The sequence below is a fragment of the Triturus cristatus genome, chromosome 7 (assembly GCF_964204655.1).
Source record: "Triturus cristatus chromosome 7, aTriCri1.1, whole genome shotgun sequence".
Lineage (NCBI taxonomy): Eukaryota > Metazoa > Chordata > Amphibia > Caudata > Salamandridae > Triturus > Triturus cristatus.
In genome coordinates, this window is record NC_140590.1 from 1,311,959,642 (window position 1) to 1,312,030,368 (window position 70,727).

The window sequence follows — 70,727 nt, forward strand, 5'->3', positions numbered from 1 at the left end:
GACCTTAACCAGTAGGCCAGAGTAAGAGTCTAAGACCTTAGCTATTAGGCCACAGTAAGAGTTAAGACCTTAGCTATTAGGCGAGAGTACGAGTCTAAGACCTTAGCTATTAGGCCAGAGTAAGAGTTAAGACCTTAACCATTAGGCCAGAGTACGAGTCTAAGACCTTAGCTATTAGGCCAGAGTAAGAGTTAAGACCTTAACCTGTAGGAAAGAGTAAGAGTTAAGACCTTAACCAGTAGGCCAGAGTAAGAGTTAAGACCTTAGCTATTAGGCCAGAGTAAGAGTTAAGACCTTAACGAGTAGGCCAGAGTAAGAGTTAAGACCTTAACCAGTAGGACAGAGTAAGAGTTAAGACCATAACCTGTAGGCCAGAGTACGAGTCTAAGAACTTAGCTATCAGGCCATAGTATGAGTCCAAGACCTTAGCTATTAGGCCAGAGTAAGAGTTAAGACCTTAACCAGTAGGCCAGAGTAAGAGTTAAGACCTTAACCATTAGGCCAGAGTATGAGTCAAAGACCTTAGCTACTAGGCTAGAGTACGAGTCTAAGACCTTAGCTATTAGGCCAGAGTAAGAGTTAAGACCTTAACCAGAAGGCCAGAGTAAGAGTTAAGACCTTAACCAGTAGGCCAGAGTATGAGTCAAAGACCTTAGCTATTAGGCCAGAGTAAGAGTTAAGACCTTAACCAGTAGGCCAGAGTAAGAGTTAAGACCTTAACCTGTAGGCCAGAGTACGAGTCTAAGACCTTAGTTATTAGGCCAGAGTAAGAGTTAAGACCTTTGCTATTAGGCCAGAGTAAGAGTTAAGACCTTAACCAGTAGGCCAGAGTAAGAGTTTAAGACCTTAGCTATTAGGCCAGAGTAAGAGTTAAGACCTTCGCTATTAGGTCAGAGTACGAGTCTAAGAACTTAGCTATTAGGCCAGAGTAAGAGTTAAGACCCTAACCATTAGGCCAGAGTACGAGTCTAAGACCTGAGCTATTAGGCCAGAGTAAGAGTTAAGACCTTAACCAGTAGGCCAGAGTAAGAGTTAAGACCTTAGCTATTAGGCCAGAGTAAGAGTTAAGACCTTAACGAGTAGGCCAGAGTAAGAGTTAAAACCTTAACCAGTAGGACAGAGTAAGAGTTAAGACCATAACCTGTAGGCCAGAGTACGAGTCTAAGAACTTAGCTATCAGGCCATAGTAAGAGTCCAAGACCTTAGCTATTAAGCCAGAGTAAGAGTTAAGACCTTAACCAGTAGGCCAGAGTAAGAGTTAAGACATTAACCAGAAGGCCAGAGTACGAGTCTAAGACCTTAGCTATTAGGCCAGAGTAAGAGTTAAGACCTTAGCTATTAGGCCAGAGTAAGAGTTAAGACCTTAACCATTAGGCCAGAGTACGAGTCTAAGACCTTAGCTATTAGGCTAGAGTACGAGTCTAAGACCTTAGCTATGAGGCCAGAGTAAGAGTTAAGACCTTAACCAGTAGGCCAGAGTGAGAGTTAAGACCTTAACCAGTAGGCCAGAGTACGAGTCTAAGACCTTAGCTATTTATACCAGAGTAAGAGTTAAGACCTTAGCTATTAGGCCAGAGTAAGAGTTAAGACCTTAGCTATTAGGCGAGAGTAGGAGTTAAGACCTTAGCTATTTGGCCAGAGTAAGAGTTAAGACCTTAACCAGTAGGCCAGAGTAAGAGTTAAGACCTTAACCTGTAGGCCAGAGTACGAGTCTAAGACCTTAGCTATTAGGCCAGAGTAAGAGTTAAGACCTTAGCTATCAGGCCAGAGTAAGAGTTAAGACCTTAACCATTGGACCAGAGTGTGAGTCTAAGACCTTAGCTATTAGGCCAGAGTAAGAGTTAAGACCTCAGCTATTAGGCCAGAGAAAGAGTTAAGACCTTAACCATTAGGCCATAGTACGAGTCTAAGACCTTAGCTATTAGGCCAGAGTAAGAGTTAAGACCTTAACCAGTAGGCCAGAGTAAGAGTTAAGACCTTAACCAGTAGGCCAGAGTAAGAGTTAATACCTTAACCAGTAGGCCAGAGTAAGAGTTAAGACCATAACCTGTAGGCCAGAGTATGAGTCTAAGAACTTAGCTATCAGGCCATAGTACAAGTTCAAGACCTTAGCTATTAGGCCAGACTTACGAGCTAAGACCATAACCAGTAGGCCAGAGTAAGAGTTAAGACCTTAACCATTAGGCCAGACTACGAGTCAAAGACCTTAGCTATTAGGCCAGAGTAAGAGTTAAGACCTTAGCTATTAGGCCAGAGTACGAGTTAAGACCTTATCCTGTAGGCCATAGTACGAGTCTAAGACCTTAGCTATTTGGCCAGAGTAAGAGTTAAGACCTTAACCATTAGGCCAGAGTACGAGTCTAAGAACTTAGCTATTAGGCCAGAGAAAGAGTTAAGACCCTAACCATTAGGCCAGAGTATGAGTCTTAGACCTTAGCTATTAGGCCAGAGTAAGAGTTAAGACCTTAACCATTAGGCCAGAGTACGAGTCTAAGACCTTAGCTATTAGGCTAGAGTACGAGTCTAAGACCTTAGCTATTAGGCCAGAGTAAGAGTTAAGACCTTAACCAGTAGGCCAGAGTAAGAGTTAAGACCTTAACCAGTAGGCCAGAGTAAGAGTCTAAGACCTTAGCTATTAGGCCACAGTAAGAGTTAAGACCTTAGCTATTAGGCCAGTGTACGAGTCTAAGACCTTAGCTATTAGGCCAGAGTAAGAGTTAAGACCTTAACCATTAGGCCAGAGTACGAGTCTAAGACCTTTGCTATTAGGCCAGAGTAAGAGTTAAGACCTTAACCAGTAGGCCAGAGTAAGAGTCTAAGACCTTAGCTATTAGGCCAGAGTAAGAGTTAAGACCTTCGCTATTAGGTCAGAGTACGAGTCTAAGAACTTAGCTATTAGGCCAGAGTAAGAGTTAAGACCCTAACCATTAGGCCAGAGTACGAGTCTAAGACCTTTGCTATTAGGCCAGAGTAAGAGTTAAGACCTTAACCAGTAGGCCAGAGTAAGAGTTTAAGACCTTAGCTATTAGGCCAGAGTAAGAGTTAAGACCTTCGCTATTAGGTCAGAGTACGAGTCTAAGAACTTAGCTATTAGGCCAGAGTAAGAGTTAAGACCCTAACCATTAGGCCAGAGTACGAGTCTAAGACCTTAGCTATTAGGCCAGAGTAAGAGTTAAGACCTTAACCAGTAGGCCAGAGTAAGAGTTAAGACCTTAGCTATTAGGCCAGAGTAAGAGTTAAGACCTTAACGAGTAGGCCAGAGTAAGAGTTAAGACCTTAACCAGTAGGACAGAGTAAGAGTTAAGACCATAACCTGTAGGCCAGAGTACGAGTCTAAGAACTTAGCTATCAGGCCATAGTAAGAGTCCAAGACCTTAGCTATTAAGCCAGAGTAAGAGTTAAGACCTTAACCAGTAGGCCAGAGTAAGAGTTAAGACCTTAACCTGTAGGCCAGAGTACGAGTCTAAGACCTTAGCTATTAGGCCAGAGTAAGAGTTAAGACCTTAGCTATCAGGCCAGAGTAAGAGTTAGGACCTTAACCATTAGGCCAGAGTACGAGTCTAAGACCTTAGCTACTAGGCTATAGTACGAGTCTAAGACCTTATCTATTAGGCCAGAGTAAGAGTTAAGACCTTAACCAGAAGGCCAGTGTAAGAGTTAAGACCTTAGCTATTAGGCCAGAGTAAGAGTTAGGACCTTAACCAGTAGGCCAGAGTAAGAGTTAAGACCTTAACCATTAGGCCAGAGTACAAGTCCAAGACCTAGCTATTAGGCCCGAGTAAGAGTTAATACCTTAACCTGTAGGCCATAGTACGAGTCTAAGACCTTAGCTATTAGGCCCGAGTAAGAGTTAAGACCTTAGCTATTAGGCCAGAGCAAGAGTTAAGACCTTAACCAGTAGGCCAGAGTAAGAGTCTAAGACCTTAGCTATTAGGCCACAGTAAGAGTTAAGACCTTAGCTATTAGGCCAGAGTACGAGTCTAAGACCTTAGCTATTAGGCCAGAGTAAGAGTTAAGACCTTAACCATTAGGCCAGAGTACGAGTCTAAGACCTTAGCTATTAGGCCAGAGTAAGAGTTAAGACCTTAACCTGTAGGAAAGAGTAAGAGTTAAGACCTTAACCAGTAGGCCAGAGTAAGAGTTAAGACCTTAGCTATTAGGCCAGAGTAAGAGTTAAGACCTTAACGAGTAGGCCAGAGTAAGAGTTAAGACCTTAACCAGTAGGACAGAGTAAGAGTTAAGACCTTAACCATTAGGCCAGAGTATGAGTCAAAGACCTTAGCTACTAGGCTAGAGTACGAGTCTAAGACCTTAGCTATTAGGCCAGAGTAAGAGTTAAGACCTTAACCAGAAGGCCAGAGTAAGAGTTAAGACCTTAACCAGTAGGCCAGAGTATGAGTCAAAGACCTTAGCTATTAGGCCAGAGTAAGAGTTAAGACCTTAACCAGTAGGCCAGAGTAAGAGTTAAGACCTTAACCTGTAGGCCAGAGTACGAGTCTAAGACCTTAGTTATTAGGCCAGAGTAAGAGTTAAGACCTTAGCTATTAGGCCAGAGTAAGAGTTAAGACCTTAACCATTAGGCCAGAGTACGAGTCTAAGACCTTAGCTACTAGGCTAGAGTACGAGTCTAAGACCTTAGCTATTAGGCCAGAGTAAGAGTTAAGACCTTAACCAGAAGGCCAGAGTAAGAGTTAAGACCTTAACCAGTAGGCCAGAGTACGAGTCTAAGACCTTAGCTATTAGGCCAGAGTACGAGTTAAGACCTTAGCTATTAGGCCAGAGTAAGAGTTACGTCCTTAACCATTAGGCCAGAGTACGAGTCTAAGACCTTAGCTATTTGGCCAGAGTAAGCGTTAAGACCTTAACCAGTAGGCCAGAGTAAGAGTTAAGACATTAACCAGTAGGCCAGAGTAAGAGTTAAGACCTAAACCTGTAGGCCATAGTACGAGTCAAAGACCTTAGCTATTAGGCCAGAGTAAGAGTTAAAACCTTAGCTATTTGGCCAGAGTAAGAGTTACGACCTTAACCAGTAGGCCAGAGTAAGAGTTAAGACCTTAAACTGTAGACCAGAGTATGAGTCTAAGACCTTAGCTATTAGGCCAGAGTACGAGTCTAAGACCTTAGCTAATAGGCCAGAGTAAGAGTTAAGACCTTAACCAGTAAGCCAGAGTAAGAGTTAAGACCTTAACCAGTAGGCCATAGTACGAGTCTAAGACCTTTGCTATTAGGCCAGAGTAAGAGTTAAGACCTTAACCATTAGGCCAGAGTAAGAGTTAAGACCTTAACCAGTAGGCCAGAGTAAGAGTTAAGACCTTATCCATTAGGCCAGAGTACGAGTTAAGACCTTAGCTATTAGGCCAGAGTACGAGTCTAAGACCTTAGCTATTAGGCCAGAGTAAGAGTTAAGACCTTAACCAGTAGGCCAGAGTAAGAGTTAAGACCTTAACTATTGGACCAGAGTGCGAGTCTAAGACCTTAGCTATTAGGCCAGAGTAAGAGTTAAGACCTCAGCTATTAGGCCAGAGAAAGAGTTAAGACCTTAACCATTAGGCCATAGTACGAGTCTAAGACCTTAGCTATTAGGCCAGAGTAAGAGTTAAGACCGTAACCAGTAGGCCAGAGGAAGAGTTAAGACCTTAACCAGTAGGCCAGAGTAAGAGTTAATACCTTAACCAGTAGGCCAGAGTAAGAGTTAAGACCATAACCTGTAGGCCAGAGTATGAGTCTAAGAACTTAGCTATCAGGCCATAGTACAAGTTCAAGACCTTAGCTATTAGGCCAGACTAAGAGTTAAGACCATAATCAGTAGGCCAGAGTAAGAGTTAAGACCTTAACCATTAGGCCAGAGTACGAGTCAAAGACCTTAGCTATTAGGCCAGAGTAAGAGTTAAGACCTTAGCTATTAGGCCAGAGTACGAGTTAAGACCTTAACCTGTAGGCCATAGTACGAGTCTAAGACCTTAGCTATTTGGCCAGAGTAAGAGTTAAGACCTTAACCATTAGGCCAGAGTACGAGTCTAAGACCTTAGCTATTAGGCTAGAGTACGAGTCTAAGACCTTAGCTATTAGGCCAGAGTAAGAGTTAAGACCTTAACCAGTAGGCCAGAGTAAGAGTTAAGACCTTAACCAGTAGGCCAGAGTAAGAGTCTAAGACCTTAGCTATTAGGCCACAGTAAGAGTTAAGACCTTAGCTATTAGGCCAGAGTACGAGTCTAAGACCATAGCTATTAGGCCAGAGTAAGAGTTAAGACCTTAACCATTAGGCCAGAGTATGAGTCTAAGACCTTTGCTATTAGGCCAGAGTAAGAGTTAAGACCTTAACCAGTAGGCCAGAGTAAGAGTCTAAGACCTTAGCTATTAGGCCAGAGTAAGAGTTAAGACCTTCGCTATTAGGTTAGAGTACGAGTCTAAGAACTTAGCTATTAGGCCAGAGTAAGAGTTAAGACCCTAACCATTAGGCCAGAGTACGAGTCTAAGACCTTTGCTATTAGGCCAGAGTAAGAGTTAAGACCTTAACCAGTAGGCCAGAGTAAGAGTTTAAGACCTTAGCTATTAGGCCAGAGTAAGAGTTAAGACCTTGGCTATTAGGTCAGAGTACGAGTCTAAGAACTTAGCTATTAGGCCAGAGTAAGAGTTAAGACCCTAACCATTAGGCCAGAGTACGAGTCTAAGACCTTAGCTATTAGGCCAGAGTAAGAGTTAAGACCTTAACCAGTAGGCCAGAGTAAGAGTTAAGACCTTAGCTATTAGGCCAGAGTAAGAGTTAAGACCTTAACGAGTAGGCCAGAGTAAGAGTTAAGACCTTAACCAGTAGGACAGAGTAAGAGTTAAGACCATAACCTGTAGGCCAGAGTACGAGTCTAAGAACTTAGCTATCAGGCCATAGTAAGAGTCCAAGACCTTAGCTATTAAGCCAGAGTAAGAGTTAAGACCTTAACCAGTAGGCCAGAGTAAGAGTTAAGACCTTAACCTGTAGGCCAGAGTACGAGTCTAAGACCTTAGCTATTAGGCCAGAGTAAGAGTTAAGACCTTAGCTATCAGGCCAGAGTAAGAGTTAGGACCTTAACCATTAGGCCAGAGTACGAGTCTAAGACCTTAGCTACTAGGCTATAGTACGAGTCTAAGACCTTATCTATTAGGCCAGAGTAAGAGTTAAGACCTTAACCAGAAGGCCAGTGTAAGAGTTAAGACCTTAGCTATTAGGCCAGAGTAAGAGTTAGGACCTTAACCAGTAGGCCAGTGTAAGAGTTAAGACCTTAACCAGTAGGCCAGAGTACAAGTCCAAGACCTAGCTATTAGGCCCGAGTAAGAGTTAATACCTTAACCTGTAGGCCATAGTACGAGTCTAAGACCTTAGCTATTAGGCCCGAGTAAGAGTTAAGACCTTAGCTATTAGGCCAGAGCAAGAGTTAAGACCTTAACCAGTAGGCCAGAGTAAGAGTCTAAGACCTTAGCTATTAGGCCACAGTAAGAGTTAAGACCTTAGCTATTAGGCCAGAGTACGAGTCTAAGACCTTAGCTATTAGGCCAGAGTAAGAGTTAAGACCTTAACCATTAGGCCAGAGTACGAGTCTAAGACCTTAGCTATTAGGCCAGAGTAAGAGTTAAGACCTTAACCTGTAGGAAAGAGTAAGAGTTAAGACCTTAACCAGTAGGCCAGAGTAAGAGTTAAGACCTTAGCTATTAGGCCAGAGTAAGAGTTAAGACCTTAACGAGTAGGCCAGAGTAAGAGTTAAGACCTTAACCAGTAGGACAGAGTAAGAGTTAAGACCATAACCTGTAGGCCAGAGTACGAGTCTAAGAACTTAGCTATCAGGCCATAGTATGAGTCCAAGACCTTAGCTATTAGGCCAGAGTAAGAGTTAAGACCTTAACCAGTAGGCCAGAGTAAGAGTTAAGACCTTAACCATTAGGCCAGAGTATGAGTCAAAGACCTTAGCTACTAGGCTAGAGTACGAGTCTAAGACCTTAGCTATTAGGCCAGAGTAAGAGTTAAGACCTTAACCAGAAGGCCAGAGTAAGAGTTAAGACCTTAACCAGTAGGCCAGAGTATGAGTCAAAGACCTTAGCTATTAGGCCAGAGTAAGAGTTAAGACCTTAACCAGTAGGCCAGAGTAAGAGTTAAGACCTTAACCTGTAGGCCAGAGTACGAGTCTAAGACCTTAGTTATTAGGCCAGAGTAAGAGTTAAGACCTTAGCTATTAGGCCAGAGTAAGAGTTAAGACCTTAACCATTAGGCCAGAGTACGAGTCTAAGACCTTAGCTACTAGGCTAGAGTACGAGTCTAAGACCTTAGCTATTAGGCCAGAGTAAGAGTTAAGACCTTAACCAGAAGGCCAGAGTAAGAGTTAAGACCTTAACCAGTAGGCCAGAGTACGAGTCTAAGACCTTAGCTATTAGGCCAGAGTACGAGTTAAGACCTTAGCTATTAGGCCAGAGTAAGAGTTAAGTCCTTAACCATTAGGCCAGAGTACGAGTCTAAGACCTTAGCTATTTGGCCAGAGTAAGCGTTAAGACCTTAACCAGTAGGCCAGAGTAAGAGTTAAGACATTAACCAGTAGGCCAGAGTAAGAGTTAAGACCTAAACCTGTAGGCCATAGTACGAGTCAAAGACCTTAGCTATTAGGCCAGAGTAAGAGTTAAAACCTTAGCTATTTGGCCAGAGTAAGAGTTACGACCTTAACCAGTAGGCCAGAGTAAGAGTTAAGACCTTAAACTGTAGACCAGAGTATGAGTCTAAGACCTTAGCTATTAGGCCAGAGTACGAGTCTAAGACCTTAGCTAATAGGCCAGAGTAAGAGTTAAGACCTTAACCAGTAAGCCAGAGTAAGAGTTAAGACCTTAACCAGTAGGCCATAGTACGAGTCTAAGACCTTTGCTATTAGGCCAGAGTAAGAGTTAAGACCTTAACGAGTAGGCCAGAGTAAGAGTTAAGACCTTAACCAGTAGGACAGAGTAAGAGTTAAGACCATAACCTGTAGGCCAGAGTACAAGTCTAAGAACTTAGCTATCAGGCCATAGTACGAGTCCAAGACCTTAGCTATTAGGCCAGAGTAAGAGTTAAGACCTTAACCAGTAGGCCAGAGTAAGAGTTAAGACGTTAACCATTAGGCCAGAGTATGAGTCAAAGACCTTAGCTATTAGGCCAGAGTAAGAGTTAAGACCTTAACCAGTAGGCCAGAGTAAGAGTTAAGACCTTAACCTGTAGGCCAGAGTACGAGTCTAAGACCTTAGTTATTAGGCCAGAGTAAGAGTTAAGACCTTAGCTATTAGGCCAGAGTAAGAGTTAAGACCTTAACCATTAGGCCAGAGTACGAGTCTAAGACCTTAGCTACTAGGCTAGATTACGAGTCTAAGACCTTAGCTATTAGGCCAGAGTAAGAGTTAAGACCTTAACCAGAAGGCCAGAGTAAGAGTTAAGACCTTAACCAGTAGGCCAGAGTATGAGTCAAAGACCTTAGCTATTAGGCCAGAGTAAGAGTTAAGACCTTAACCAGTAGGCCAGAGTAAGAGTTAAGACCTTAACCTGTAGGCCAGAGTACGAGTCTACGACCTTAGATATTAGGCCAGAGTAAGAGTTAAGACCTTAGCTATTAGGCCAGAGTAAGAGTTTAGACCTTAACCATTAGGCCAGAGTACGAGTCTAAGACCTTAGCTACTAGGCTAGAGTACGAGTCTAAGACCTTAGCTATTAGGCCAGAGTAAGAGTTAAGACCTTAACCAGAAGGCCAGAGTAAGAGTTAAGACCTTAACCAGTAGGCCAGAGTACGAGTCTAAGACCTTAGCTATTAGGCCAGAGTACGAGTTAAGACCTTAGCTATTAGGCCAGAGTAAGAGTTAAGTCCTTAACCATTAGGCCAGAGTACGAGTCTAAGACCTTAGCTATTTGGCCAGAGTAAGCGTTAAGACCTTAACCAGTAGGCCAGAGTAAGAGTTAAGACATTAACCAGTAGGCCAGAGTAAGAGTTAAGACCTTAACCTGTAGGCCATAGTACGAGTCAAAGACCTTAGCTATTAGGCCAGAGTAAGAGTTAAAACCTTAGCTATTTGGCCAGAGTAAGAGTTACGACCTTAACCAGTAGGCCAGAGTAAGAGTTAAGACCTTAAACTGTAGACCAGAGTATGAGTCTAAGACCTTAGCTATTAGGCCAGAGTACGAGTCTAAGACCTTAGCTAATAGGCCAGAGTAAGAGTTAAGACCTTAACCAGTAAGCCAGAGTAAGAGTTAAGACCTTAACCAGTAGGCCATAGTACGAGTCTAAGACCTTTGCTATTAGGCCAGAGTAAGAGTTAAGACCTTAACCATTAGGCCAGAGTAAGAGTTAAGACCTTAACCAGTAGGCCAGAGTAAGAGTTAAGACCTTATCCATTAGGCCAGAGTACGAGTTAAGACCTTAGCTATTAGGCCAGAGTACGAGTCTAAGACCTTAGCTATTAGGCCAGAGTAAGAGTTAAGACCTTAACCAGTAGGCCAGAGTAAGAGTTAAGACCTTAACCATTGGACCAGAGTGCGAGTCTAAGACCTTAGCTATTAGGCCAGAGTAAGAGTTAAGACCTCAGCTATTAGGCCAGAGAAAGAGTTAAGACCTTAACCATTAGGCCATAGTACGAGTCTAAGACCTTAGCTATTAGGCCAGAGTAAGAGTTAAGACCTTAACCAGTAGGCCAGAGTAAGAGTTAAGACCTTAACCAGTAGGCCAGAGTAAGAGTTAATACCTTAACCAGTAGGCCAGAGTAAGAGTTAAGACCATAACCTGTAGGCCAGAGTATGAGTCTAAGAACTTAGCTATCAGGCCATAGTACAAGTTCAAGACCTTAGCTATTAGGCCAGACTTACGAGCTAAGACCATAACCAGTAGGCCAGAGTAAGAGTTAAGACCTTAACCATTAGGCCAGACTACGAGTCAAAGACCTTAGCTATTAGGCCAGAGTAAGAGTTAAGACCTTAGCTATTAGGCCAGAGTACGAGTTAAGACCTTAACCTGTAGGCCATAGTACGAGTCTAAGACCTTAGCTATTTGGCCAGAGTAAGAGTTAAGACCTTAACCATTAGGCCAGAGTACGAGTCTAAGAACTTAGCTATTAGGCCAGAGAAAGAGTTAAGACCCTAACCATTAGGCCAGAGTATGAGTCTTAGACCTTAGCTATTAGGCCAGAGTAAGAGTTAAGACCTTAACCATTAGGCCAGAGTACGAGTCTAAGACCTTAGCTATTAGGCTAGAGTATGAGTCTAAGACCTTAGCTATTAGGCCAGAGTAAGAGTTAAGACCTTAACCAGTAGGCCAGAGTAAGAGTTAAGACCTTAACCAGTAGGCCAGAGTAAGAGTCTAAGACCTTAGCTATTAGGCCACAGTAAGAGTTAAGACCTTAGCTATTAGGCCAGAGTACGAGTCTAAGACCTTAGCTATTAGGCCAGAGTAAGAGTTAAGACCTTAACCATTAGGCCAGAGTACGAGTCTAAGACCTTTGCTATTAGGCCAGAGTAAGAGTTAAGACCTTAACCAGTAGGCCAGAGTAAGAGTCTAAGACCTTAGCTATTAGGCCAGAGTAAGAGTTAAGACCTTCGCTATTAGGTCAGAGTACGAGTCTAAGAACTTAGCTATTAGGCCAGAGTAAGAGTTAAGACCCTAACCATTAGGCCAGAGTACGAGTCTAAGACCTTTGCTATTAGGCCAGAGTAAGAGTTAAGACCTTAACCAGTAGGCCAGAGTAAGAGTTTAAGACCTTAGCTATTAGGCCAGAGTAAGAGTTAAGACCTTCGCTATTAGGTCAGAGTACGAGTCTAAGAACTTAGCTATTAGGCCAGAGTAAGAGTTAAGACCCTAACCATTAGGCCAGAGTACGAGTCTAAGACCTTAGCTATTAGGCCAGAGTAAGAGTTAAGACCTTAACCAGTAGGCCAGAGTAAGAGTTAAGACCTTAGCTATTAGGCCAGAGTAAGAGTTAAGACCTTAACGAGTAGGCCAGAGTAAGAGTTAAAACCTTAACCAGTAGGACAGAGTAAGAGTTAAGACCATAACCTGTAGGCCAGAGTACGAGTCTAAGAACTTAGCTATCAGGCCATAGTAAGAGTCCAAGACCTTAGCTATTAAGCCAGAGTAAGAGTTAAGACCTTAACCAGTAGGCCAGAGTAAGAGTTAAGACCTTAACCTGTAGGCCAGAGTACGAGTCTAAGACCTTAGCTATTAGGCCAGAGTAAGAGTTAAGACCTTAGCTATCAGGCCAGAGTAAGAGTTAAGACCTTAACCATTGGACCAGAGTGTGAGTCTAAGACCTTAGCTATTAGGCCAGAGTAAGAGTTAAGACCTCAGCTATTAGGCCAGAGAAAGAGTTAAGACCTTAACCATTAGGCCATAGTACGAGTCTAAGACCTTAGCTATTAGGCCAGAGTAAGAGTTAAGACCTTAACCAGTAGGCCAGAGTAAGAGTTAAGACCTTAACCAGTAGGCCAGAGTAAGAGTTAATACCTTAACCAGTAGGCCAGAGTAAGAGTTAAGACCATAACCTGTAGGCCAGAGTATGAGTCTAAGAACTTAGCTATCAGGCCATAGTACAAGTTCAAGACCTTAGCTATTAGGCCAGACTTACGAGCAAAGACCATAACCAGTAGGCCAGAGTAAGAGTTAAGACCTTAACCATTAGGCCAGACTACGAGTCAAAGACCTTAGCTATTAGGCCAGAGTAAGAGTTAAGACCTTAGCTATTAGGCCAGAGTACGAGTTAAGACCTTAACCTGTAGGCCATAGTACGAGTCTAAGACCTTAGCTATTTGGCCAGAGTAAGAGTTAAGACCTTAACCATTAGGCCAGAGTACGAGTCTAAGAACTTAGCTATTAGGCCAGAGAAAGAGTTAAGACCCTAACCATTAGGCCAGAGTATGAGTCTTAGACCTTAGCTATTAGGCCAGAGTAAGAGTTAAGACCTTAACCATTAGGCCAGAGTACGAGTCTAAGACCTTAGCTATTAGGCTAGAGTACGAGTCTAAGACCTTAGCTATTAGGCCAGAGTAAGAGTTAAGACCTTAACCAGTAGGCCAGAGTAAGAGTTAAGACCTTAACCAGTAGGCCAGAGTAAGAGTTAAGACCTTAACCAGTAGGCCAGAGTAAGAGTCTAAGACCTTAGCTATTAGGCCACAGTAAGAGTTAAGACCTTAGCTATTAGGCCAGAGTACGAGTCTAAGACCTTAGCTATTAGGCCAGAGTAAGAGTTAAGACCTTAACCATTAGGCCAGAGTACGAGTCTAAGACCTTTGCTATTAGGCCAGAGTAAGAGTTAAGACCTTAACCAGTAGGCCAGAGTAAGAGTCTAAGACCTTAGCTATTAGGCCAGAGTAAGAGTTAAGACCTTCGCTATTAGGTCAGAGTACGAGTCTAAGAACTTAGCTATTAGGCCAGAGTAAGAGTTAAGACCCTAACCATTAGGCCAGAGTACGAGTCTAAGACCTTTGCTATTAGGCCAGAGTAAGAGTTAAGACCTTAACCAGTAGGCCAGAGTAAGAGTTTAAGACCTTAGCTATTAGGCCAGAGTAAGAGTTAAGACCTTCGCTATTAGGTCAGAGTACGAGTCTAAGAACTTAGCTATTAGGCCAGAGTAAGAGTTAAGACCCTAACCATTAGGCCAGAGTACGAGTCTAAGACCTTAGCTATTAGGCCAGAGTAAGAGTTAAGACCTTAACCAGTAGGCCAGAGTAAGAGTTAAGACCTTAGCTATTAGGCCAGAGTAAGAGTTAAGACCTTAACGAGTAGGCCAGAGTAAGAGTTAAGACCTTAACCAGTAGGACAGAGTAAGAGTTAAGACCATAACCTGTAGGCCAGAGTACGAGTCTAAGAACTTAGGTATCAGGCCATAGTAAGAGTCCAAGACCTTATCTATTAAGCCAGAGTAAGAGTTAAGACCTTAACCAGTAGGCCAGAGTAAGAGTTAAGACCTTAACCTGTAGGCCAGAGTACGAGTCTAAGACCTTAGCTATTAGGCCAGAGTAAGAGTTAAGACCTTAGCTATCAGGCCAGAGTAAGAGTTAGGACCTTAACCATTAGGCCAGAGTACGAGTCTAAGACCTTAGCTACTAGGCTATAGTACGAGTCTAAGACCTTATCTATTAGGCCAGAGTAAGAGTTAAGACCTTAACCAGAAGGCCAGTGTAAGAGTTAAGACCTTAGCTATTAGGCCAGAGTAAGAGTTAGGACCTTAACCAGTAGGCCAGAGTAAGAGTTAAGACCTTAACCATTAGGCCAGAGTACAAGTCCAAGACCTAGCTATTAGGCCCGAGTAAGAGTTAATACCTTAACCTGTAGGCCATAGTACGAGTCTAAGACCTTAGCTATTAGGCCCGAGTAAGAGTTAAGACCTTAGCTATTAGGCCAGAGCAAGAGTTAAGACCTTAACCAGTAGGCCAGAGTAAGAGTCTAAGACCTTAGCTATTAGGCCACAGTAAGAGTTAAGACCTTAGCTATTAGGCCAGAGTACGAGTCTAAGACCTTACCTATTAGGCCAGAGTAAGAGTTAAGACCTTAACCATTAGGCCAGAGTACGAGTCTAAGACCTTAGCTATTAGGCCAGAGTAAGAGTTAAGACCTTAACCTGTAGGAAAGAGTAAGAGTTAAGACCTTAACCAGTAGGCCAGAGTAAGAGTTAAGACCGTAGCTATTAGGCCAGAGTAAGAGTTAAGACCTTAACGAGTAGGCCAGAGTAAGAGTTAAGACCTTAACCAGTAGGACAGAGTAAGAGTTAAGACCATAACCTGTAGGCCAGAGTACGAGTCTAAGAACTTAGCTATCAGGCCATAGTATGAGTCCAAGACCTTAGCTATTAGGCCAGAGTAAGAGTTAAGACCTTAACCAGTAGGCCAGAGTAAGAGTTAAGACCTTAACCATTAGGCCAGAGTATGAGTCAAAGACCTTAGCTACTAGGCTAGAGTACGAGTCTAAGACCTTAGCTATTAGGCCAGAGTAAGAGTTAAGACCTTAACCAGAAGGCCAGAGTAAGAGTTAAGACCTTAACCAGTAGGCCAGAGTATGAGTCAAAGACCTTAGCTATTAGGCCAGAGTAAGAGTTAAGACCTTAACCAGTAGGCCAGAGTAAGAGTTAAGACCTTAACCTGTAGGCCAGAGTACGAGTCTAAGACCTTAGTTATTAGGCCAGAGTAAGAGTTAAGACCTTAGCTATTAGGCCAGAGTAAGAGTTAAGACCTTAACCATTAGGCCAGAGTACGAGTCTAAGACCTTAGCTACTAGGCTAGAGTACGAGTCTAAGACCTTAGCTATTAGGCCAGAGTAAGAGTTAAGACCTTAACCAGAAGGCCAGAGTAAGAGTTAAGACCTTAACCAGTAGGCCAGAGTACGAGTCTAAGACCTTAGCTATTAGGCCAGAGTACGAGTTAAGACCTTAGCTATTAGGCCAGAGTAAGAGTTAAGTCCTTAACCATTAGGCCAGAGTACGAGTCTAAGACCTTAGCTATTTGGCCAGAGTAAGCGTTAAGACCTTAACCAGTAGGCCAGAGTAAGAGTTAAGACATTAACCAGTAGGCCAGAGTAAGAGTTAAGACCTAAACCTGTAGGCCATAGTACGAGTCAAAGACCTTAGCTATTAGGCCAGAGTAAGAGTTAAAACCTTAGCTATTTGGCCAGAGTAAGAGTTACGACCTTAACCAGTAGGCCAGAGTAAGAGTTAAGACCTTAAACTGTAGACCAGAGTATGAGTCTAAGACCTTAGCTATTAGGCCAGAGTACGAGTCTAAGACCTTAGCTAATAGGCCAGAGTAAGAGTTAAGACCTTAACCAGTAAGCCAGAGTAAGAGTTAAGACCTTAACCAGTAGGCCATAGTACGAGTCTAAGACCTTTGCTATTAGGCCAGAGTAAGAGTTAAGACCTTAACCATTAGGCCAGAGTAAGAGTTAAGACCTTAACCAGTAGGCCAGAGTAAGAGTTAAGACCTTATCCATTAGGCCAGAGTACGAGTTAAGACCTTAGCTATTAGGCCAGAGTACGAGTCTAAGACCTTAGCTATTAGGCCAGAGTAAGAGTTAAGACCTTAACCAGTAGGCCAGAGTAAGAGTTAAGACCTTAACTATTGGACCAGAGTGCGAGTCTAAGACCTTAGCTATTAGGCCAGAGTAAGAGTTAAGACCTCAGCTATTAGGCCAGAGAAAGAGTTAAGACCTTAACCATTAGGCCATAGTACGAGTCTAAGACCTTAGCTATTAGGCCAGAGTAAGAGTTAAGACCGTAACCAGTAGGCCAGAGGAAGAGTCAAAGACCTTAGCTATTAGGCCAGAGTAAGCGTTAAGACCTTAACCAGTAGGCCAGAGTAAGAGTTAAGACCTTAACCTGTAGGCCAGAGTACGAGTCTAAGACCTTAGTTATTAGGCCAGAGTAAGAGTTAAGACCTTAGCTATTAGGCCAGAGTAAGAGTTAAGACCTTAACCATTAGGCCAGAGTACGAGTCTAAGACCTTAGCTACTAGGCTAGAGTACGAGTCTAAGACCTTAGCTATTAGGCCAGAGTAAGAGTTAAGACCTTAACCAGAAGGCCAGAGTAAGAGTTAAGACCTTAACCAGTAGGCCAGAGTACGAGTCTAAGACCTTAGCTATTAGGCCAGAGTACGAGTTAAGACCTTAGCTATTAGGCCAGAGTAAGAGTTAAGTCCTTAACCATTAGGCCAGAGTACGAGTCTAAGACCTTAGCTATTTGGCCAGAGTAAGCGTTAAGACCTTAACCAATAGGCCAGAGTAAGAGTTAAGACATTAACCAGTAGGCCAGAGTAAGAGTTAAGACCTAAACCTGTAGGCCATAGTACGAGTCAAAGACCTTAGCTATTAGGCCAGAGTAAGAGTTAAAACCTTAGCTATTTGGCCAGAGTAAGAGTTACGACCTTAACCAGTAGGCCAGAGTAAGAGTTAAGACCTTAAACTGTAGACCAGAGTATGAGTCTAAGACCTTAGCTATTAGGCCAGAGTACGAGTCTAAGACCTTAGCTAATAGGCCAGAGTAAGAGTTAAGACCTTAACCAGTAAGCCAGAGTAAGAGTTAAGGCCTTAACCAGTAGGCCATAGTACGAGTCTAAGACCTTTGCTATTAGGCCAGAGTAAGAGTTAAGACCTTAACCATTAGGCCAGAGTAAGAGTTAAGACCTTAACCAGTAGGCCAGAGTAAGAGTTAAGACCTTATCCATTAGGCCAGAGTACGAGTTAAGACCTTAGCTATTAGGCCAGAGTACGAGTCTAAGACCTTAGCTATTAGGCCAGAGTAAGAGTTAAGACCTTAACCAGTAGGCCAGAGTAAGAGTTAAGACCTTAACTATTGGACCAGAGTGCGAGTCTAAGACCTTAGCTATTAGGCCAGAGTAAGAGTTAAGACCTCAGCTATTAGGCCAGAGAAAGAGTTAAGACCTTAACCATTAGGCCATAGTACGAGTCTAAGACCTTAGCTATTAGGCCAGAGTAAGAGTTAAGACCGTAACCAGTAGGCCAGAGGAGGAGTTAAGACCTTAACCAGTAGGCCAGAGTAAGAGTTAATACCTTAACCAGTAGGCCAGAGTAAGAGTTAAGACCATAACCTGTAGGCCAGAGTATGAGTCTAAGAACTTAGCTATCAGGCCATAGTACAAGTTCAAGACCTTAGCTATTAGGCCAGACTAAGAGTTAAGACCATAATCAGTAGGCCAGAGTAAGAGTTAAGACCTTAACCATTAGGCCAGAGTACGAGTCAAAGACCTTAGCTATTAGGCCAGAGTAAGAGTTAAGACCTTAGCTATTAGGCCAGAGTACGAGTTAAGACCTTAACCTGTAGGCCATAGTACGAGTCTAAGACCTTAGCTATTTGGCCAGAGTAAGAGTTAAGACCTTAACCATTAGGCCAGAGTACGAGTCTAAGACCTTAGCTATTAGGCTAGAGTACGAGTCTAAGACCTTAGCTATTAGGCCAGAGTAAGAGTTAAGACCTTAACCAGTAGGCCAGAGTAAGAGTTAAGACCTTAACCAGTAGGCCAGAGTAAGAGTCTAAGACCTTAGCTATTAGGCCACAGTAAGAGTTAAGACCTTAGCTATTAGGCCAGAGTACGAGTCTAAGACCATAGCTATTAGGCCAGAGTTAGAGTTAAGACCTTAACCATTAGGCCAGAGTACGAGTCTAAGACCTTTGCTATTAGGCCAGAGTAAGAGTTAAGACCTTAACCAGTAGGCCAGAGTAAGAGTCTAAGACCTTAGCTATTAGGCCAGAGTAAGAGTTAAGACCTTCGCTATTAGGTCAGAGTACGAGTCTAAGAACTTAGCTATTAGGCCAGAGTAAGAGTTAAGACCCTAACCATTAGGCCAGAGTACGAGTCTAAGACCTTTGCTATTAGGCCAGAGTAAGAGTTAAGACCTTAACCAGTAGGCCAGAGTAAGAGTTTAAGACCTTAGCTATTAGGCCAGAGTAAGAGTTAAGACCTTCGCTATTAGGTCAGAGTACGAGTCTAAGAACTTAGCTATTAGGCCAGAGTAAGAGTTAAGACCCTAACCATTAGGCCAGAGTACGAGTCTAATACCTTAGCTATTAGGCCAGAGTAAGAGTTAAGACCTTAACCAGTAGGCCAGAGTAAGAGTTAAGACCTTAGCTATTAGGCCAGAGTAAGAGTTAAGACCTTAACGAGTAGGCCAGAGTAAGAGTTAAGACCTTAACCAGTAGGACAGAGTAAGAGTTAAGACCATAACCTGTAGGCCAGAGTACGAGTCTAAGAACTTAGCTATCAGGCCATAGTAAGAGTCCAAGACCTTAGCTATTAAGCCAGAGTAAGAGTTAAGACCTTAACCAGTAGGCCAGAGTAAGAGTTAAGACCTTAACCTGTAGGCCAGAGTACGAGTCTAAGACCTTAGCTATTAGGCCAGAGTAAGAGTTAAGACCTTAGCTATCAGGCCAGAGTAAGAGTTAGGACCTTAACCATTAGGCCAGAGTACGAGTCTAAGACCTTAGCTATTAGGCCAGAGTACGAGTTAAGACCTTAGCTATTAGGCCAGAGTAAGAGTTAAGTCCTTAACCATTAGGCCAGAGTACGAGTCTAAGACCTTAGCTATTTGGCCAGAGTAAGCGTTAAGACCTTAACCAGTAGGCCAGAGTAAGAGTTAAGACATTAACCAGTAGGCCAGAGTAAGAGTTAAGACCTTAACCTGTAGGCCATAGTACGAGTCAAAGACCTTAGCTATTAGGCCAGAGTAAGAGTTAAAACCTTAGCTATTTGGCCAGAGTAAGAGTTACGACCTTAACCAGTAGGCCAGAGTAAGAGTTAAGACCTTAAACTGTAGACCAGAGTATGAGTCTAAGACCTTAGCTATTAGGCCAGAGTACGAGTCTAAGACCTTAGCTAATAGGCCAGAGTAAGAGTTAAGACCTTAACCAGTAAGCCAGAGTAAGAGTTAAGACCTTAACCAGTAGGCCATAGTACGAGTCTAAGACCTTTGCTATTAGGCCAGAGTAAGAGTTAAGACCTTAACCATTAGGCCAGAGTAAGAGTTAAGACCTTAACCAGTAGGCCAGAGTAAGAGTTAAGACCTTATCCATTAGGCCAGAGTACGAGTTAAGACCTTAGCTATTAGGCCAGAGTACGAGTCTAAGACCTTAGCTATTAGGCCAGAGTAAGAGTTAAGACCTTAACCAGTAGGCCAGAGTAAGAGTTAAGACCTTAACCATTGGACCAGAGTGCGAGTCTAAGACCTTAGCTATTAGGCCAGAGTAAGAGTTAAGACCTCAGCTATTAGGCCAGAGAAAGAGTTAAGACCTTAACCATTAGGCCATAGTACGAGTCTAAGACCTTAGCTATTAGGCCAGAGTAAGAGTTAAGACCTTAACCAGTAGGCCAGAGTAAGAGTTAAGACCTTAACCAGTAGGCCAGAGTAAGAGTTAATACCTTAACCAGTAGGCCAGAGTAAGAGTTAAGACCATAACCTGTAGGCCAGAGTATGAGTCTAAGAACTTAGCTATCAGGCCATAGTACAAGTTCAAGACCTTAGCTATTAGGCCAGACTAAGAGTTAAGACCATAACCAGTAGGCCAGAGTAAGAGTTAAGACCTTAACCATTAGGCCAGAGTACGTGTCAAAGACCTTAGCTATTAGGCCAGAGTAAGAGTTAAGACCTGAGCTATTAGGCCAGAGTACGAGTTAAGACCTTAACCTGTAGGCCATAGTACGAGTCTAAGACCTTAGCTATTTGGCCAGAGTAAGAGTTAAGACCTTAACCATTAGGCCAGAGTACGAGTCTAAGAACTTAGCTATTAGGCCAGAGTAAGAGTTAAGACCCTAACCATTAGGCCAGAGTACAAGTCTAAGACCTTAGGTATTAGGCCAGAGTAAGAGTTAAGACCTTAACCAGTAGGCCAGAGTAAGAGTCTAAGACCTTAGCTATTAGGCCAGAGTAAGAGTTAAGACCTTCGCTATTAGGTCAGAGTACGAGTCTAAGAACTTAGCTATTAGGCCAGAGTAAGAGTTAAGACCCTAACCATTAGGCCAGAGTACGAGACTAAGACCTTAGCTATTAGGCCAGAGTAAGAGTTAAGACCTTAACCAGTAGGCCAGAGTAAGAGTTAAGACCTTAGCTATTAGGCCAGAGTAAGAGTTAAGACCTTAACGGGTAGGCCAGAGTAAGAGTTAAGACCTTAACCAGTAGGACAGAGTAAGAGTTAAGACCATAACCTGTAGGTTAGAGTACGAGTCTAAGAACTTAGCTATCAGGCCATAGTACGAGTCCAAGACCTTAGCTATTAAGCCAGAGTAAGAGTTAAGACCTTAACCTCTAGGCCAGAGAAAGAGCTAAGACCTTAGCTATTAGACCAGAGTAAGAGGTAAGACTTTAGCTATTAGGCCAGAGTAAGAGTTAAGACCTTAGCTATTAGGCCAGAGTAAGAGTTAAGACCTTAACCAGTAGGCCAGAGTAAGAGTTAAGACCGTAAACATTAGGCCAGAGTTCAAGTCTAAGACCTAGCTATCAGGCCAGAGTAAGAGTTAAGACCTTAACCTGTAGGCCATAGTACGAGTCTAAGACCTTAGCTATTAGGCCAGAGTAAAAGTTAAGACCTTAGCTATTAGGCCAGAATAAGAGTTAAGACCTTAACCAGTAGGCCATAGTAAGAGGCTAACAGGTACATGCATCAAACCTTTTTGCGATCGCAAACGGTGCAAAAATTGGCCGTTTGCGATCGCAAAAGACAGTGTAGAAATGCATCAACTGTATATTTGCAAAAAACCAACTTTTCGCAAATATAAGGAATCGCAAAACATTCTACGATTCAAATAGCGAATCGGTATTAGCGTCTCCCAAATAGGGAATCGCAAACAAAGAATCGCTAAATGGATGCATGAAAAATCGCAAATCGCGATTCCCATGAAAATCGCAATTTTGCGATAGCTAAATAAGAAGGATCACAACCAGGTGGTAATCATGAGTGCAAATCAGAGACAGGTGAAAACCAACTGAAACCCATTTAAACACAGCCAGAATGAGCCAGCACTGTTCACAATGGCAGGGATTTACCTGATGGCGAGGAGGATGAGGCTGCAGGCTGCCGCATAGAGACGGAGGCGAATAAATGAGCGCATCTTCAGAGTCCGCATAACTTGGCTAGGCCAGCAAGAGGATGAGATATACGATAAGTATAGGCTCAATGCAGCAATGATCCATGACCTAATCAATGAATTGGACCCCATAATGCAACGACAGACACGTAGGACCAATGCCATCCCAACGCATGTGCAGGTCCTATGTTGCCTTCACCTCCTGGCGTCAGGCAGTTTTCAGGGGGTCATTGCTGTAGCGGGAGGTGTGTCACAAAGCGCACTTTCAAGAATATTGAAAGCATTCCTTGATGCCATGATGGCCGTGATCGGGTCTCACATCAAGTTCCCTACCACCGCGCTTGACCTTGCAAAAACCAAACAGGAGTTCTACCAGATAGCTCGTTTCCCACATGTTTTGGGTTGTATTGATTGCACCCACGTGGCAATATGTCCCCCTGCAACACAGGAATATTTATATAGAAATAGGAAATGTTACCATTCCCTCAATATTCAGGTTGTTTGCAATGCCAAAAACATAATCACTGACATTGTTGCGCAATTTCCAGGGAGTGCACATGACTCTTATATCTTCAGGCAAAGTGGCATACACACCCGTCTTGTCAGGGGAGAATTTGGAGAGGGACATCTGCTTGGTAAATATGTGTAATAGTTTATCACTGTCATTGTACGTATGTCAATGTCAAGCTGCCACTGACTCTTTGCTCCATTACATGTAGGAGACAGCGCATACGCCTTGCGTAATTACCTCATGACGCCTTACCTCAATCCCACAACTGCCAATCAACAGAGGTACAATGCAGCACATATTTCGACAAGGAACATCATAGAGCGCACATTTGGGCTGCTGAAGAGCCGATTCAGATGTCTACATAAGACCGGTGGAGCACTGAAGTACAACCCTGAACAATGCTGCAAGATAGTAGCAGCATGTGCCATGCTGCACAATATAGCGACAAGGGGAGGAATGGAAATCGAGGTGTCTGACAGCGAATCGGAGGATGGGAACCAGCAAGTGCCACACCACCATGCAGCACAAGGGGCAAGCGCAGCAGAAGGGCGTAGGAGAAGATTTGACATCACACAAAATTATTTCTGAGGTGAGTAATGATGACACAGAAACTGAATATTGCTATCAAATTATTCTTTAATTAAATAAAAATGTCATGAGTGTTCAAGCACACTTGTAATCTGACCAGTGCAATGGACATAAGTGGTTTGCAAATGTAAATTTACTTGTCAGTCAGTGAAAAGTCAAATCCAAATAAATGGTTACATCACCATAGTGGAATGTACTTGTACATGCCAGTCTAGCGCTTTTTCCCACAAACACCCAGACGCCTGTCAGACCCAGCATTGTCATCCGTAATGTTGGAAGCGGCGGGGGTACTGCTGCGTGTGTTGCGTCTTCCTGCAGTGCGGACTGGAATTGCCAAACTACTTAGGCTTGAGCCACCCTCACTACCCCCTTCCGGCGTGGACATGTTTGCCGCAATTGTGGAGGCATTAAGCAATTCAACTGCATTGGTCACCTGGTCCAGTGCTTTAGCCACATCCCCGCTCCAATGGCACATTTCAGTTTGCATGGTCACAGACCTACGTGCCGGCAGTGCAGTTGTCGTGGCCAACCTGTTGTTTGATTTTGCAAACATTTTCAGGTGCAGCATTAGTTGACGATGCTGTCTCTTCTGGGATACATTTCCCTCATGCATCACCTTGCTCAGTTGCTGCACACTTTCAGACAGTACTGCTATGTTGCTAGCCATCTTGCCAATTTGTAATTGTACTAAACGTGTGTTTTTTGTCTGCAGGCGCTGCATACGGAGCATCTGTCCCTCAAGACCACCCCAGACATCACTTGGTTGCTCCTCCTGCTGTGTCCTGAGTGCTCTTCCTCTCCTACGCCGGACTCTGTGATTGGTTTTGGGGACCTGTGGTTGTGGTTGTGGGATGGAAGTTGTCGGGCCATGGCTGCCACCTGGTGTTGCATCAGCCTCATCATCACACTCCATGGTGACTAGGGATGGAACAGTAGCCCTGCGTGACTTTGTTGGACGTGAGGGATTTATTTGCACCACGGGTGTGTCCATCTGTTCACCTGCGCTGGTGTCCTGCATGTCTGGGGAATCGCTATCCACAGCTTCTACACGTTGAGCATCTGTGAGGTGAAACAGTACAAAACTGCATTATTTAATGTCTGTGATAAAAATTTCACAGTAATACATTTTTGCCTTTGTTAATGAATTTATACTCTATTAAACTTTTTTGGGTTGTTACTCTGAGATTTGACATTGTCACTGCTTGACCTGACTACATCTCCCATAATGCCCCTCACCTACTGAATACATTGTGGGCTGAATGTTCAAAGTCTGCACTTGGGCTGTACTGTGGTCATGTTCTACCTTTACATTTTTAAAAAAAGGTAACATACATTCATCTTACCTTCAGATGTGTTTGCTGCTCCGGACGTGTCCAGCTGGGTCACACCAACAACAGCTTCTGGCTGGATGGTGGATTCAACCAAGTCCTCCATGGGAGTGTTCCCAGTGTCTGTTGGTGTTCCCCCTCCTGTCTTCTTTGCCTCCTTGAGCCGGTCAGCAATGCGCACCTTAGCCCGACTGCGCAAGTCGTACCATCGTTTTTTCAGTTCTTCAATGGTGCGGTGTGTCACCCCAATGGCATTGACCCTGTTTTGGATCCGGAGCCAGATTTTCCTTTTCTCCTGCTCTGCCACTTTTAATGATGCCTTTCCAAACAGCTTATCATGGCTGTGGACTACTCCCTCAATGAGGGTGTCAATTTCTTTTTCTGCAAATTTAATTTTGCGTTTCCTGCCTGTTTGGCTCTCCTCTGCTGTTTGTGAGGCTTCCATTTGTTTGAAAAAGTTGTTCTACTGTCTCTGTCACACTCCTGTTCAGCTCCCAGAGCCAGCTCCCTCCTCTCCCTGAGACTGTGCACTGGAAATGAGGCTGGAGCTGCTCACTTCCTGGTTGTGATGTCATCAGGATGCATCAAAAAGCGACTTTCGGTATTTGCGATTTCGCTAATTGCGAAATCGCTAATAGCGAGTTCGCAAATGCCGAACTCGCAATTTAATTAGCGATTTTTAGCGAATCGCAATTTTCTCGCATTTTTTTGGTGCATCGTGTTTTGCGAGTCTTTATTTGCGATTCCTTAAAAATCGCTAATAAGGACTCGCAATTTCTCATTTTGATGCATGTCACTGTATGACCTTAGCTATTAGGCCAGAGTAAGAGTTAAGACCTTAACCATTAGGCCAGAGTGAGAGTTAAGACCTTAATCAGTAGGCCGGAGTAAGAGTTAAGACCTTAACCATTAGGCCAGAGTACGAGTTAAGACCTTAGCTATTAGGCCAGAGTACGAGTCTAAGACCTTAGCTATTAGGCCAGAGTTAGAGTTAAGACCTTAACCAGTAGGCCAGAGTAAGAGTTAAGACCTTAACCATTGGACTAGAGTACGAGTCTAAGACCTTAGCTATTAGGCCCGAGTAAGAGTAAAGACCTTAACCTGTAGGCCATAGAACGAGTCTAAGACCTTAGCTATTAGGCCAGAGTAAGAGTTAAGACCTTAGCTATCAGGCCAGAGTAAGCGTTAAGACCTTAACCAGTAGGCCAGAGTAAGAGTCTAAGACCTTAGCTTTTAGGCCGCAGTAAGAGTTAAGACCTTAGCTATTAGGCCAGAGTACGAGTCTAAGACCTTAGCTATTAGGCCAGAGTAAGAGTTAAGACCTTAACCATTAGGCCAGAGTACGAGTCTAAGACCTTTGCTATTAGGCCAGAGTAAGAGTTAAGACCTTAACCAGTAGGCCAGAGTAAGAGTCTAAGACCTTAGCTATTAGGCCAGAGTAAGGGTTAAGACCTTCGCTATTAGGTCAGAGTACAAGTCTAAGAACTTAGCTTTTAGGCCAGAGTAAGAGTTAAGACCCTAACCATTAGGCCAGAGTACGAGTCTAAGACCTTAGCTATTAGGCCAGAGTAAGAGTTAAGACCTTAACCAGTAGGCCAGAGTAAGAGTTAAGACCTTAGCTATTAGGCCAGAGTAAGAGTTAAGACCTTAGCTATTAGGCCAGAGTAAGAGTTAAGACCTTAACCATTAGGCCAGAGTACGAGTCTAAGACCTTAGCTACTAGGCTATAGTACGAGTCTAAGACCTTATCTATTAGGCCAGAGTAAGAGTTAAGACCTTAACCAGAAGGCCAGTGTAAGAGTTAAGACCGTAGCTATTAGGCCAGAGTAAGAGTTAGGACCTTAACCAGTAGGCCAGAGTAAGAGTTAAGACCTTAACCATTAGGCCAGAGTACAAGTCCAAGACCTAGCTATTAGGCCAGAGTAAGAGTTAATACCTTAACCTGTAGGCCATAGTACGAGTCTAAGACCTTAGCTATTAGGCCAGAGTAAGAGTTAAGACCTTAGCTATTAGGCCAGAGCAAGAGTTAAGACCTTAACCAGTAGGCCAGAGTAAGAGTCTAAGACCTTAGCTATTAGGCCACAGTAAGAGTTAAGACCTTAGCTATTAGGCCAGAGTACGAGTCTAAGACCTTAGCTATTAGGCCAGAGTAAGAGTTAAGACCTTAACCATGAGGCCAGAGTACGAGTCTAAGACCTTAGCTATTAGGCCAGAGTAAGAGTTAAGACCTTAACCTGTAGGAAAGAGTAAGAGTTAAGACCTTAACCAGTAGGCCAGAGTAAGAGTTACGACCTTAGCTATTAGGCCAGAGTAAGAGTTAAGACCTTAACGAGTAGGCCAGAGTAAGAGTTAAGACCTTAACCAGTATTACAGAGTAAGAGTTAAGACCATAACCTGTAGGCCAGAGTACGAGTCTAAGAACTTAGCTATCAGGCCATAGTACGAGTCCAAGACCTTAGCTATTAGGCCAGAGTAAGAGTTAAGACCTTAACCAGTAGGCCAGAAAAGAGTTAAGACCTTAACCTGTAGGCCAGAGTACGAGTCTAAGACCTTAGTTATTAGGCCAGAGTAAGAGTTAAGACCTTAGCTATTAGGCCAGAGTAAGAGTTAAGACCTTAACCATTAGGCCAGAGTACGAGTCTAAGACCTTAGCTACTAGGCTAGAGTACGAGTCTAAGACCTTAGCTATTAGGCCAGAGTAAGAGTTAAGACCTTAACCAGAAGGCCAGAGTAAGAGTTAAGACCTTAACCAGTAGGCCAGAGTATGAGTCAAAGACCTTAGCTATTAGGCCAGAGTAAGAGTTAAGACCTTAACCAGTAGGCCAGAGTAAGAGTTAAGACCTTAACCTGTAGGCCAGAGTACGAGGTTAAGACCTTAGTTATTAGGCCAGAGTAAGAGTTAAGACCTTAGCTATTAGGCCAGAGTAAGAGTTAAGACCTTAACCATTAGGCCAGAGTACGAGTCTAAGACCTTAGCTACTAGGCTAGAGTACGAGTCTAAGACCTTAGCTATTAGGCCAGAGTAAGAGTTAAGACCTTAACCAGAAGGCCAGAGTAAGAGTTAAGACCTTAACCAGTAGGCCAGAGTATGAGTCTAAGACCTTAGCTATTAGGCCAGAGTACGAGTTAAGACCTTAGCTATTAGGCCAGAGTAAGAGTTAAGTCCTTAACCATTAGGCCAGAGTACGAGTCTAAGACCTTAGCTATTTGGCCAGAGTAAGCGTTAAGACCTTAACCAGTAGGCCAGAGTAAGAGTTAAGACATTAACCAGTAGGCCAGAGTAAGAGTTAAGACCTTAACCTGTAGGCCATAGTACGAGTCAAAGACCTTAGCTATTAGGCCAGAGTAAGAGTTAAAACCTTAGCTATTTGGCCAGAGTAAGAGTTACGACCTTAACCAGTAGGCCAGAGTAAGAGTTAAGACCTTAAACTGTAGACCAGAGTATGAGTCTAAGACCTTAGCTATTAGGCCAGAGTACGAGTCTAAGACCTTAGCTAATAGGCCAGAGTAAGAGTTAAGACCTTAACCAGTAAGCCAGAGTAAGAGTTAAGACCTTAACCAGTAGGCCATAGTACGAGTCTAAGACCTTTGCTATTAGGCCAGAGTAAGAGTTAAGACCTTAACCATTAGGCCAGAGTAAGAGTTAAGACCTTAACCAGTAGGCCAGAGTAAGAGTTAAGACCTTATCCATTAGGCCAGAGTACGAGTTAAGACCTTAGCTATTAGGCCAGAGTACGAGTCTAAGACCTTAGCTATTAGGCCAGAGTAAGAGTTAAGACCTTAACCAGTAGGCCAGAGTAAGAGTTAAGACCTTAACCATTGGACCAGAGTGCGAGTCTAAGACCTTAGCTATTAGGCCAGAGTAAGAGTTAAGACCTCAGCTATTAGGCCAGAGAAAGAGTTAAGACCTTAACCATTAGGCCATAGTACGAGTCTAAGACCTTAGCTATTAGGCCAGAGTAAGAGTTAAGACCTTAACCAGTAGGCCAGAGTAAGAGTTAAGACCTTAACCAGTAGGCCAGAGTAAGAGTTAATACCTTAACCAGTAGGCCAGAGTAAGAGTTAAGACCATAACCTGTAGGCCAGAGTATGAGTCTAAGAACTTAGCTATCAGGCCATAGTACAAGTTCAAGACCTTAGCTATTAGGCCAGACTAAGAGTTAAGACCATAACCAGTAGGCCAGAGTAAGAGTTAAGACCTTAACCATTAGGCCAGAGTACGTGTCAAAGACCTTAGCTATTAGGCCAGAGTAAGAGTTAAGACCTGAGCTATTAGGCCAGAGTACGAGTTAAGACCTTAACCTGTAGGCCATAGTACGAGTCTAAGACCTTAGCTATTTGGCCAGAGTAAGAGTTAAGACCTTAACCATTAGGCCAGAGTACGAGTCTAAGAACTTAGCTATTAGGCCAGAGTAAGAGTTAAGACCCTAACCATTAGGCCAGAGTACAAGTCTAAGACCTTAGGTATTAGGCCAGAGTAAGAGTTAAGACCTTAACCAGTAGGCCAGAGTAAGAGTCTAAGACCTTAGCTATTAGGCCAGAGTAAGAGTTAAGACCTTCGCTATTAGGTCAGAGTACGAGTCTAAGAACTTAGCTATTAGGCCAGAGTAAGAGTTAAGACCCTAACCATTAGGCCAGAGTACGAGACTAAGACCTTAGCTATTAGGCCAGAGTAAGAGTTAAGACCTTAACCAGTAGGCCAGAGTAAGAGTTAAGACCTTAGCTATTAGGCCAGAGTAAGAGTTAAGACCTTAACGGGTAGGCCAGAGTAAGAGTTAAGACCTTAACCAGTAGGACAGAGTAAGAGTTAAGACCATAACCTGTAGGTTAGAGTACGAGTCTAAGAACTTAGCTATCAGGCCATAGTACGAGTCCAAGACCTTAGCTATTAAGCCAGAGTAAGAGTTAAGACCTTAACCTCTAGGCCAGAGAAAGAGCTAAGACCTTAGCTATTAGACCAGAGTAAGAGGTAAGACTTTAGCTATTAGGCCAGAGTAAGAGTTAAGACCTTAGCTATTAGGCCAGAGTAAGAGTTAAGACCTTAACCAGTAGGCCAGAGTAAGAGTTAAGACCGTAAACATTAGGCCAGAGTTCAAGTCTAAGACCTAGCTATCAGGCCAGAGTAAGAGTTAAGACCTTAACCTGTAGGCCATAGTACGAGTCTAAGACCTTAGCTATTAGGCCAGAGTAAAAGTTAAGACCTTAGCTATTAGGCCAGAATAAGAGTTAAGACCTTAACCAGTAGGCCATAGTAAGAGGCTAACAGGTACATGCATCAAACCTTTTTGCGATCGCAAACGGTGCAAAAATTGGCCGTTTGCGATCGCAAAAGACAGTGTAGAAATGCATCAACTGTATATTTGCGAAAAACCAACTTTTCGCAAATATAAGGAATCGCAAAACATTCTACGATTCAAATAGCGAATCGGTATTAGCGTCTCCCAAATAGGGAATCGCAAACAAAGAATCGCTAAATGGATGCATGAAAAATCGCAAATCGCGATTCCCATGAAAATCGCAATTTTGCGATAGCTAAATAAGAAGGATCACAACCAGGTGGTAATCATGAGTGCAAATCAGAGACAGGTGAAAACCAACTGAAACCCATTTAAACACAGCCAGAATGAGCCAGCACTGTTCACAATGGCAGGGATTTACCTGATGGCGAGGAGGATGAGGCTGCAGGCTGCCGCATAGAGACGGAGGCGAATAAATGAGCGCATCTTCAGAGTCCGCATAACTTGGCTAGGCCAGCAAGAGGATGAGATATACGATAAGTATAGGCTCAATGCAGCAATGATCCATGACCTAATCAATGAATTGGACCCCATAATGCAACGACAGACACGTAGGACCAATGCCATCCCAACGCATGTGCAGGTCCTATGTTGCCTTCACCTCCTGGCGTCAGGCAGTTTTCAGGGGGTCATTGCTGTAGCGGGAGGTGTGTCACAAAGCGCACTTTCAAGAATATTGAAAGCATTCCTTGATGCCATGATGGCCGTGATCGGGTCTCACATCAAGTTCCCTACCACCGCGCTTGACCTTGCAAAAACCAAACAGGAGTTCTACCAGATAGCTCGTTTCCCACATGTTTTGGGTTGTATTGATTGCACCCACGTGGCAATATGTCCCCCTGCAACACAGGAATATTTATATAGAAATAGGAAATGTTACCATTCCCTCAATATTCAGGTTGTTTGCAATGCCAAAAACATAATCACTGACATTGTTGCGCAATTTCCAGGGAGTGCACATGACTCTTATATCTTCAGGCAAAGTGGCATACACACCCGTCTTGTCAGGGGAGAATTTGGAGAGGGACATCTGCTTGGTAAATATGTGTAATAGTTTATCACTGTCATTGTACGTATGTCAATGTCAAGCTGCCACTGACTCTTTGCTCCATTACATGTAGGAGACAGCGCATACGCCTTGCGTAATTACCTCATGACGCCTTACCTCAATCCCACAACTGCCAATCAACAGAGGTACAATGCAGCACATATTTCGACAAGGAACATCATAGAGCGCACATTTGGGCTGCTGAAGAGCCGATTCAGATGTCTACATAAGACCGGTGGAGCACTGAAGTACAACCCTGAACAATGCTGCAAGATAGTAGCAGCATGTGCCATGCTGCACAATATAGCGACAAGGGGAGGAATGGAAATCGAGGTGTCTGACAGCGAATCGGAGGATGGGAACCAGCAAGTGCCACACCACCATGCAGCACAAGGGGCAAGCGCAGCAGAAGGGCGTAGGAGAAGATTTGACATCACACAAAATTATTTCTGAGGTGAGTAATGATGACACAGAAACTGAATATTGCTATCAAATTATTCTTTAATTAAATAAAAATGTCATGAGTGTTCAAGCACACTTGTAATCTGACCAGTGCAATGGACATAAGTGGTTTGCAAATGTAAATTTACTTGTCAGTCAGTGAAAAGTCAAATCCAAATAAATGGTTACATCACCATAGTGGAATGTACTTGTACATGCCAGTCTAGCGCTTTTTCCCACAAACACCCAGACGCCTGTCAGACCCAGCATTGTCATCCGTAATGTTGGAAGCGGCGGGGGTACTGCTGCGTGTGTTGCGTCTTCCTGCAGTGCGGACTGGAATTGCCAAACTACTTAGGCTTGAGCCACCCTCACTACCCCCTTCCGGCGTGGACATGTTTGCCGCAATTGTGGAGGCATTAAGCAATTCAACTGCATTGGTCACCTGGTCCAGTGCTTTAGCCACATCCCCGCTCCAATGGCACATTTCAGTTTGCATGGTCACAGACCTACGTGCCGGCAGTGCAGTTGTCGTGGCCAACCTGTTGTTTGATTTTGCAAACATTTTCAGGTGCAGCATTAGTTGACGATGCTGTCTCTTCTGGGATACATTTCCCTCATGCATCACCTTGCTCAGTTGCTGCACACTTTCAGACAGTACTGCTATGTTGCTAGCCATCTTGCCAATTTGTAATTGTACTAAACGTGTGTTTTTTGTCTGCAGGCGCTGCATACGGAGCATCTGTCCCTCAAGACCACCCCAGACATCACTTGGTTGCTCCTCCTGCTGTGTCCTGAGTGCTCTTCCTCTCCTACGCCGGACTCTGTGATTGGTTTTGGGGACCTGTGGTTGTGGTTGTGGGATGGAAGTTGTCTGGCCATGGCTGCCACCTGGTGTTGCATCAGCCTCATCATCACACTCCATGGTGACTAGGGATGGAACAGTAGCCCTGCGTGACTTTGTTGGACGTGAGGGATTTATTTGCACCACGGGTGTGTCCATCTGTTCACCTGCGCTGGTGTCCTGCATGTCTGGGGAATCGCTATCCACAGCTTCTACACGTTGAGCATCTGTGAGGTGAAACAGTACAAAACTGCATTATTTAATGTCTGTGATAAAAATTTCACAGTAATACATTTTTGCCTTTGTTAATGAATTTATACTCTATTAAACTTTTTTGGGTTGTTACTCTGAGATTTGACATTGTCACTGCTTGACCTGACTACATCTCCCATAATGCCCCTCACCTACTGAATACATTGTGGGCTGAATGTTCAAAGTCTGCACTTGGGCTGTACTGTGGTCATGTTCTACCTTTACATTTTTAAAAAAAGGTAACATACATTCATCTTACCTTCAGATGTGTTTGCTGCTCCGGACGTGTCCAGCTGGGTCACACCAACAACAGCTTCTGGCTGGATGGTGGATTCAACCAAGTCCTCCATGGGAGTGTTCCCAGTGTCTGTTGGTGTTCCCCCTCCTGTCTTCTTTGCCTCCTTGAGCCGGTCAGCAATGCGCACCTTAGCCCGACTGCGCAAGTCGTACCATCGTTTTTTCAGTTCTTCAATGGTGCGGTGTGTCACCCCAATGGCATTGACCCTGTTTTGGATCCGGAGCCAGATTTTCCTTTTCTCCTGCTCTGCCACTTTTAATGATGCCTTTCCAAACAGCTTATCATGGCTGTGGACTACTCCCTCAATGAGGGTGTCAATTTCTTTTTCTGCAAATTTAATTTTGCGTTTCCTGCCTGTTTGGCTCTCCTCTGCTGTTTGTGAGGCTTCCATTTGTTTGAAAAAGTTGTTCTACTGTCTCTGTCACACTCCTGTTCAGCTCCCAGAGCCAGCTCCCTCCTCTCCCTGAGACTGTGCACTGGAAATGAGGCTGGAGCTGCTCACTTCCTGGTTGTGATGTCATCAGGATGCATCAAAAAGCGACTTTCGGTATTTGCGATTTCGCTAATTGCGAAATCGCTAATAGCGAGTTCGCAAATGCCGAACTCGCAATTTAATTAGCGATTTTTAGCGAATCGCAATTTTCTCGCATTTTTTTGGTGCATCGTGTTTTGCGAGTCTTTATTTGCGATTCCTTAAAAATCGCTAATAAGGACTCGCAATTTCTCATTTTGATGCATGTCACTGTATGACCTTAGCTATTAGGCCAGAGTAAGAGTTAAGACCTTAACCATTAGGCCAGAGTGAGAGTTAAGACCTTAATCAGTAGGCCGGAGTAAGAGTTAAGACCTTAACCATTAGGCCAGAGTACGAGTTAAGACCTTAGCTATTAGGCCAGAGTACGAGTCTAAGACCTTAGCTATTAGGCCAGAGTAAGAGTTAAGACCTTAACCAGTAGGCCAGAGTAAGAGTTAAGACCTTAACCATTGGACTAGAGTACGAGTCTAAGACCTTAGCTATTAGGCCAGAGTAAGAGTTAAGACCTCAGCTATTAGGCCAGAGAAAGAGTTAAGAGCTTAACCATTAGGCCAGAGTAGGAGTCTAAGACCTTAGCTATTAGGCCAGAGTAAGAGTTAAGACCTTAACCACTAGGCCAGAGTAAGAGTTAAGACCTTAACCTGTAGGCCATAGTACGAGTCTAAGACCTTAGCTATTAGGTCAGAGTAAGAGTTAAGACCTTAGCTATTAGGCCAGAGTAAGAGTTAAGACCTAAACCAGTAGGCCAGAGTAAGAATTAAGACCTTAACCTGTAGGCCATAGTACAAGTCTAAGACCTTAGCTATTAGGCCAGAGTAAGAGTTAAGACCTTAGCTATTAGGCCAGAGTAAGAGTTAAGACCTTAACCATTAGGCCAGAGTACGAGTCTAAGACCTTAGCGGTTAGGCCAGAGTAAGAGTTAAGACCTTAGCTATTAGGCAAGAGTACGAGTCTAAGACCTTAGCTATTAGGCCAGAGTAAGAGTTAAGACCTTAACCAGTAAGCCAGAGTAAGATTTAATACCTTAATCAGTAGGCCAGAGTACGAGTCTAAGACCGTAGCTATTAGCCCAGAGTAAGAGTTAAGACCTTAGCTATGAGTACAGAGTCAGAGTTAAGACCTTAACCATTAGGGCAGAGTACGAGTCTAAGACCTTAGCTATTAGGGGAGATTGAGAGTTAAGACCTTAACCTGTAGGCCAGAGTAAGAGCTAAGACCTTAGCTATTAGGCCAGAGTAAGAGGTAAGACTTTAGCTATTTGGCCAGAGTAAGAGTTAAGACCTTAGCTATTAGGCCAGAGTAAGAGTTAAGACCTTAACCATTAGTCCAGAGTACAAGTCTAAGACCTAGCTATTAGGCCAGAGTAAGAGTTAAGACCTTAACCTGTAGGCCATAGAACGAGTCTAAGACCTTAGCTATTAGGCCAGAGTAAGAGTTAAGACCTTAGCTATTAGGCCAGAGTAAGCGTTAAGACCTTAACCAGTAGGCCAGAGTAAGAGTCTAAGACCTTAGCTATTAGGCCACAGTAAGAGTTAAGACCTTAGCTATTAGGCCAGAGTACGAGTCTAAGACCTTAGCTATTAGGCCAGAGTAAGAGTTAAGACCTTAACCAGTAGGCCAGAGTACGAGTCTAAGACCTTTGCTATTAGGCCAGAGTAAGAGTTAAGACCTTCGCTATTAGGTCAGAGTACGAGTCTAAGAACTTAGCTATTAGGCCAGAGTAAGAGTTAAGACCCTAACCATTAGGCCAGAGTACGAGTCTAAGACCTTAGCTATTAGGCCAGAGTAAGAGTTAAGACCTTAACCAGTAGGCCAGAGTAAGAGTTAAGACCTTAGCTATTAGGCCAGAGTAAAAGTTAAGACCTTAACGAGTAGGCCAGAGTAAGAGTTAAGACCTTAACCAGTAGGACAGAGTAAGAGTTAAGACCATAATCTGTAGGCCAGAGTACGAGTCTAAGAACTTAGCTGTCAGGCCATAGTACGAGTCCAAGACCTTAGCTATTAAGCCAGAGTAAGAGTTAAGACCTTAACCAGTAGGCCAGAGTAAGAGTTAAGACCTTAACCATTAGGCCAGAGTACGAGTCAAAGACCTTAGCTATTAGGCCAGAGTAAGAGTTAAGACCTTAACCAGTAGGCCAGAATAAGAGTTAAGACCTTAACCTGTAGGCCAGAGTACGAGTCTAAGACCTTAGCTATTAGGCCAGAGTAAGAGTTAAGACCTTAGCTATTAGGCCAGAGTAAGAGTTAAGACCTTAACCATTAGGCCAGAGTAAGAGTCTAAGACCTTAGCTACTAGGCTATAGTACGAGTCTAAGACCTTATCTATTAGGCCAGAGTAAGAGTTAAGACCTTAACCAGAAGGCCAGAGTAAGAGTTAAGACCTTAGCTATTAGGCCAGAGTAAGAGTTAGGACCTTAACCAGTAGGCCAGAGTAAGAGTTAAGACCTTAACCATTAGGCCAGAGTACAAGTCTAAGACCTAGCTATTAGGCCAGAGTAAGAGTTAAGACCTTAACCTGTAGGCCATAGTACGAGTCTAAGACCTTAGATATTAGGCCAGAGTAAGAGTTAAGACCTTAGCTATTAGGCAAGAGTAAGAGTTAAGACCTTAACCAGTAGGCCAGAGTAAGAGTCTAAGACCTCAGCTATTAGGCCACAGTAAGAGTTAAGACCTTAGCTATTAGGCCAGAGTACGAGTCTAAGACCTTAGCTATTAGGCCAGAGTAAGAGTTAAGACCTTAACCATTAAGCCAGAGTACGAGTCTAAGACCTTAGCTATTAGGCCAGAGTAAGAGTTAAGACCTTAACCTGTAGGAAAGAGTAAGAGTTAAGACCTTAACCAGTAGGCCAGAGTAAGAGTTAAGACCTTAGCTATTAGGCCAGAGTAAGAGTTAAGACCTTAACGAGTAGGCCAGAGTAAGAGTTAAGACCTTAACCAGTAGGACAGAGTAAGAGTTAAGACCATAACCTGTAGGCCAGAGTACGAGTCTAAGAACTTAGCTATCAGGCCATAGTACGAGTCCAAGACCTTATCTATTAGGCCAGAGTAAGAGTTAAGACCTTAACCAGTAGGCCAGAGTAAGAGTTAAGACCTTAACCATTAGGCCAGAGTACGAGTCAAAGACCTTAGCTATTAGGCCAGAGTAAGAGTAAAGACCTTAACCAGTAGGCCAGAGTAAGAGTTAAGACCTTAACCTGTAGGCCAGAGTACGAGTCTAAGACCTTAGTTATTAGGCCAGAGTAAGAGTTAAGACCTTAGCTATTAGGCCAGAGTAAGAGTTAAGACCTTAACCATTAGGCCAGAGTACGAGTCTAAGACCTTAGCTACTAGGCTAGAGTACGAGTCTAAGACCTTAGCTATTAGGCCAGAGTAAGAGTTAAGACCTTAACCATTAGGCCAGAGTACGAGTCTAAGACCTTAGCTACTAGGCTAGAGTACGAGTCAAAGACCTTAGCTATTAGGCCAGAGTAAGAGTAAAGACCTTAACCAGTAGGCCAGAGTAAGAGTTAAGACCTTAACCTGTAGGCCAGAGTACGAGTCTAAGACCTTAGTTATTAGGCCAGAGTAAGAGTTAAGACCTTAGCTATTAGGCCAGAGTAAGAGTTAAGACCTTAACCATTAGGCCAGAGTACGAGTCTAAGACCTTAGCTACTAGGCTAGAGTACGAGTCTAAGACCTTAGCTATAAGGCCAGAGTAAGAGTTAAGACCTTAACCATTAGGCCAGAGTACGAGTCTAAGACCTTAGCTACTAGGCTAGAGTACGAGTCTAAGACCTTAGCTATTAGGCCAGAGTAAGAGTTAAGACCTTAACCAGTAAGCCAGAGTAAGATTTAATACCTTAACCAGTAGGCCAGAGTACGAGTCTAAGACCTTAGCTATTAGCCCAGAGTAAGAGTTAAGACCTTAGCTATGAGTACAGAGTCAGAGTTAAGACCTTAACCATTAGGGCAGAGTACGAGTCTAAGACCTTAGCTATTAGGCCAGAGTGAGAGTTAAGACCTTAACCTGTAGGCCAGAGTAAGAGCTAAGACCTTAGCGATTAGGCCAGAGTAAGAGGTAAGACTTTAGCTATTTGGCCAGAGTAAGAGTTAAGACCTTAGCTATTAGGCCAGAGTAAGAGTTAAGACATTAACCAGTAGGCCAGAGTAAGAGTTAAGACCTTAACCATTAGTCCAGAGTACAAGTCTAAGACCTAGCTATTAGGCCAGAGTAAGAGTTAAGACCTTAACCCGTAGGCCATAGAACGAGTCTAAGACCTTAGCTATTAGGCCAGAGTAAGAGTTAAGACCTTAGCTATTAGGCCAGAGTAAGTTTTAAGACCTTAACCAGTAGGCCAGAGTAAGAGTCTAAGACCTTAGCTATTAGGCCACAGTAAGAGTGAAGACCTTAGCTATTAGGCCAGAGTACAAGTCTAAGACCTTAGCTATTAGGCCAGAGTAAGAGTTAAGACCTTAACCATTAGGCCAGAGTACGAGTCTAAGACCTTTGCTATTACGCCAGAGTAAGAGTTAAGACCTTAACCAGTAGGCCAGAGTAAGAGTCTAAGACCTTAGCTATTAGGCCAGAGTAAGAGTTAAGACCTTCGCTATTAGGTCAGAGTACGAGTCTAAGAACTTAGCTATTAGGCCAGAGTAAGAGTTAAGACCCTAACCATTAGGCCAGAGTACGAGTCTAAGACCTTAGCTATTAGGCCAGAGTAAGAGTTAAGACCTTAACCAGTAGGCCAGAGTAAGAGTTAAGACCTTAGCTATTAGGCCAGAGTAAAAGTTAAGACCTTAACGGGTAGGCCAGAGTAAGAGTTAAGACCTTAACCAGTAGGACAGAGTAAGAGTTAAGACCATAACCTGTAGGCCAGAGTACGAGTCTAAGAACTTAGCTATCAGGCCATAGTACGAGTCCAAGACCTTAGCTATTAAGCCAGAGTAAGAGTTAAGACCTTAACCAGTAGGCCAGAGTAAGAGTTAAGACCTTAACCATTAGGCCAGAGTACGAGTCAAAGACCTTAGCTATTAGGCCAGAGTAAGAGTTAAGACCTTAACCAGTAGGCCAGAGTAAGAGTTAAGACCTTAACCTGTAGGCTAGAGTACGAGTCTAAGACCTTAGCTATTAGGCCAGAGTAAGAGTTAAGACCTTAGCTATTAGGCCAGAGTAAGAGTTAAGACCTTAACCATTAGGCCAGAGTATGAGTCTAAGACCTTAGCTACTAGGCTATAGTACGAGTCTAAGACCTTATCTATTAGGCCAGAGTAAGAGTTAAGACCTTAACCAGAAGGCCAGAGTAAGAGTTAAGACCTTAGCTATTAGGCCAGAGTAAGAGTTAGGACCTTAACCAGTAGGCCAGAGTAAGAGTTAAGACCTTAACCATTAGGCCAGAGTACAAGTCTAAGACCTAGCTATTAGGCCAGAGTAAGAGTTAAGACCTTAACCTGTAGGCCATAGTACGAGTCTAAGACCTTAGATATTAGGCCAGAGTAAGAGTTAAGACCTTAGCTATTAGGCCAGAGTAAGAGTTAAGACCTTAACCAGTAGGCCAGAGTAAGAGTCTAAGACCTTAGCTATTAGGCCACAGTAAGAGTTAAGACCTTAGCTATTAGGCCAGAGTACGAGTCTAAGACCTTAGCTATTAGGCCAGAGTAAGAGTTAAGACCTTAACCATTAGGCCAGAGTACGAGTCTAAGACCTTAGCTATTAGGCCAGAGTAAGAGTTAAGACCTTAACCTGTAGGAAAGAGTAAGAGTTAAGACCTTAACCAGTAGGCCAGAGTAAGAGTTAAGACCTTAGCTATTAGGCCAGAGTAAAAGTTAAGACCTTAACGAGTAGGCCAGAGTAAGAGTTAAGACCTTAACCAGTAGGACAGAGTAAGAGTTAAGACCATAACCTGTAGGCCAGAGTACGAGTCTAAGAACTTAGCTATCAGGCCATAGTACGAGTCCAAGACCTTAGCTATTAAGCCAGAGTAAGAGTTAAGACCTTAACCAGTAGGCCAGAGTAAGAGTTAAGACCTTAACCATTAGGCCAGAGTACGAGTCAAAGACCTTAGCTATTAGGCCAGAGTAAGAGTTAAGACCTTAACCAGTAGGCCAGAATAAGAGTTAAGACCTTAACCTGTATGCCAGAGTACGAGTCTAAGACCTTAGCTATTAGGCCAGAGTAAGAGTTAAGACCTTAGCTATTAGGCCAGAGTAAGAGTTAAGACCTTAACCATTAGGCCAGAGTAAGAGTCTAAGACCTTAGCTATTAGGCCAGAGTAAGAGTTAAGACCTTAGCTATTAGGCCAGAGTAGGAGTTAAGACCTTAGCTGTTAGGCCAGAGTACGAGTCTAAGACCTTAGCTATTAGGCCAGAGTAAGAGTTAAGACCTTAACCATTAGGCCAGAGTACGAGTCTAAGACCTTAGCTATTAGGCCAGAGTAAGAGTTAAGACCTTAACCTGTAGGAAAGAGTAAGAGTTAAGACCTTAACCAGTAGGCCAGAGTAAGAGTTAAGACCTTAGCTATTAGGCCAGAGTAAGAGTTAAGACCTTAACGAGTAGGCCAGAGTAAGAGTTAAGACCTTAACCAGTAGGACAGAGTAAGAGTTAAGACCATAACCTGTAGGCCAGAGTACGAGTCTAAGAACTTAGCTATCAGGCCATAGTACGAGTCCAAGACCTTAGCTATTAGGCCAGAGTAAGAGTTAAGACCTTAACCAGTAGGCCAGAGTAAGAGTTAAGACCTTAACCATTAGGCCAGAGTACGAGTCAAAGACCTTAGCTATTAGGCCAGAGTAAGAGTAAAGACCTTAACCAGTAGGCCAGAGTAAGAGTTAAGACCTTAACCTGTAGGCCAGAGTACGAGTCTAAGACCTTAGTTATTAGGCCAGAGTAAGAGTTAAGACCTTAGCTATTAGGCCAGAGTAAGAGTTAAGACCTTAACCATTAGGCCAGAGTACGAGTCTAAGACCTTAGCTACTAGGCTAGAGTACGAGTCTAAGACCTTAGCTATTAGGCCAGAGTAAGAGTTAAGACCTTAACCATTAGGCCAGAGTACGAGTCTAAGACCTTAGCTACTAGGCTAGAGTACGAGTCAAAGACCTTAGCTATTAGGCCAGAGTAAGAGTAAAGACCTTAACCAGTAGGCCAGAGTAAGAGTTAAGACCTTAACCTGTAGGCCAGAGTACGAGTCTAAGACCTTAGTTATTAGGCCAGAGTAAGAGTTAAGACCTTAGCTATTAGGCCAGAGTAAGAGTTAAGACCTTAACCATTAGGCCAGAGTACGAGTCTAAGACCTTAGCTACTAGGCTAGAGTACGAGTCTAAGACCTTAGCTATTAGGCCAGAGTAAGAGTTAAGACCTTAACCATTAGGCCAGAGTACGAGTCTAAGACCTTAGCTACTAGGCTAGAGTACGAGTCTAAGACCTTAGCTATTAGGCCAGAGTAAGAGTTAAGAACTTAACCAGTAAGCCAGAGTAAGATTTAATACCTTAACCAGTAGGCCAGAGTACGAGTCTAAGACCTTAGCTATTAGCCCAGAGTAAGAGTTAAGACCTTAGCTATGAGTACAGAGTCAGAGTTAAGACCTTAACCATTAGGGCAGAGTACGAGTCTAAGACCTTAGCTATTAGGCCAGAGTGAGAGTTAAGACCTTAACCTGTAGGCCAGAGTAAGAGCTAAGACCTTAGCGATTAGGCCAGAGTAAGAGGTAAGACTTTAGCTATTTGGCCAGAGTAAGAGTTAAGACCTTAGCTATTAGGCCAGAGTAAGAGTTAAGACATTAACCAGTAGGCCAGAGTAAGAGTTAGAGACCTTAACCATTAGTCCAGAGTACAAGTCTAAGACCTAGCTATTAGGCCAGAGTAAGAGTTAAGACCTTAACCAGTAGGCCATAGAACGAGTCTAAGACCTTAGCTATTAGGCCAGAGTAAGAGTTAAGACCTTAGCTATTAGGCCAGAGTAAGTTTTAAGACCTTAACCAGTAGGCCAGAGTAAGAGTCTAAGACCTTAGCTATTAGGCCACAGTAAGAGTGAAGACCTTAGCTATTAGGCCAGAGTACAAGTCTAAGACCTTAGCTATTAGGCCAGAGTAAGAGTTAAGACCTTAACCATTAGGCCAGAGTACGAGTCTAAGACCTTTGCTATTAGGCCAGAGTAAGAGTTAAGACCTTAACCAGTAGGCCAGAGTAAGAGTCTAAGACCTTAGCTATTAGGCCAGAGTAAGAGTTAAGACCTTCGCTATTAGGTCAGAGTACGAGTCTAAGAACTTAGCTATTAGGCCAGAGTAAGAGTTAAGACCCTAACCATTAGGCCGGAGTACGAGTCTAAGACCTTAGCTATTAGGCCAGAGTAAGAGTTAAGACCTTAACCAGTAGGCCAGAGTAAGAGTTAAGACCTTAGCTATTAGGCCAGAGTAAAAGTTAAGACCTTAACGAGTAGGCCAGAGTAAGAGTTAAGACCTTAACCAGTAGGACAGAGTAAGAGTTAAGACCATAACCTGTAGGCCAGAGTACGAGTCTAAGAACTTAGCTATCAGGCCATAGTACGAGTCCAAGACCTTAGCTATTAAGCCAGAGTAAGAGTTAAGACCTTAACCAGTAGGCCAGAGTAAGAGTTAAGACCTTAACCATTAGGCCAGAGTACGAGTCAAAGACCTTAGCTATTAGGCCAGAGTAAGAGTTAAGACCTTAACCAGTAGTCCAGAGTAAGAGTTAAGACCTTAAACTGTAGGCCAGAGTACGAGTCTAAGACCTTAGCTATTAGGCCAGAGTAAGAGTTAAGACCTTAGCTATTAGGCCAGAGTAAGAGTTAAGACCTTAACCATTAGGCCAGAGTATGAGTCTAAGACCTTAGCTACTAGGCTATAGTACGAGTCTAAGACCTTATCTATTAGGCCAGAGTAAGAGTTAATACCTTAACCAGAAGGCCAGAGTAAGAGTTAAGACCTTAGCTATTAGGCCAGAGTAAGAGTTAGGACCTTAACCAGTAGGCCAGAGTAAGAGTTAAGACCTTAACCATTAGGCCAGAGTACAAGTCTAAGACCTAGCTATTAGGCCAGAGTAAGAGTTAAGACCTTAACCTGTAGGCCATAGTACGAGTCTAAGACCTTAGATATTAGGCCAGAGTAAGAGTTAAGACCTTAGCTATTAGGCCAGAGTAAGAGTTAAGACCTTAACCAGTAGGCCAGAGTAAGAGTCTAAGACCTTAGCTATTAGGCCACAGTAAGAGTTAAGACCTTAGCTATTAGGCCAGAGTACGAGTCTAAGACCTTAGCTATTAGGCCAGAGTAAGAGTTAAGACCTTTACCATTAGGCCAGAGTACGAGTCTAAGACCTTAGCTATTAGGCCAGAGTAAGAGTTAAGACCTTAACCTGTAGGAAAGAGTAAGAGTTAAGACCTTAACCAGTAGGCCAGAGTAAGAGTTAAGACCTTAGCTATTAGGCCAGAGTAAGAGTTAAGACCTTAACGAGTGGCCAGAGTAAGAGTTAAGACCTTAACCAGTAGGACAGAGTAAGAGTTAAGACCATAACCTGTAGGCCAGAGTACGAGTCTAAGAACTTAGCTATCAGGCCATAGTACGAGTCCAAGACCTTAGCTATTAGGCCAGAGTAAGAGTTAAGACCTTAACCAGTAGGCCAGAGTAAGAGTTAAGACCTTAACCATTAGGCCAGAGTACGAGTCAAAGACCTTAGCTATTAGGCCAGAGTAAGAGTTAAGACCTTAACCAGTAGGCCAGAGTAAGAGTTAAGTCCTTAACCTGTAGGCCAGAGTACGAGTCTAAGACCTTAGTTATTAGGCCAGAGTAAGAGTTAAGACCTTAGCTATTAGGCCAGAGTAAGAGTTAAGACCTTAACCATTAGGCCAGAGTACGAGTCTAAGACCTTAGCTACTAGGCTAGAGTACGAGTCTAAGACCTTAGCTATTAGGCCAGAGTAAGAGTTAAGACCTTAACCAGAAGGCCAGAGTAAGAGTTAAGACCTTAACCAGTAGGCCAGAGTACGAGTCTAAGACCTTAGCTATTAGGCCAGAGTAAGAGTTAAGACCTTAGCTATTAGGCCAGAGTAAGAGTTAAGTCCTTAACCATTAGGCCAGTGTACGAGTCTAAGACCTTAGCTATTTGGCCAGAGTAAGCGTTAAGACCTTAACCAGTAGGCCAGAGTAAGAGTTAAGACATTAACCAGTAGGCCAGAGTAAGAGTTAAGACCTTAACCTGTAGGCCATAGTACAAGTCAAAGACCTTAGCTATTAGGCCAGAGTAAGAGTTAAAACCTTAGCTATTTGGCCAGAGTAAGAGTTACGACCTTAACCAGTAGGCCAGAGTAAGAGTTAAGACCTTAAACTGTAGACCAGAGTATGAGTCTAAGACCATAGCTATTAGGCCAGAGTACGAGTCTAAGACCTTAGCTAATAGGCCAGAGTAAGAGTTAAGACCTTAACCAGTAAGCCAGAGTAAGAGTTAAGACCTTAACCAGTAGGCCATAGTACGAGTCTAAGACCTTTGCTATTAGGCCAGAGTAAGAGTTAAGACCTTAACCAGTAGGCCAGAGTAAGAGTTAAGACCTTATCCATTAGGCCAGAGTACGAGTTAAGACCTTAGCTATTAGGCCAGAGTACGAGTCTAAGACCTTAGCTATTAGGCCAGAGTAAGAGTTAAGACCTTAACCAGTAGGCCAGAGTAAGAGTTAAGACCTTAACCATTGGACCAGAGTGCGAGTCTAAGACCTTAGCTATTAGGCCAGAGTAAGAGTTAAGACCTCAGCTATTAGGCCAGAGAAAGAGTTAAGACCTTAACCATTAGGCCATAGTACGAGTCTAAGACCTTAGCTATTAGGCCAGAGTAAGAGTTAAGACCTTAACCAGTAGGCCAGAGTAAGAGTTAAGACCTTAACCAGTAGGCCAGAGTAAGAGTTAATACCTTAACCAGTAGGCCAGAGTAAGAGTTAAGACCATAACCTGTAGGCCAGAGTATGAGTCTAAGAACTTAGCTATCAGGCCATAGTACAAGTTCAAGACCTTAGCTATTAGGCCAGACTAAGAGTTAAGACCGTAACCAGTAGGCCAGAGTAAGAGTTAAGACCTTAACCATTAGGCCAGAGTACGAGTCAAAGACCTTAGCTATTAGGCCAGAGTAAGAGTTAAGACCTTAGCTATTAGGCCAGAGTACGAGTTAAGACCTTAACCTGTAGGCCATAGTACGAGTCTAAGAACTTAGCTATTAGGCCAGAGTAAGAGTTAAGACCCTAACCATTAGGCCAGAGTACGAGTCTAAGACCTTAGGTATTAGGCCAGAGTAAGAGTTAAGACCTTAACCAGAAGGCCAGAGTAAGAGTCTAAGACCTTAGCTATTAGGCCAGAGTAAGAGTTAAGACCTTCGCTATTAGGTCAGAGTACGAGTCTAAGAACTTAGCTATTAAGCCAGAGTAAGACTTAAGACCCTAACCATTAGTCCAGAGTACGAGTCTAAGACCTTAGCTATTAGGCCAGAGTTAGAGTTAAGACCTTAACCAGTAGGCCAGAGTAAGAGTTAAGACCTTAGCTATTAGGCCAGAGTAAGAGTTAAGACCTTAACGAATAGGCCAGAGTAAGAGTTAAGACCTTAACCAGTAGGACAGAGTAAGAGTTAAGACCATAACCTGTAGGCCAGAGTACGAGTCTAAGAACTTAGCTATCAGGCCATAGTACGAGTCCAAGACCTTAGCTATTAAGCCAGAGTAAGAGTTAAGACCTTAACCTCTAGGCCAGAGAAAGAGCTAAGACCTTAGCTTTTAGACCAGAGTAAGAGGTAAGACTTTAGCTATTAGGCCAGAGTAAGAGTTAAGACCTTAGCTATTAGGCCAGAGTAAGAGTTAAGACCTTAACCAGTAGGCCAGAGTAAGAGTTAAGACCTTAAACATTAGGCCAGAGTTCAAGTCTAAGACCTAGCTATCAGGCCAGAGTAAGAGTTAAGACCTTAACCTGTAGGCCATAGTATGAGTCTAAGACCCTAGCTATTAGGCCACGGTAAGAGTTAAGACCTTAGCTATTAGGCCAGAGTACGAGTCTAAGACCTTAGCTATTAGGCCAGAGTAAGAGTTAAGACCTTAACCATTAGGCCAGAGTACGAGTCTAAGACCTTTGCTATTAGGCCAGAGTAAGAGTTAAGACCTTAACCAGTAGGCCAGAGTAAGAGTCTAAGACCTTAGCTATTAGGCCAGAGTAAGAGTTAAGACCTTCGCTATTAGGTCAGAGTACGAGTCTAAGAACTTAGCTATTAGGCCAGAGTAAGAGTTAAGACCCTAACCATTAGGCCAGAGTACGAGTCGAACACCTTAGCTATTAGGCCAGAGTAAGAGTTAAGACCTTAACCAGTAGGCCAGAGTAAGAGTTAAGACCTTAGCTATTAGGCCAGAGTAAGAGTTAAGACCTTAACGAGTAGGCCAGAGTAAGAGTTAAGACCTTAACCAGTAGGAGAGAGTAAGAGTTAAGACCATAACCGGTAGGCCAGAGTACGAGTCTAAGAACTTAGCCATCAGGCCATAGTACGAGTCCAAGACCTTAGCTATTAAGCCAGAGTAAGAGTTAAGACCTTAACCAGTAGGCCAGAGTAAGAGTTAAGACCTTAACCATTAGGCCAGAGTACGAGTCAAAGACCTTAGCTATTAGGCCAGAGTAAGAGTTAAGACCTTAACCAGTAGGCCAGAGTAAGAGTTAAGAACTTAACCTGTAGGCCAGAGTACGAGTCTAAGACCTTAGCTATTAGGCCAGAGTAAGAGTTAAGACCTTAGCTATTAGGCCAGAGTAAGAGTTAAGACCTTAACCATTAGGCCAGAGTACGAGTCTAAGACCTTAGCTACTAGGCTATATTACGAGTCTAAGACCTTATCTATTAGGCCAGAGTAAGAGTTAAGACCTTAACCAGAAGGCCAGAGTAAGAGTTAAGACCTTAGCTATTAGGCCAGAGTAAGAGTTAGGACCTTAACCAGTAGGCCAGAGTAAGAGTTAAGACCTTAACCATTAGGCCAGAGTACAAGTCTAAGACCTAGCTATTAGGCCAGAGTAAGAGTTAAGACCTTAACCTGTAGGCCATAGTACGAGTCTAAGACCTTAGCTATTAGGCCAGAGTAAGAGTTAAGACCTTAGCTATTAGGCCAGAGTAGGAGTTAAGACCTTAACCAGTAGGCCAGAGTAAGAGTCTAAGACCTTAGCTATTAGGCCACAGTAAGAGTTAAGACCTTAGCTATTAGGCCAGAGTACGAGTCTAAGACCTTAGCTATTAGGCGAGAGTAAGAGTTAAGACCTTAACCATTAGGCCAGAGTACGAGTCTAAGACCTTAGCTATTAGGCCAGAGTAAGAGTTAAGACCTTAACCTGTAGGAAAGAGTAAGAGTTAAGACCTTAACCAGTAGGCCAGAGTAAGAGTTAAGACCTTAACCAGTAGGCCAGAGTAAGAGTTAAGACCTTAACCTGTAGGCCAGAGTACGAGTCTAAGACCTTAGTTATTAGGCCAGAGTAAGAGTTAAGACCTTAGCTATTAGGCCAGAGTAAGAGTTAAGACCTTAACCATTAGGCCAGAGTACGAGTCTAAGACCTTAGCTACTAGGCTAGAGTACGAGTGTAAGACCTTAGCTATTAGGCCAGAGTAAGAGTTAAGACCTTAACCAGAAGGCCAGAGTAAGAGTTAAGACCTAACCAGTATGCCAGAGTACGAGTATAAGACCTTAGCTATTAGGCCAGAGTAAGAGTTAAGACCTTAGCTATTAGGCCAGAGTAAGAGTCAAGTCCTTAACCATTAGGCCAGAGTACGAGTCTAAGACCTTAGCTATTTGGCCAGAGTAAGCGTTAAGACCTTAACCAGTAGGCCAGAGTAAGAGTTAAGACATTAACCAGTAGGCCAGAGTAAGAGTTAAGACCTTAACCTGTAGGCCATAGTACGAGTCAAAGACCTTATCTATTAGGCCAGAGTAAGAGTTAAAACCTTAGCTATTTGGCCAGAGTAAGAGTTACGACCTTAACCAGTAGGCCAGAGTAAGAGTTAAGACCTTAAACTGTAGACCAGAGTATGAGTCTAAGACCTTAGCTATTAGGCCAGAGTATGAGTCTAAGACCTTAGCTAATAGGCCAGAGTAAGAGTTAAGACCTTAACCAGTAAGCCAGAGTAAGAGTTAAGACCTTAACCAGTAGGCCATAGTACGAGTCTAAGACCTTTGCTATTAGGCCAGAGTAAGAGTTAAGACCTTAACCATTAGGCCAGAGTAAGAGTTAAGACCTTAACCAGTAGGCCAGAGTAAGAGTTAAGACCTTATCCATTAGGCCAGAGTACGAGTTAAGACCTTAGCTATTAGGCCAGAGTACGAGTCTAAGACCTTAGCTATTAGGCCAAAGTAAGAGTTAAGACCTTAACCAGTAGGCCAGAGTAAGAGTTGAGACCTTAACCAGTAGGCCAGAGTACGAGTCTAAGACCTTAGCTATTAGCCCAGAGTAAGAGTTAAGACCTTAGCTATTAGGCCAGAGTAAGAGTTAAGACCTTAACCATTAGGGCAGAGTACGAGTCTAAGACCTTAGCTAGTAGGCCAGAGTAAGAGTTAAGACCTTAGCCTGTAGGCCAGAGTAAGAGCTAAGACCTTAGCTATTAGGCCAGAGTAAGAGGTAAGACTTTAGCTATTAGGCCAGTGTAAGAGTTAAGACCTTAGCTATTAGGCCAGAGTAAGAGTTAAGACCTTAACCAGTAGGCCAGAGTAAGAGTTAAGACCTTAACAATTAGGCCAGAGTACAAGTCTAAGACCTAGCTATTAGGCCAGAGTAAGAGTTAAGACCTTACCCTGTAGGCCATAGTACGAGTCTCGGACCTTAGCTATTAGACCAGAGTAAGAGTTAAGACCTTAGCTATTAGGCCAGAGTAAGAGTTAAGACCTTAACCAGTAGGCCAGAGTAAGAGTCTAAGACCTTAGCTATTAGGCCAGAGTAAGAGTTAGGACCTTAGCTATTAGGCCAGAGTACGAGTCTAAGACCTTAGCTATTAGGCCAGAGTAAGAGTTAAGACCTTAACCTGTAGGCCAGAGTAAGAGTTAAGACCTTAACCAGTAGGCCAGATTAAGAGTTAAGACCTTAACCAGTAGGCCAGAGTAAGAGTCCAAGACCTTAGCTATTAGGCCAGAGTAAGAGTTAAGACCTTAGCTATTAGGCCAGAGTATGAGTCTAAGACCTTAGCTATTAGGCCAGAGTAAGAGTTAAGACCTTAACCATTAGGCCAGAGTACGAGTTTAGGACCCTAGCTATTAGGCCAGAGTAAGAGTTAAGACCTTAACCAGTAGGCCAGAGTAAGAGTTAAGACCTTAGCTATTAGGCCAGAGTAAGAGTTAAGACCTTAACGAGTAGGCCAGAGTAAGAGTTAAGACCTTAACCAGTAGGACAGAGTAAGAGTTAAGACCATAACCTGTAGGCCAGAGTACGAGTTTAAGAACTTAGCTATCAGGCCATAGTACGATTCCAAGACCTTAGCTATTAGGCCAGAGTAAGAGTTAAGACCTTAACCAGTAGGCCAGAGTAAGAGTTAAGACCTTAACCATTAGGCCAGAGTACAAGTCTAAGACCTTAGCTATTAGGTCAGAGTAAGAGTTAAGACCTTAACCAGTAGGCCAGAGTACGAGTCTAAGACCTTAGCTATTAGGCCAGAGTAAGAGTTAAGACCTTAGCTATTAGGCCAGAGTAAGAGTTAAGACCTTTCACCATTAGGCCAGAGTACGAGTCTAAGACCTTAGCTATTAGGCTAGAGTACGAGTCTAAGACCTTAGCTATTAGGCCAGAGTAAGAGTTAAGACCTTAACCAGTAGGCCAGAGTAAGAGTTAAGACCTTAGCTATTAGGCCAGAGTAAGAGTTAAGACCTTAACCATTAGGGCAGAGTACGAGTCTAAGACCTTAGCTATTAGTCCAGAGTAAGAGTTAAGACCTTAACCTGTAGGCCAGAGTAAGAGCTAAGACCTCAGCTATTAGGCCAGAGAAAGAGTTAAGACCTTAACTATTAGGCCAGAGTACGAGTCTAAGACCTTAGCTATTAGGCCAGAGTAAGAGTTAAGACCTTAACCAGTAGGCCATAGTAAGAATTAAGACCTTAACCTGTAGGCCATAGTACAAGTCTAAGACCTTAGCTATTAGGCCAGAGGAAGAGTTAAGACCTTAGCTATTAGGCCAGAGTAAGAGTTAAGACCTTAACCATTAGTCCAGAGTATGAGTCTAAGACCTTAGCTGTTAGGCCAGAGTAATAGTGAAGACCTTAGCTATTAGGCCAGAGTACGAGTCTAAGACCTTAGCTATTAGGCCAGAGTAAGAGTTAAGACCTTAACCAGTAGGCCAGAGTAAGAGTTGAGACCTTAACCAGTAGGCCAGAGTATGAGTCTAAGACCTTAGCTATTAGCCCAGAGTAAGAGTTAAGACCTTAGCTATTAGGCCAGAGTAAGAGTTAAGACCTTAACCATTAGGGCAGAGTATGAGTCTAAGACCTTAGCTATTAGGCCAGAGTAAGTGTTAAGACCTTAACCTGTAAGCCAGAGTAAGAGCTAAGACCTTAGCTATTAGGCCAGAGTACGAGTCTAAGACCTTAACTATTAGGCCAGAGTAAGAGTTAAGACCTTAACCATTATACCAGAGTACGAGTCTAAGACCTTAGCTATTAGGCCAGAGTAAGAGTTAAGACCTTAACCATTAGGCCAGAGTACGAGTCTAAGACCTTTGCTATTAGGCCAGAGTAAGAGTTAAGACCTTAACCAGTAGGCCAGAGTAAAAGTCTAAGACCTTAGTTATTAGGCCAGAGTAAGAGTTAAGACCTTCGCTATTAGGTCAGAGTACGAGTCTAAGAACTTAGCTATTAGGCCAGAGTAAGATTTAAGACCCTAACCATTAGGCCAGAGTACGAGTCTAAGACCTTAGCTATTAGGCCAGAGTAAGAGTTAAGACCTTAACCAGTAGGCCAGAGTAAGAGTTAAGACCTTAGCTATTAGGCCAGAGTAAAAGTTAAGACCTTAACGAGTAGGCCAGAGTAAGAGTTAAGACCTTAACCAGTAGGACAGAGTAAGAGTTAAGACCATAACCTGTAGGCCAGAGTACGAGTCTAAGAACTTAGCTATCAGGCCATAGTACGAGTCCAAGACCTTAGCTATTAAGCCAGAGTAAGAGTTAAGACCTTAACCAGTAGGCCAGAGTAAGAGTTAAGACCTTAACCATTAGGCCAGAGTACGAGTCAAAGACCTTAGCTATTAGGCCAGAGTAAGAGTTAAGACCTTAACCAGTAGGCCAGAGTAAGAGTTAAGACCTTAACCTGTAGGCCAGAGTACGAGTCTAAGACCTTAGCTATTAGGCCAGAGTAAGAGTTAAGACCTTAGCTATTAGGCCAGAGTAAGAGTTAAGACCTTAACCATTAGGCCAGAGTACGAGTCTAAGACCTTAGCTACTAGGCTATAGTACGAGTCTAAGACCTTATCTATTAGGCCAGAGTAAGAGTTAAGACCTTAACCAGAAGGCCAGAGTAAGAGTTAAGACCTTAGCTATTAGGCCAGAGTAAGAGTTAGGACCTTAACCAGTAGGCCAGAGTAAGAGTTAAGACCTTAACCATTAGGCCAGAGTACAAGTCTAAGACCTAGCTATTAGGCCAGAGTAAGAGTTAAGACCTTAACCTGTAGGCCATAGTACGAGTCTAAGACCTTAGATATTAGGCCAGAGTAAGAGTTAAGACCTTAGCTATTAGGCCAGAGTAAGAGTTAAGACCTTAACCAGTAGGCCAGAGTAAGAGTCTAAGACCTTAGCTATTAGGCCACAGTAAGAGTTAAGACCTTAGCTATTAGGCCAGAGTACGAGTCTAAGACCTTAGCTATTAGGCCAGAGTAAGAGTTAAGACCTTAACCATTAGGCCAGAGTACGAGTCTAAGACCTTAGCTATTAGGCCAGAGTAAGAGTTAATACCTTAACCTGTAGGAAAGAGTAAGAGTTAAGACCTTAACCAGTAGGCCAGAGTAAGAGTTAAGACCTTAGCTATTAGGCCAGAGTAAGAGTTAAGACCTTAACGAGTAGGCCAGAGTAAGAGTTAAGACCTTAACCAGTAGGACAGAGTAAGAGTTAAGACCATAACCTGTAGGCCAGAGTACGAGTCTAAGAACTTAGCTATCAGGCCATAGTACGAGTCCAAGACCTTAGCTATTAGGCCAGAGTAAGAGTTAAGACCTTAACCAGTAGGCCAGAGTAAGAGTTAAGACCTTAACCTGTAGGCCAGAGTACGAGTCTAAGACCTTAGTTATTAGGCCAGAGTAAGAGTTAAGACCTTAGCTATTAGGCCAGAGTAAGAGTTAAGACCTTAACCATTAGGCCAGAGTACGAGTCTAAGACCTTAGCTACTAGGCTAGAGTACGAGTCTAAGACCTTAGCTATTAGGCCAGAGTAAGAGTTAAGACCTTAACCAGAAGGCCAGAGTAAGAGTTAAGACCTTAACCAGTAGGCCAGAGTACGAGTCTAAGACCTTAGCCATTAGGCCAGAGTAAGAGTTAAGACCTTAGCTATTAGGCCAGAGTAAGAGTTAAGTCCTTAACCATTGGACCAGAGTGTGAGTCTAAGACCTTAGCTATTAGGCCAGAGTAAGAGTTAAGACCTCAGCTATTAGGCCAGAGAAAGAGTTAAGACCTTAACCATTAGGCCATAGTACGAGTCTAAGACCTTAGCTATTAGGCCAGAGTAAGAGTTAAGACCTTAACCAGTAGGCCAGAGTAAGAGTTAAGACCTTAACCAGTAGGCCAGAGTAAGAGTTAATACCTTAACCAGTAGGCCAGAGTAAGAGTTAAGACCATAACCTGTAGGCCAGAGTATGAGTCTAAGAACTTAGCTATCAGGCCATAGTACAAGTTCAAGACCTTAGCTATTAGGCCAGACTAAGAGTTAAGACCGTAACCAGTAGGCCAGAGTAAGAGTTAAGACCTTAACCATTAGGCCAGAGTACGAGTCTAAGAACTTAGCTATTAGGCCAGAGTAAGAGTTAAGACCCTAACCATTAGGCCAGAGTACGAGTCTAAGACCTTAGGTATTAGGCCAGTGTAAGAGTTAAGACCTTAACCAGTAGGCCAGAGTATGAGTCTAAGACCTTAGCTATTAGCCCAGAGTAAGAGTTAAGACCTTAGCTATTAGGCCAGAGTAAGAGTTAAGACCTTAACCATTAGGGCAGAGTATGAGTCTAAGACCTTAGCTATTAGGCCAGAGTAAGTGTTAAGACCTTAACCTGTAGGCCAGAGTAAGAGCTAAGACCTTAGCTATTAGGCCAGAGTACGAGTCTAAGACCTTAACTATTAGGCCAGAGTAAGAGTTAAGACCTTAACCATTATACCAGAGTACGAGTCTAAGACCTTAGCTATTAGGCCAGAGTAAGAGTTAAGACCTTAACCATTAGGCCAGAGTACGAGTCTAAGACCTTTGCTATTAGGCCAGAGTAAGAGTTAAGACCTTAACCAGTAGGCCAGAGTAAAAGTCTAAGACCTTAGTTATTAGGCCAGAGTAAGAGTTAAGACCTTCGCTATTAGGTCAGAGTACGAGTCTAAGAACTTAGCTATTAGGCCAGAGTAAGATTTAAGACCCTAACCATTAGGCCAGAGTACGAGTCTAAGACCTTAGCTATTAGGCCAGAGTAAGAGTTAAGACCTTAACCAGTAGGCCAGAGTAAGAGTTAAGACCTTAACCATTAGGCCAGAGTACGAGTCTAAGACCTTAGCTATTAGGCCAGAGTAAGAGTTAATACCTTAACCTGTAGGAAAGAGTAAGAGTTAAGACCTTAACCAGTAGGCCAGAGTAAGAGTTAAGACCTTAGCTATTAGGCCAGAGTAAGAGTTAAGACCTTAACGAGTAGGCCAGAGTAAGAGTTAAGACCTTAACCAGTAGGACAGAGTAAGAGTTAAGACCATAACCTGTAGGCCAGAGTACGAGTCTAAGAACTTAGCTATCAGGCCATAGTACGAGTCCAAGACCTTAGCTATTAGGCCAGAGTAAGAGTTAAGACCTTAACCAGTAGGCCAGAGTAAGAGTTAAGACCTTAACCTGTAGGCCAGAGTACGAGTCTAAGACCTTAGTTATTAGGCCAGAGTAAGAGTTAAGACCTTAGCTATTAGGCCAGAGTAAGAGTTAAGACCTTAACCATTAGGCCAGAGTACGAGTCTAAGACCTTAGCTACTAGGCTAGAGTACGAGTCTAAGACCTTAGCTATTAGGCCAGAGTAAGAGTTAAGACCTTAACCAGAAGGCCAGAGTAAGAGTTAAGACCTTAACCAGTAGGCCAGAGTACGAGTCTAAGACCTTAGCCATTAGGCCAGAGTAAGAGTTAAGACCTTAGCTATTAGGCCAGAGTAAGAGTTAAGTCCTTAACCATTGGACCAGAGTGCGAGTCTAAGACCTTAGCTATTAGGCCAGAGTAAGAGTTAAGACCTCAGCTATTAGGCCAGAGAAAGAGTTAAGACCTTAACCATTAGGCCATAGTACGAGTCTAAGACCTTAGCTATTAGGCCAGAGTAAGAGTTAAGACCTTAACCAGTAGGCCAGAGTAAGAGTTAAGACATTAACCAGTAGGCCAGAGTAAGAGTTAATACCTTAACCAGTAGGCCAGAGTAAGAGTTAAGACCATAACCTGTAGGCCAGAGTATGAGTCTAAGAACTTAGCTATCAGGCCATAGTACAAGTTCAAGACCTTAGCTATTAGGCCAGACTAAGAGTTAAGACCGTAACCAGTAGGCCAGAGTAAGAGTTAAGACCTTAACCATTAGGCCAGAGTACGAGTCTAAGAACTTAGCTATTAGGCCAGAGTAAGAGTTAAGACCCTAACCATTAGGCCAGAGTACGAGTCTAAGACCTTAGGTATTAGGCCAGTGTAAGAGTTAAGACCTTAACCAGTAGGCCAGAGTATGAGTCTAAGACCTTAGCTATTAGCCCAGAGTAAGAGTTAAGACCTTAGCTATTAGGCCAGAGTAAGAGTTAAGACCTTAACCATTAGGGCAGAGTATGAGTCTAAGACCTTAGCTATTAGGCCAGAGTAAGTGTTAAGACCTTAACCTGTAGGCCAGAGTAAGAGCTAAGACCTTAGCTATTAGGCCAGAGTACGAGTCTAAGACCTTAACTATTAGGCCAGAGTAAGAGTTAAGACCTCAACCATTATACCAGAGTACGAGTCTAAGACCTTAGCTATTAGGCCAGAGTAAGAGTTAAGACCTTAACCATTAGGCCAGAGTACGAGTCTAAGACCTTTGCTATTAGGCCAGAGTAAGAGTTAAGACCTTAACCAGTAGGCCAGAGTAAAAGTCTAAGACCTTAGTTATTAGGCCAGAGTAAGATTTAAGACCTTCGCTATTAGGTCAGAGTACGAGTCTAAGAACTTAGCTATTAGGCCAGAGTAAGATTTAAGACCCTAACCATTAGGCCAGAGTACGAGTCTAAGACCTTAGCTATTAGGCCAGAGTAAGAGTTAAGACCTTAACCAGTAGGCCAGAGTAAGAGTTAAGACCTTAACCATTATGCCAGAGTACGAGTCAAAGACCTTAGCTATTAGGCCAGAGTAAGAGTTAAGACCTTAACCAGTAGGCCAGAATAAGAGTTAAGACCTTAACCTGTAGGCCAGAGTACGAGTCTAAGAACTTAGCTATCAGGCCATAGTACGAGTCCAAGACCTTAGCTATTAAGCCAGAGTAAGATTTAAGACCTTAACCAGTAGGCCAGAGTAAGAGTTAAGACCTTAACCATTAGGCCAGAGTACGAGTCAAAGACCTTAGCTATTAGGCCAGAGTAAGAGTTAAGACCTTAACCAGTAGGCCAGAATAAGAGTTAAGACCTTAACCTGTAGGCCAGAGTACGAGTCTAAGACCTTAGCTATTAGGCCAGAGTAAGAGTTAAGACCTTAGCTATTAGGCCAGAGTAAGAGTTAAGACCTTAACCATTAGGCCAGAGTAAGAGTCTAAGACCTTAGCTATTAGGCCAGAGTAAGAGTTAAGACCTTAGCTATTAGGCCAGAGTAAGAGTTAAGACCTTAGCTATTAGGCCAGAGTACGAGTCTAAGACCTTAGCTATTAGGCCAGAGTAAGAGTTAAGACCTTAACCATTAGGCCAGAGTACGAGTCTAAGACCTTAGCTATTAGGCCAGAGTAAGAGTTAAGACCTTAACCTGTAGGAAAGAGTAAGAGTTAAGACCTTAACCAGTAGGCCAGAGTAAGAGTTAAGACCTTAGCTATTAGGCCAGAGTAAGAGTTAAGACCTTAACGAGTAGGCCAGAGTAAGAGTTAAGACCTTAACCAGTAGGACAGAGTAAGAGTTAAGACCATAACCTGTAGGCCAGAGTACGAGTCTAAGAACTTAGCTATCAGGCCATAGTACGAGTCCAAGACCTTAGCTATTAGGCCAGAGTAAGAGTTAAGACCTTAACCAGTAGGCCAGAGTAAGAGTTAGGACCTTAACCATTAGGCCAGAGTACGAGTCAAAGACCTTAGCTATTAGGCCAGAGTAAGAGTAAAGACCTTAACCAGTAGGCCAGAGTAAGAGTTAAGACCTTAACCTGTAGGCCAGAGTACGAGTCTAAGACCTTAGTTATTAGGCCAGAGTAAGAGTTAAGACCTTAGCTATTAGGCCAGAGTAAGAGTTAAGACCTTAACCATTAGGCCAGAGTACGAGTCTAAGACCTTAGCTACTAGGCTAGAGTACGAGTCTAAGACCTTAGCTATTAGGCCAGAGTAAGAGTTAAGACCTTAACCATTAGGCCAGAGTACGAGTCTAAGACCTTAGCTACTAGGCTAGAGTACGAGTCAAAGACCTTAGCTATTAGGCCAGAGTAAGAGTAAAGACCTTAACCAGTAGGCCAGAGTAAGAGTTAAGACCTTAACCTGTAGGCCAGAGTACGAGTCTAAGACCTTAGCTATTAGGCCAGAGTAAGAGTTAAGACCTTAACCATTAGGCCAGAGTACGAGTCTAAGACCTTAGCTACTAGGCTAGAGTACGAGTCTAAGACCTTAGCTATTAGGCCAGAGTAAGAGTTAAGACCTTAACCAGTAAGCCAGAGTAAGATTTAATACCTTAACCAGTAGGCCAGAGTACGAGTCTAAGACCTTAGCTATTAGCCCAGAGTAAGAGTTAAGACCTTAGCTATGAGTACAGAGTCAGAGTTAAGACCTTAACCATTAGGGCAGAGTACGAGTCTAAGACCTTAGCTATTAGGCCAGAGTGAGAGTTAAGACCTTAACCTGTAGGCCAGAGTAAGAGCTAAGACCTTAGCGATTAGGCCAGAGTAAGAGGTAAGACTTTAGCTATTTGGCCAGAGTAAGAGTTAAGACCTTAGCTATTAGGCCAGAGTAAGAGTTAAGACATTAACCAGTAGGCCAGAGTAAGAGTTAGAGACCTTAACCATTAGTCCAGAGTACAAGTCTAAGACCTAGCTATTAGGCCAGAGTAAGAGTTAAGATCTTAACCCGTAGGCCATAGAACGAGTCTAAGACCTTAGCTATTAGGCCAGAGTAAGAGTTAAGACCTTAGCTATTAGGCCAGAGTAAGTTTTAAGACCTTAACCAGTAGGCCAGAGTAAGAGTCTAAGACCTTAGCTATTAGGCCACAGTAAGAGTGAAGACCTTAGCTATTAGGCCAGAGTACAAGTCTAAGACCTTAGCTATTAGGCCAGAGTAAGAGTTAAGACCTTAACCATTAGGCCAGAGTACGAGTCTAAGACCTTTGCTATTAGGCCAGAGTAAGAGTTAAGACCTTAACCAGTAGGCCAGAGTAAGAGTCTAAGACCTTAGCTATTAGGCCAGAGTAAGAGTTAAGACCTTCGCTATTAGGCCAGAGTAAGAGTCTAAGAACTTAGCTATTAGGCCAGAGTAAGAGTTAAGACCCTAACCATTAGGCCAGAGTACGAGTCTAAGACCTTAGCTATTAGGCCAGAGTAAGAGTTAAGACCTTAACCAGTAGGCCAGAGTAAGAGTTAAGACCTTAGCTATTAGGCCAGAGTAAAAGTTAAGACCTTAACGAGTAGGCCAGAGTAAGAGTTAAGACCTTAACCAGTAGGACAGAGTAAGAGTTAAGACCATAACCTGTAGGCCAGAGTACGAGTCTAAGAACTTAGCTATCAGGCCATAGTACGAGTCCAAGACCTTAGCTATTAAGCCAGAGTAAGAGTTAAGACCTTAACCAGTAGGCCAGAGTAAGAGTTAAGACCTTAACCATTAGGCCAGAGTACGAGTCAAAGACCTTAGCTATTAGGCCAGAGTAAGAGTTAAGACCTTAACCAGTAGTCCAGAGTAAGAGTTAAGACCTTAACCTGTAGGCCAGAGTACGAGTCTAAGACCTTAGCTATTAGGCCAGAGTAAGAGTTAAGACCTTAGCTATTAGGCCAGAGTAAGAGTTAAGACCTTAACCATTAGGCCAGAGTATGAGTCTAAGACCTTAGCTACTAGGCTATAGTACGAGTCTAAGACCTTATCTATTAGGCCAGAGTAAGAGTTAATACCTTAACCAGAAGGCCAGAGTAAGAGTTAAGACCTTAGCTATTAGGCCAGAGTAAGAGTTAGGACCTTAACCAGTAGGCCAGAGTAAGAGTTAAGACCTTAACCATTAGGCCAGAGTACAAGTCTAAGACCTAGCTATTAGGCCAGAGTAAGAGTTAAGACCTTAACCTGTAGGCCATAGTACGAGTCTAAGACCTTAGATATTAGGCCAGAGTAAGAGTTAAGACCTTAGCTATTAGGCCAGAGTAAGAGTTAAGACCTTAACCAGTAGGCCAGAGTAAGAGTCTAAGACCTTAGCTATTAGGCCACAGTAAGAGTTAAGACCTTAGCTATTAGGCCAGAGTACGAGTCTAAGACCTTAGCTATTAGGCCAGAGTAAGAGTTAAGACCTTTACCATTAGGCCAGAGTACGAGTCTAAGACCTTAGCTATTAGGCCAGAGTAAGAGTTAAGACCTTAACCTGTAGGAAAGAGTAAGAGTTAAGACCTTAACCAGTAGGCCAGAGTAAGAGTTAAGACCTTAGCTATTAGGCCAGAGTAAGAGTTAAGACCTTAACGAGTGGCCAGAGTAAGAGTTAATACCTTAACCAGTAGGACAGAGTAAGAGTTAAGACCATAACCTGTAGGCCAGAGTACGAGTCTAAGAACTTAGCTATCAGGCCATAGTACGAGTCCAAGACCTTAGCTATTAGGCCAGAGTAAGAGTTAAGACCTTAACCAGTAGGCCAGAGTAAGAGTTAAGACCTTAACCATTAGGCCAGAGTACGAGTCAAAGACCTTAGCTATTAGGCCAGAGTAAGAGTTAAGACCTTAACCAGTAGGCCAGAGTAAGAGTTAAGTCCTTAACCTGTAGGCCAGCGTACGAGTCTAAGACCTTAGTTATTAGGCCAGAGTAAGAGTTAAGACCTTAGCTATTAGGCCAGAGTAAGAGTTAAGACCTTAACCATTAGGCCAGAGTACGAGTCTAAGACCTTAGCTACTAGGCTAGAGTACGAGTCTAAGACCTTAGCTATTAGGCCAGAGTAAGAGTTAAGACCTTAACCAGAAGGCCAGAGTAAGAGTTAAGACCTTAACCAGTAGGCCAGAGTACGAGTCTAAGACCTTAGCTATTAGGCCAGAGTAAGAGTTAAGACCTTAGCTATTAGGCCAGAGTAAGAGTTAAGTCCTTAACCATTAGGCCAGTGTACGAGTCTAAGACCTTAGCTATTTGGCCAGAGTAAGCGTTAAGACCTTAACCAGTAGGCCAGAGTAAGAGTTAAGACATTAACCAGTAGGCCAGAGTAAGAGTTAAGACCTTAACCTGTAGGCCATAGTACAAGTCAAAGACCTTAGCTATTAGGCCAGAGTAAGAGTTAAAACTTTAGCTATTTGGCCAGAGTAAGAGTTACGACCTTAACCAGTAGGCCAGAGTAAGAGTTAAGACCTTAAACTGTAGACCAGAGTATGAGTCTAAGACCATAGCTATTAGGCCAGAGTACGAGTCTAAGACCTTAGCTAATAGGCCAGAGTAAGAGTTAAGACCTTAACCAGTAAGCCAGAGTAAGAGTTAAGACCTTAACCAGTAGGCCATAGTACGAGTCTAAGACCTTTGCTATTAGGCCAGAGTAAGAGTTAAGACCTTAACCAGTAGGCCAGAGTAAGAGTTAAGACCTTATCCATTAGGCCAGAGTACGAGTTAAGACCTTAGCTATTAGGCCAGAGTACGAGTCTAAGACCTTAGCTATTAGGCCAGAGTAAGAGTTAAGACCTTAACCAGTAGGCCAGAGTAAGAGTTAAGACCTTAACCATTGGACCAGAGTGCGAGTCTAAGACCTTAGCTATTAGGCCAGAGTAAGAGTTAAGACCTCAGCTATTAGGCCAGAGAAAGAGTTAAGACCTTAACCATTAGGCCATAGTACGAGTCTAAGACCTTAGCTATTAGGCCAGAGTAAGAGTTAAGACCTTAACCAGTAGGCCAGAGTAAGAGTTAAGACCTTAACCAGTAGGCCAGAGTAAGAGTTAATACCTTAACCAGTAGGCCAGAGTAAGAGTTAAGACCATAACCTGTAGGCCAGAGTATGAGTCTAAGAACTTAGCTATCAGGCCATAGTACAAGTTCAAGACCTTAGCTATTAGGCCAGACTAAGAGTTAAGACCGTAACCAGTAGGCCAGAGTAAGAGTTAAGACCTTAACCATTAGGCCAGAGTACGAGTCAAAGACCTTAGCTATTAGGCCAGAGTAAGAGTTAAGACCTTAGCTATTAGGCCAGAGTACGAGTTAAGACCTTAACCTGTAGGCCATAGTACGAGTCTAAGAACTTAGCTATTAGGCCAGAGTAAGAGTTAAGACCCTAACCATTAGGCCAGAGTACGAGTCTAATACCTTAGGTATTAGGCCAGAGTAAGAGTTAAGACCTTAACCAGAAGGCCAGAGTAAGAGTCTAAGACCTTAGCTATTAGGCCAGAGTAAGAGTTAAGACCTTCGCTATTAGGTCAGAGTACGAGTCTAAGAACTTAGCTATTAGGCCAGAGTAAGACTTAAGACCCTAACCATTAGGCCAGAGTATGAGTCTAAGACCTTAGCTATTAGGCCAGAGTTAGAGTTAAGACCTTAACCAGTAGGCCAGAGTAAGAGTTAAGACCTTAGCTATTAGGCCAGAGTAAGAGTTAAGACCTTAACGAATAGGCCAGAGTAAGAGTTAAGACCTTAACCAGTAGGACAGAGTAAGAGTTAAGACCATAACCTGTAGGCCAGAGTACGAGTCTAAGAACTTAGCTATCAGGCCATAGTACGAGTCCAAGACCTTAGCTATTAAGCCAGAGTAAGAGTTAAGACCTTAACCTCTAGGCCAGAGAAAGAGCTAAGACCTTAGCTTTTAGACCAGAGTAAGAGGTAAGACTTTAGCTATTAGGCCAGAGTAAGAGTTAAGACCTTAGCTATTAGGCCAGAGTAAGAGTTAAGACCTTAACCAGTAGGCCAGAGTAAGAGTTAAGACCTTAAACATTAGGCCAGAGTTCAAGTCTAAGACCTAGCTATCAGGCCAGAGTAAGAGTTAAGACCTTAACCTGTAGGCCATAGTATGAGTCTAAGACCCTAGCTATTAGGCCACGGTAAGAGTTAAGACCTTAGCTATTAGGCCAGAGTACGAGTCTAAGACCTTAGCTATTAGGCCAGAGTAAGAGTTAAGACCTTAACCATTAGGCCAGAGTACGAGTCTTAGACCTTTGCTATTAGGCCAGAGTAAGAGTTAAGACCTTAACCAGTAGGCCAGAGTAAGAGTCTAAGACCTTAGCTATTAGGCCAGAGTAAGAGTTAAGACCTTCGCTATTAGGTCAGAGTACGAGTCTAAGAACTTAGCTATTAGGCCAGAGTAAGAGTTAAGACCCTAACCATTAGGCCAGAGTACGAGTCGAACACCTTAGCTATTAGGCCAGAGTAAGAGTTAAGACCTTAACCAGTAGGCCAGAGTAAGAGTTAAGACCTTAGCTATTAGGCCAGAGTAAGAGTTAAGACCTTAACGAGTAGGCCAGAGTAAGAGTTAAGACCTTAACCAGTAGGAGAGAGTAAGAGTTAAGACCATAACCGGTAGGCCAGAGTACGAGTCTAAGAACTTAGCTATCAGGCCATAGTACGAGTCCAAGACCTTAGCTATTAAGCCAGAGTAAGAGTTAAGACCTTAACCAGTAGGCCAGAGTAAGAGTTAAGACCTTAACCATTAGGCCAGAGTACGAGTCAAAGACCTTAGCTATTAGGCCAGAGTAAGAGTTAAGACCTTAACCAGTAGGCCAGAGTAAGAGTTAAGAACTTAACCTGTAGGCCAGAGTACGAGTCTAAGACCTTAGCTATTAGGCCAGAGTAAGAGTTAAGACCTTAGCTATTAGGCCAGAGTAAGAGTTAAGACCTTAACCATTAGGCCAGAGTACGAGTCTAAGACCTTAGCTACTAGGCTATAGTACGAGTCTAAGACCTTATCTATTAGGCCAGAGTAAGAGTTAAGACCTTAACCAGAAGGCCAGAGTAAGAGTTAAGACCTTAGCTATTAGGCCAGAGTAAGAGTTAGGACCTTAACCAGTAGGCCAGAGTAAGAGTTAAGACCTTAACCATTAGGCCAGAGTACAAGTCTAAGACCTAGCTATTAGGCCAGAGTAAGAGTTAAGACCTTAACCTGTAGGCCATAGTACGAGTCTAAGACCTTAGATATTAGGCCAGAGTAAGAGTTAAGACCTTAGCTATTAGGCCAGAGTAAGAGTTAAGACCTTAACCAGTAGGCCAGAGTAAGAGTCTAAGACCTTAGCTATTAGGCCACAGTAAGAGTTAAGACCTTAGCTATTAGGCCAGAGTACGAGTCTAAGACCTTAGCTATTAGGCCAGAGTAAGAGTTAAGACCTTTACCATTAGGCCAGAGTACGAGTCTAAGACCTTAGCTATTAGGCCAGAGTAAGAGTTAAGACCTTAACCTGTAGGAAAGAGTAAGAGTTAAGACCTTAACCAGTAGGCCAGAGTAAGAGTTAAGACCTTAGCTATTAGGCCAGAGTAAGAGTTAAGACCTTAACGAGTGGCCAGAGTAAGAGTTAAGACCTTAACCAGTAGGACAGAGTAAGAGTTAAGACCATAACCTGTAGGCCAGAGTACGAGTCTAAGAACTTAGCTATCAGGCCATAGTACGAGTCCAAGACCTTAGCTATTAGGCCAGAGTAAGAGTTAAGACCTTAACCAGTAGGCCAGAGTAAGAGTTAAGACCTTAACCATTAGGCCAGAGTACGAGTCAAAGACCTTAGCTATTAGGCCAGAGTAAGAGTTAAGACCTTAACCAGTAGGCCAGAGTAAGAGTTAAGTCCTTAACCTGTAGGCCAGAGTACGAGTCTAAGACCTTAGTTATTAGGCCAGAGTAAGAGTTAAGACCTTAGCTATTAGGCCAGAGTAAGAGTTAAGACCTTAACCATTAGGCCAGAGTACGAGTCTAAGACCTTAGCTACTAGGCTAGAGTACGAGTCTAAGACCTTAGCTATTAGGCCAGAGTAAGAGTTAAGACCTTAACCAGAAGGCCAGAGTAAGAGTTAAGACCTTAACCAGTAGGCCAGAGTACGAGTCTAAGACCTTAGCTATTAGGCCAGAGTAAGAGTTAAGACCTTAGCTATTAGGCCAGAGTAAGAGTTAAGTCCTTAACCATTAGGCCAGTGTACGAGTCTAAGACCTTAGCTATTTGGCCAGAGTAAGCGTTAAGACCTTAACCAGTAGGCCAGAGTAAGAGTTAAGACATTAACCAGTAGGCCAGAGTAAGAGTTAAGACCTTAACCTGTAGGCCATAGTACAAGTCAAAGACCTTAGCTATTAGGCCAGAGTAAGAGTTAAAACCTTAGCTATTTGGCCAGAGTAAGAGTTACGACCTTAACCAGTAGGCCAGAGTAAGAGTTAAGACCTTAAACTGTAGACCAGAGTATGAGTCTAAGACCATAGCTATTAGGCCAGAGTACGAGTCTAAGACCTTAGCTAATAGGCCAGAGTAAGAGTTAAGACCTTAACCAGTAAGCCAGAGTAAGAGTTAAGACCTTAACCAGTAGGCCATAGTACGAGTCTAAGACCTTTGCTATTAGGCCAGAGTAAGAGTTAAGACCTTAACCAGTAGGCCAGAGTAAGAGTTAAGACCTTATCCATTAGGCCAGAGTACGAGTTAAGACCTTAGCTATTAGGCCAGAGTACGAGTCTAAGACCTTAGCTATTAGGCCAGAGTAAGAGTTAAGACCTTAACCAGTAGGCCAGAGTAAGAGTTAAGACCTTAACCATTGGACCAGAGTGCGAGTCTAAGACCTTAGCTATTAGGCCAGAGTAAGAGTTAAGACCTCAGCTATTAGGCCAGAGAAAGAGTTAAGACCTTAACCATTAGGCCATAGTACGAGTCTAAGACCTTAGCTATTAGGCCAGAGTAAGATTTAAGACCTTAACCAGTAGGCCAGAGTAAGAGTTAAGACCTTAACCAGTAGGCCAGAGTAAGAGTTAATACCTTAACCAGTAGGCCAGAGTAAGAGTTAAGACCATAACCTGTAGGCCAGAGTATGAGTCTAAGAACTTAGCTATCAGGCCATAGTACAAGTTCAAGACCTTAGCTATTAGGCCAGACTAAGAGTTAAGACCGTAACCAGTAGGCCAGAGTAAGAGTTAAGACCTTAACCATTAGGCCAGAGTACGAGTCAAAGACCTTAGCTATTAGGCCAGAGTAAGAGTTAAGACCTTAGCTATTAGGCCAGAGTACGAGTTAAGACCTTAACCTGTAGGCCATAGTACGAGTCTAAGAACTTAGCTATTAGGCCAGAGTAAGAGTTAAGACCCTAACCATTAGGCCAGAGTACGAGTCTAAGACCTTAGGTATTAGGCCAGAGTAAGAGTTAAGACCTTAACCAGAAGGCCAGAGTAAGAGTCTAAGACCTTAGCTATTAGGCCAGAGTAAGAGTTAAGACCTTCGCTATTAGGTCAGAGTACGAGTCTAAGAACTTAGCTATTAAGCCAGAGTAAGACTTAAGACCCTAACCATTAGTCCAGAGTACGAGTCTAAGACCTTAGCTATTAGGCCAGAGTTAGAGTTAAGACCTTAACCAGTAGGCCAGAGTAAGAGTTAAGACCTTAGCTATTAGGCCAGAGTAAGAGTTAAGACCTTAACGAATAGGCCAGAGTAAGAGTTAAGACCTTAACCAGTAGGACAGAGTAAGAGTTAAGACCATAACCTGTAGGCCAGAGTACGAGTCTAAGAACTTAGCTATCAGGCCATAGTACGAGTCCAAGACCTTAGCTATTAAGCCAGAGTAAGAGTTAAGACCTTAACCTCTAGGCCAGAGAAAGAGCTAAGACCTTAGCTTTTAGACCAGAGTAAGAGGTAAGACTTTAGCTATTAGGCCAGAGTAAGAGTTAAGACCTTAGCTATTAGGCCAGAGTAAGAGTTAAGACCTTAACCAGTAGGCCAGAGTAAGAGTTAAGACCTTAAACATTAGGCCAGAGTTCAAGTCTAAGACCTAGCTATCAGGCCAGAGTAAGAGTTAAGACCTTAACCTGTAGGCCATAGTATGAGTCTAAGACCCTAGCTATTAGGCCACGGTAAGAGTTAAGACCTTAGCTATTAGGCCAGAGTACGAGTCTAAGACCTTAGCTATTAGGCCAGAGTAAGAGTTAAGACCTTAACCATTAGGCCAGAGTACGAGTCTAAGACCTTTGCTATTAGGCCAGAGTAAGAGTTAAGACCTTAACCAGTAGGCCAGAGTAAGAGTCTAAGACCTTAGCTATTAGGCCAGAGTAAGAGTTAAGACCTTCGCTATTAGGTCAGAGTACGAGTCTAAGAACTTAGCTATTAGGCCAGAGTAAGAGTTAAGACCCTAACCATTAGGCCAGAGTACGAGTCGAACACCTTAGCTATTAGGCCAGAGTAAGAGTTAAGACCTTAACCAGTAGGCCAGAGTAAGAGTTAAGACCTTAGCTATTAGGCCAGAGTAAGAGTTAAGACCTTAACGAGTAGGCCAGAGTAAGAGTTAAGACCTTAACCAGTAGGAGAGAGTAAGAGTTAAGACCATAACCGGTAGGCCAGAGTACGAGTCTAAGAACTTAGCTATCAGGCCATAGTACGAGTCCAAGACCTTAGCTATTAAGCCAGAGTAAGAGTTAAGACCTTAACCAGTAGGCCAGAGTAAGAGTTAAGACCTTAACCATTAGGCCAGAGTACGAGTCAAAGACCTTAGCTATTAGGCCAGAGTAAGAGTTAAGACCTTAACCAGTAGGCCAGAGTAAGAGTTAAGAACTTAACCTGTAGGCCAGAGTACGAGTCTAAGACCTTAGCTATTAGGCCAGAGTAAGAGTTAAGACCTTAGCTATTAGGCCAGAGTAAGAGTTAAGACCTTAACCATTAGGCCAGAGTACGAGTCTAAGACCTTAGCTACTAGGCTATATTACGAGTCTAAGACCTTATCTATTAGGCCAGAGTAAGAGTTAAGACCTTAACCAGAAGGCCAGAGTAAGAGTTAAGACCTTAGCTATTAGGCCAGAGTAAGAGTTAGGACCTTAACCAGTAGGCCAGAGTAAGAGTTAAGACCTTAACCATTAGGCTAGAGTACAAGTCTAAGACCTAGCTATTAGGCCAGAGTAAGAGTTAAGACCTTAACCTGTAGGCCATAGTACGAGTCTAAGACCTTAGCTATTAGGCCAGAGTAAGAGTTAAGACCTTAGCTATTAGGCCAGAGTAGGAGTTAAGACCTTAACCAGTAGGCCAGAGTAAGAGTCTAAGACCTTAGCTATTAGGCCACAGTAAGAGTTAAGACCTTAGCTATTAGGCCAGAGTACGAGTCTAAGACCTTAGCTATTAGGCGAGAGTAAGAGTTAAGACCTTAACCATTAGGCCAGAGTACGAGTCTAAGACCTTAGCTATTAGGCCAGAGTAAGAGTTAAGACCTTAACCTGTAGGAAAGAGTAAGAGTTAAGACCTTAACCAGTAGGCCAGAGTAAGAGTTAAGACCTTAACCAGTAGGCCAGAGTAAGAGTTAAGACCTTAACCTGTAGGCCAGAGTACGAGTCTAAGACCTTAGTTATTAGGCCAGAGTAAGAGTTAAGACCTTAGCTATTAGGCCAGAGTAAGAGTTAAGACCTTAACCATTAGGCCAGAGTACGAGTCTAAGACCTTAGCTACTAGGCTAGAGTACGAGTGTAAGACCTTAGCTATTAGGCCAGAGTAAGAGTTAAGACCTTAACCAGAAGGCCAGAGTAAGAGTTAAGACCTAACCAGTATGCCAGAGTACGAGTATAAGACCTTAGCTATTAGGCCAGAGTAAGAGTTAAGACCTTAGCTATTAGGCCAGAGTAAGAGTCAAGTCCTTAACCATTAGGCCAGAGTACGAGTCTAAGACCTTAGCTATTTGGCCAGAGTAAGCGTTAAGACCTTAACCAGTAGGCCAGAGTAAGAGTTAAGACATTAACCAGTAGGCCAGAGTAAGAGTTAAGACCTTAACCTGTAGGCCATAGTACGAGTCAAAGACCTTATCTATTAGGCCAGAGTAAGAGTTAAAACCTTAGCTATTTGGCCAGAGTAAGAGTTACGACCTTAACCAGTAGGCCAGAGTAAGAGTTAAGACCTTAAACTGTAGACCAGAGTATGAGTCTAAGACCTTAGCTATTAGGCCAGAGTATGAGTCTAAGACCTTAGCTAATAGGCCAGAGTAAGAGTTAAGACCTTAACCAGTAAGCCAGAGTAAGAGTTAAGACCTTAACCAGTAGGCCATAGTACGAGTCTAAGACCTTTGCTATTAGGCCAGAGTAAGAGTTAAGACCTTAACCATTAGGCCAGAGTAAGAGTTAAGACCTTAACCAGTAGGCCAGAGTAAGAGTTAAGACCTTATCCATTAGGCCAGAGTACGAGTTAAGACCTTAGCTATTAGGCCAGAGTACGAGTCTAAGACCTTAGCTATTAGGCCAAAGTAAGAGTTAAGACCTTAACCAGTAGGCCAGAGTAAGAGTTGAGACCTTAACCAGTAGGCCAGAGTACGAGTCTAAGACCTTAGCTATTAGCCCAGAGTAAGAGTTAAGACCTTAGCTATTAGGCCAGAGTAAGAGTTAAGACCTTAACCATTAGGGCAGAGTACGAGTCTAAGACCTTAGCTAGTAGGCCAGAGTAAGAGTTAAGACCTTAGCCTGTAGGCCAGAGTAAGAGCTAAGACCTTAGCTATTAGGCCAGAGTAAGAGGTAAGACTTTAGCTATTAGGCCAGTGTAAGAGTTAAGACCTTAGCTATTAGGCCAGAGTAAGAGTTAAGACCTTAACCAGTAGGCCAGAGTAAGAGTTAAGACCTTAACAATTAGGCCAGAGTACAAGTCTAAGACCTAGCTATTAGGCCAGAGTAAGAGTTAAGACCTTACCCTGTAGGCCATAGTACGAGTCTCGGACCTTAGCTATTAGACCAGAGTAAGAGTTAAGACCTTAGCTATTAGGCCAGAGTAAGAGTTAAGACCTTAACCAGTAGGCCAGAGTAAGAGTCTAAGACCTTAGCTATTAGGCCAGAGTAAGAGTTAGGACCTTAGCTATTAGGCCAGAGTACGAGTCTAAGACCTTAGCTATTAGGCCAGAGTAAGAGTTAAGACCTTAACCTGTAGGCCAGAGTAAGAGTTAAGACCTTAACCAGTAGGCCAGATTAAGAGTTAAGACCTTAACCAGTAGGCCAGAGTAAGAGTCCAAGACCTTAGCTATTAGGCCAGAGTAAGAGTTAAGACCTTAGCTATTAGGCCAGAGTATGAGTCTAAGACCTTAGCTATTAGGCCAGAGTAAGAGTTAAGACCTTAACCATTAGGCCAGAGTACGAGTTTAGGACCCTAGCTATTAGGCCAGAGTAAGAGTTAAGACCTTAACCAGTAGGCCAGAGTAAGAGTTAAGACCTTAGCTATTAGGCCAGAGTAAGAGTTAAGACCTTAACGAGTAGGCCAGAGTAAGAGTTAAGACCTTAACCAGTAGGACAGAGTAAGAGTTAAGACCATAACCTGTAGGCCAGAGTACGAGTTTAAGAACTTAGCTATCAGGCCATAGTACGATTCCAAGACCTTAGCTATTAGGCCAGAGTAAGAGTTAAGACCTTAACCAGTAGGCCAGAGTAAGAGTTAAGACCTTAACCATTAGGCCAGAGTACAAGTCTAAGACCTTAGCTATTAGGTCAGAGTAAGAGTTAAGACCTTAACCAGTAGGCCAGAGTACGAGTCTAAGACCTTAGCTATTAGGCCAGAGTAAGAGTTAAGACCTTAGCTATTAGGCCAGAGTAAGAGTTAAGACCTTTCACCATTAGGCCAGAGTACGAGTCTAAGACCTTAGCTATTAGGCTAGAGTACGAGTCTAAGACCTTAGCTATTAGGCCAGAGTAAGAGTTAAGACCTTAACCAGTAGGCCAGAGTAAGAGTTAAGACCTTAGCTATTAGGCCAGAGTAAGAGTTAAGACCTTAACCATTAGGGCAGAGTACGAGTCTAAGACCTTAGCTATTAGTCCAGAGTAAGAGTTAAGACCTTAACCTGTAGGCCAGAGTAAGAGCTAAGACCTCAGCTATTAGGCCAGAGAAAGAGTTAAGACCTTAACTATTAGGCCAGAGTACGAGTCTAAGACCTTAGCTATTAGGCCAGAGTAAGAGTTAAGACCTTAACCAGTAGGCCATAGTAAGAATTAAGACCTTAACCTGTAGGCCATAGTACAAGTCTAAGACCTTAGCTATTAGGCCAGAGGAAGAGTTAAGACCTTAGCTATTAGGCCAGAGTAAGAGTTAAGACCTTAACCATTAGTCCAGAGTATGAGTCTAAGACCTTAGCTGTTAGGCCAGAGTAATAGTGAAGACCTTAGCTATTAGGCCAGAGTACGAGTCTAAGACCTTAGCTATTAGGCCAGAGTAAGAGTTAAGACCTTAACCAGTAGGCCAGAGTAAGAGTTGAGACCTTAACCAGTAGGCCAGAGTATGAGTCTAAGACCTTAGCTATTAGCCCAGAGTAAGAGTTAAGACCTTAGCTATTAGGCCAGAGTAAGAGTTAAGACCTTAACCATTAGGGCAGAGTATGAGTCTAAGACCTTAGCTATTAGGCCAGAGTAAGTGTTAAGACCTTAACCTGTAAGCCAGAGTAAGAGCTAAGACCTTAGCTATTAGGCCAGAGTACGAGTCTAAGACCTTAACTATTAGGCCAGAGTAAGAGTTAAGACCTTAACCATTATACCAGAGTACGAGTCTAAGACCTTAGCTATTAGGCCAGAGTAAGAGTTAAGACCTTAACCATTAGGCCAGAGTACGAGTCTAAGACCTTTGCTATTAGGCCAGAGTAAGAGTTAAGACCTTAACCAGTAGGCCAGAGTAAAAGTCTAAGACCTTAGTTATTAGGCCAGAGTAAGAGTTAAGACCTTCGCTATTAGGTCAGAGTACGAGTCTAAGAACTTAGCTATTAGGCCAGAGTAAGATTTAAGACCCTAACCATTAGGCCAGAGTACGAGTCTAAGACCTTAGCTATTAGGCCAGAGTAAGAGTTAAGACCTTAACCAGTAGGCCAGAGTAAGAGTTAAGACCTTAGCTATTAGGCCAGAGTAAAAGTTAAGACCTTAACGAGTAGGCCAGAGTAAGAGTTAAGACCTTAACCAGTAGGACAGAGTAAGAGTTAAGACCATAACCTGTAGGCCAGAGTACGAGTCTAAGAACTTAGCTATCAGGCCATAGTACGAGTCCAAGACCTTAGCTATTAAGCCAGAGTAAGAGTTAAGACCTTAACCAGTAGGCCAGAGTAAGAGTTAAGACCTTAACCATTAGGCCAGAGTACGAGTCAAAGACCTTAGCTATTAGGCCAGAGTAAGAGTTAAGACCTTAACCAGTAGGCCAGAGTAAGAGTTAAGACCTTAACCTGTAGGCCAGAGTACGAGTCTAAGACCTTAGCTATTAGGCCAGAGTAAGAGTTAAGACCTTAGCTATTAGGCCAGAGTAAGAGTTAAGACCTTAACCATTAGGCCAGAGTACGAGTCTAAGACCTTAGCTACTAGGCTATAGTACGAGTCTAAGACCTTATCTATTAGGCCAGAGTAAGAGTTAAGACCTTAACCAGAAGGCCAGAGTAAGAGTTAAGACCTTAGCTATTAGGCCAGAGTAAGAGTTAGGACCTTAACCAGTAGGCCAGAGTAAGAGTTAAGACCTTAACCATTAGGCCAGAGTACAAGTCTAAGACCTAGCTATTAGGCCAGAGTAAGAGTTAAGACCTTAACCTGTAGGCCATAGTACGAGTCTAAGACCTTAGATATTAGGCCAGAGTAAGAGTTAAGACCTTAGCTATTAGGCCAGAGTAAGAGTTAAGACCTTAACCAGTAGGCCAGAGTAAGAGTCTAAGACCTTAGCTATTAGGCCACAGTAAGAGTTAAGACCTTAGCTATTAGGCCAGAGTACGAGTCTAAGACCTTAGCTATTAGGCCAGAGTAAGAGTTAAGACCTTAACCATTAGGCCAGAGTACGAGTCTAAGACCTTAGCTATTAGGCCAGAGTAAGAGTTAATACCTTAACCTGTAGGAAAGAGTAAGAGTTAAGACCTTAACCAGTAGGCCAGAGTAAGAGTTAAGACCTTAGCTATTAGGCCAGAGTAAGAGTTAAGACCTTAACGAGTAGGCCAGAGTAAGAGTTAAGACCTTAACCAGTAGGACAGAGTAAGAGTTAAGACCATAACCTGTAGGCCAGAGTACGAGTCTAAGAACTTAGCTATCAGGCCATAGTACGAGTCCAAGACCTTAGCTATTAGGCCAGAGTAAGAGTTAAGACCTTAACCAGTAGGCCAGAGTAAGAGTTAAGACCTTAACCTGTAGGCCAGAGTACGAGTCTAAGACCTTAGTTATTAGGCCAGAGTAAGAGTTAAGACCTTAGCTATTAGGCCAGAGTAAGAGTTAAGACCTTAACCATTAGGCCAGAGTACGAGTCTAAGACCTTAGCTACTAGGCTAGAGTACGAGTCTAAGACCTTAGCTATTAGGCCAGAGTAAGAGTTAAGACCTTAACCAGAAGGCCAGAGTAAGAGTTAAGACCTTAACCAGTAGGCCAGAGTACGAGTCTAAGACCTTAGCCATTAGGCCAGAGTAAGAGTTAAGACCTTAGCTATTAGGCCAGAGTAAG